Source organism: Humulus lupulus, chromosome X, assembly GCF_963169125.1.
Source record: "Humulus lupulus chromosome X, drHumLupu1.1, whole genome shotgun sequence".
Taxonomy (NCBI): Eukaryota; Viridiplantae; Streptophyta; class Magnoliopsida; order Rosales; family Cannabaceae; genus Humulus; species Humulus lupulus.
This window is the reverse complement of record NC_084802.1, coordinates 187,323,004-187,395,092: the sequence shown is the minus strand read 5'-3', so window position 1 is coordinate 187,395,092 and position 72,089 is coordinate 187,323,004. Positions and strand designations below refer to the sequence as shown.

Below are 72,089 nucleotides of genomic sequence, written 5' to 3'. Positions count from 1 at the left end.
GAAAGACCACCCAGGTTTGTTATTGAAACAACAACTATGGGCAGCAGCAAAGACAACCACTATTCCAAAGCTTCAAAAGAGGACGAGAGAGTTAAGGCAAACTAGTGAAAATGCTTACAACTGGTTGACACTAAAGACTCCATCCGAGTGGTCTAGGTCACATTTTAGTGAAATGGTGAAATGTGATATGTTGTTAAACAACCTGTGCGAATCTTTTAATGCTGCAATAGTTGATGCTAGAGACTAGGGCTGTGCAGAAATTTTTACAACCCGCCCAACCTAAATAATCCGCCCAAACCAACCAAAAAAAAACCGTCAAAAAACGCAACCCAAATAAACCGACCAAAATTTAAACTGCCCAATTGTTACATTGAGCGGGTTGAAAATAATTATCAACCCGCCCAATTAAAAATTTATTATTAATTTATTATTTTTAATATATTCAAATAAATATATAAATTAATTAAGTTCTGTTTTAATTTTTTTACTATAAATTTAAAATATTGTTTTAAGCTTAAAAAGATAAACTTCACACTATTAGTACTAGTATTTAAAAGAAAAAAATTACAAAAATGTAAAAAAAAATACCACTTTTGTTTGGGGGGGTTGACCCGACCAACCCGCCCAAAAAAAAATACCATTTCGGTTTGGACAGGTTAACCCGACCAACCTGCCCAAATTATTGGACGGATTAAAAAAAAAATTCTTAATTGGGCAAGTTACGGGTCATTTTTGCTAACCCGATTATGACATTAGACGGGTAAAAATGCCTTGTAACCCGACCAACCCGCTCAATGATCAGCCCTACTAGAGACAAGCCGATAATTACTTTGCTGGAAAAGATTTGTTATTGGCTAATGAGTCAGTTTTTCAATAAGAGGGAAAGTCTGAAGAAGTGGATACATCCCGTGGGGAAAAGAATATTGCAAGTTGTGGAGAGGAACAAGAATATTGCCAAGAATTGTCTAACTACTAGGGCTGCAACTTATCATTTTCAAGTTGACTGCCCAAACAATGAGTCATTTGATGTTGATTTGCGAAAAAGGACTTGCAGTTGCCGAAGATTTCAACTCACTGGCTGCCGTATGGACAAGTGGAGCAGAGATAATGGACTATGTCCATGAATGTTATAAGAAAGAGATATTTCTGAAAGGTTATGCAGGAATCATATACCCTATGCCAAGCCCAGAGCAGTGGCCAGAGACTCATTTGAACCCTATATACCCACCTTTTGAAACTAGTCTGCTAGGGAGACCAAAAAAGGCTAGAAGAAGAGAGTCTGATGAACCACCCCCAAGTTCAACAAAAACTCGAAGGTTTGGTCAGATCCACTTGTGCAAAAAGTGCAAACAGCCAGGCCACACAAGCAAAACATACCCCAACCCAACAAATGCTTAGGTAATGCATTATTATAACAAATGGTCATGCCTTTTGATAAAAGATTACACCAGATTAACTTCATAAATTTTTTATTTGTTAGGTTCCTGCTCAAAAGAAAAGAGGTAGGCCACCGGCTGCAAATCCCACTGAAGCAACAAAGAAAAGAAAAGAATGATTGACAAAGCAAAAACAAAGCTTTTCTCAGCCAGGGGTCCCAAAACTCGAACTAGACAACATGACCTTTCTCAGCAAGGTGGTCCTTCGACTAGGTCCAGACAACACGCCCTAGACAACCTGCTAGAAGAATGTTCACACTTTTGACAAAGCTTTTGAAGATAGGGAATGAACTAATTTATGTCTAGTTAAGGACTTTTGATGTTTTTGTGAATACTTGACTTCACTAGGTCTTATTTTTTTTTATAGCTATGGGCAACATGGCCTTTACACTTGATGTAAACCAAATAGGCATTAGATCCTAGTTTGTTTGCTAGTTATGGAGAACATGACCTTTAAACTTGATGTCAATACTATCTGGTTATGGTTCTTACTCTGGTATTGCTTCTTAATGAAGTACACTTGTTTATTTTTTTACTTTAGGAATTGCACAATACAAATATAAAACTTAAAACCACCAGATTAAACATAAACCATCAAATTCAATTTAAACAAATAACACTTACAAAAGGGTCCAACAAATTGGATCATAATTTACAATAAAACATTACAATGATATCCCATAACTTAAAACCATTTGTTGATACATATTAAAACTACTACAATGGCTACAACCCATAATTTTTTATTACTTTTTACCATCCTAACTTCATCTTCATGCTGTACTCCATCCTTGCAATCAGCATCAGATACAAAATGCATATCCTCTCCCACAAAAAGATCACTCAAAGCTTGATGTGTGCTCCAATCGGCATATGTGTTTCTAGAAACAAGTTCATCCTCCAACTGTTTAATTTTTCTCAACAACCCAGGTATGACCACCTTGCTTCGGGCGCACATATGAGGGTCTAACCAGCAGAAATACCCACAACCACCATTACTCTGTAAACACAAAAGAAATCATCAAACCAATAGAAGTTAAGAAGAGATGAACAAACCCAAAATTTAAAAAAAAACTACAAATTAACCACACCCGATACTTATGGCAGCACTTAAATCTTCTTCCAGGATTATCGTTGGTCCAAGAAGTCTTGATGACGACTGCTTTCGATGGCCGACAATTGCAGCTCCATTGTTCCATGGTCACATTCAAACTTTTATGCCCTAGACCTTCGTTTTCTTCAAATTGTACACGAAGGATGGGGTTTTTAATTTTTAAGTTTATTCAGATGGTTAAGTTTTTAGTTATATTAGTTTTTAGTTTTTATTTATTAGTTTTATTTTATTATATCAGATATATTGTAAACTTTAAAAAAAAAAAGGATTTAGGTGACCTGTCATGTTTAAAATTGCGTGGAACAATTACAAATTGCCAAGTGTACCTCTACATGGCACTTGATGGTCAGGTACCAACGGATGCTAAGGATTGTTGACGGAAGGTATTTTCACCGCAAAAAAAAAGAGTTAGGTATTTATGTGTTATAAAACTAACAACTTAGGTATTTTCGCCGCAAATATCTCTTATTTAAATAATTCACTAAAATACATATTAGATGGTTCTGTAGGAGAACTATTAGAACTTATTATGTTTGCAACTCTAGCCTTGTTGATTTAAGAATTGCTTACTTGAGTATGATTTTTATTGGACTCAGTTGTAGATGGAGTGTCCATCTGCTTTGATACTTTACACAATCATCACCATCCATCTCCATCTACATAGATGGAGGAAACAAAATAGCAATTTATTACAAACACAACCTTAACCCCATTTAAGAATCAAATAATTTTAAGAAAGAAGGCAATAAATATTACAAGCTAAATGAGTACAATGTGGCGATGCACTGCACAACTTCGTTGGTGTGTCCAAAGGTAGCATAGACGAGCATTGTGGGAAGGGCTACGTAGATTCACTGAAGAAGAAGAAAGGTTGCAAATGGAAATGGGTAAGGGGTGACTTGTGTTGTGGTTGTGAGAGAGAGAGAAAAGAAACTTAGAAAATATAGGGAGGGTGGGGGGATGAGGAGAAGAAGAATTAGGTGTGGACTGAACTATGGGTGGTCAAAGTATTAAGACTAATCAGAGATTGAAGAGAAGAAGACGCAGGAGAGTAAAGAGGAGAAAAAAAATGGTTGATGGCTCAAAGGGATTCAAAGAACGACTTGTGCTTGTAGAAAGAAAGCTAGGTTAGTTTTAGATTTTGTTTTTTGTTTTTTATTTAATAATTTCATATATACATTTAGTTTTTTTTTTTAAATATTTAAAATATTAATTATATATTTTTATAATTTTTTAAATATGGGATATTTGCGGCGAAAATACCTAAGTTTTTCACTTTATAACACTTAAATACCTAAGTCTTATTTTTTTGCGGCTAAAATACCTTCTGTCAATATTTTTGGCGGCCGTAGGTACCTCACCGTTAACTGCCAAGTAAACTCACACGTGGCAGCCTTTGATTGGTCCACATTATTTATTATTTATTTTTATTCAAAAAACTCATTTAAAAATTAAATAAAATATATTAAAAATATCATAAAAAATTAAAAATAATTTTAAAAATTAAAAAACTTAATACCTAAATTAAATTTGAACAAAAAAATAAATTAAATTAACTTAAAAATTAAACTATAAACACAAAACAAATTAAATTAACTTAAAAATTAATTGTGTTCTATCGTTCATCTCCATAATTCATCGTTCATCTCTGTGATTCTTCTTCCAAATACAGATATAAAAATTGTTATTGTTCATCAATGACATATTTTCATTTTCAAACTATTATTGTCAAATACATATTATCATTCAAATAATACCATCAAAAATCACAAAGTAACTATCTTAGATTTGGGATTCAAAGATCACTCATCCATTCTTGAAAACAAAAATACAAATCTGAAGCAAAAAAGCTCAAACAAAAACCTGTACAACAAGTTTTCGTTGTTCATCAAAAAGACATATCATCTCCACGAGAATGAGAGCAACGATGTGCATCTTCAAACACCTAGATCTACATCAATTTAATTTTTGTTTGTTTGAAAAATCTAAATTAATTTTGGCTTGTGTTCATCTCCCATTGTGCACCTTCAAACACCTAAACCCACAAACACCCAAACCCACAAACACCCATCTTCGACAACCTCCGGCCACGCCCAAGCTTCGACAACCTCTACCTACGGCTACCTCCTTGCCTTCACCTCGTCTGGGATCTTTTAAACCAGACATAAATTCGTGTATAAAGAAATGTGGTAGGCAAAAAATAAAACCCACATCTGAAAAGTAGAACCCAACCCCTCACTTCTCCTTGCCTCACCTCACCTGAGCTCTTCCAAACTCAGCCCCGACATCATCACCATCTTCCATAGTTTCCAGCCTCAAGCCTGCCGTGAAGAGAGAGAAAAAAAGCTTCAAGCATGGATGAAAAAAAAAGAAAGAAGAAGGAGAGGAAGAAGACCCGTGAAGAAAGAGAAGAAAATAAAATATCTAATTAATTTTGTTTGAAATTTAATTTACGTATTAAGTTTTTTAATTTTTAAATTCATTTTTTAATTTTTATTATATTTTTAATCATTTTTATTTAATTTTTAAATCTTCAAATGATTTTTTTAAATAAAAATAAATAATAAATAACGTAGACCAATCAAAGGCTGCCACGTGTGAGTTTACTTGGCAGTTAACGATGAGGTACCTACAGCTGCCAAAAATGTTGACGGAAGGCATTTTAGCCGCAAAAAAAAAAAACTTAGGTATTTAAGTGTTATAAAGTGAAAAACTTAGATATTTTCGCCGCAAATATCCCTTTTAAATATACATATATAAATAAATTACTTTGAGAGGTTTAAATATATATAAATAGGATTGGATTGGATTGGACCGGATCAGTTATCTTGGGAGGTGAAAATGCATCCAATCCGCTCAAGTACGGATTTCAAATTTTCTAATCTATTCCCCCGCAAGTGTGGATGTGCGCACTTTATGAATTGAATAATACGGATTGGGTATTTTGTGAACATCCTAGTCATAATAGCTACTTTAAAATAATGAAATGTTCAATATTTTTTTTTTACATATAGAATTAGTCGAAAAAGGGGCTACCACAGCTCCTGTATAATAACTCACATTTTTACATTAGCTACAATATACTCTAAATGTAGTGATGGTTTGAAGCTCCTTTAATCAATTTTTTATAATATTTTTAGTCCTTTTCCTTTCTTTCTTTCTCTAATTAATTTTTTTTAATTCTTTTATCTTTTCTTTTCTATTATTTTAATTAATAAAAATATTTAAAGATATAATATTTAAATGATGTATAGAAAATATAGAGAAATTGATGTATATTGTAATATAAAAGTTTAAGGTAAAATAAAAAAAAAATAGGATATTGGTGATATATTTTGAAGAATAAAATAGAGAAATTATTGGGAGTGCTCGAAAACAACACAAATTCAAGTTATTCATTTAAAAACTCAAAATTTCAGTCTATTAAACCCACAAAAGTACCATCTTTATTGATCGTAGAATAAAAATTATTAGGTAAATAATTTATAGTAATGTGTAATGACAAATATATAAAATACAATAATATTTAAAAAGAAATTAATAATAGAAATAAAATAAGAATAGAAAAAGTCATAGTGTAGACAGTAGTATATATGCATCAATTATTTTTAGTTTCGAATGTATTTCACAATGTTCTTTGGTGAATTTGATGAAGAAAAAAAACTTCAATCACTTGATAAAAAACAAACTTTCACACAAATTTATAAGATAAAAAAAATTATATGTACGTCTTTATTATTTTTAAATAAATCTGATTTAATTATTTAAATTATCATAAAATATCTTAAAAATATCATATTTTAATTAATTAATTTTTGTTTAAGTTTATATTTGTTCTAGTTTTTTAATTTGGTAGTAACAACAAAAGATTATATATATTATATGTTTAATATAATATTAAGTTTAAGTTTAATTAAATTTTATTTAAGTTATAAAATTTCTGATTTTATTATTTTTAAATAATTATCATTATAAAATATCTAAAAAATATCTTATTTTAATTTGTTTAATTATTTATTAATTTAATTTAATTATTTCGATTAAATATAAAAAATATTCTGTTAAATATAAGAATATTTCGTTAAAATTAACGAAAAAAAATTAAAAAACCACAAGACAAAAAATTTCTATTATCTACACTTTTTATATAGAACAGAAATATATATCTAATTTTTTTATACTGTTTTTTCACATTTTGAATTGTTTACATTGCAGTGGCGTCTTCTATCAAGAGTTGATGTATGTATAAATCTATCTCCCTCCCTCTCATTTCACGCCGTGAAGGTATTATTCTTTTTCTCTCTAATGTAAGCCTAATTTCTTCTATTTTCTCCTCATTTCAAGCTCCTTTATGAATATATTGTATTGTATTTTTTTATTTTTTAAGAATATATTGTTTTTGTATTGTATTGAATCATTTTTTTTATTGGGTGTAACATATTTAAATAATTTCAATTTTAAAGTTAGTAATTCAGTTCCTCATATTTAATAAGTCTCTTCTATAATTCATGAAACATCACCTTTTCACCTTTCCTATGTGTGGTAACCTTAGCATAATTAAGTGGTTAAATGATTAAGAAGTTTATAAGCAGTAAATGACTTACATTTGAAAAGTGTAAATATTAAAAGCTTAGTTTACTCATTACCACATAATTAAGTAATGTATATAGCAACTAAATAATCAGAATCAGTCAAATAAATTAAGTTATCAGCTGTAACACAAGATTGATTCTACTAATGCTATTTATATATAATTTAGAATTTCTATAAAAAAATCACGCAACTAGATATTATATAAACTACGACTCAATCAAACTAGCTTTATTTATTATGAAATTGAAGAGAAAAAGTGATGGGGTGGGGCATGATGATAGAGATAGAGCACTACAATACAAGTAGTGTTTGTTTATCAAGATATTTTACATTAGATGTATAATATTTCTTTTCACGCAAATTTGAAATCTAGTGTTTGAAAATTTTCTTACGTAAGATATTGTTTTGGGGTATTTTTTTCCCCTCTTTTTCTTTAAGAGTATTTCTTTAGTCAGTTAGGATGGAATTAAATTAAGAATAATAAAAAAATGCATTATCAATTTGTACACTCAAATTACATATAATGATATGTAAGAAATTTCAATAATAAATATTTTAAGTAAGGTCTACGTAATATTTAATTATATGTTTGATATTACTTACACATTATAATATGTAATTTAAGTGTGCACGTTAAAAGTGTATGTATCGTTACTCTTAAATTAAAAGTCATTTCAAGATAAATATCTTATAATGTTAAAATAAAAAAATGGTTAGGTGAGTAGTCACCATAGCAATCACTCCTTTTTGCATCCTAAATCGAAACACAATACAACATCTTTCTTTAATAAGATAAGATAATTAGCATACTTATCCGAATTCTTGGAATTTTATGACTTTTTTATTTGTAATAAAGCATTTTCTATACAAAAAGGAAAGAGATCATCAACGCACCAGTTAGCTGTAATCCATCTCCAAAGACAGAAGGCAGAATTGCCATTGGAGGGGAGAAAGGGAAGACAGAGACAAAAGCAATCAAAATCTAAAATTTTATAGTTTAATTTTAGGGAGTTTACTCATTTGGTATCTTTTGATTTTGCAAAGTATCGATCTGATACTCTCTGTTTTCAATAATGCTCATATGGTACACTGTATTTTGAAAACATAGATATTTGATATCCTAATTGATAAATTTTTGTCAATATGACCAAACTGTTAGCAATTATATATAATTTGTAGCTTGTATGATTGAGAGTAATTTGATTAAATTGATAAAATTTTATTAATTAAATTTGAATTTAGGATACCAAATATATACAACTTTAAAATGCAGGGTACTAAATATGTACGATTTCAAAATACAAGATACCAAATGAGCATTATTTATAAATACAGGGTACCAAGATGATACTTTGCAAAAATACAGAGTACCAAATAGTTATCTATTCTTAATTTTAATATAATACTCCATTAATTTTTAATTTTATTAGAGTAGTACTAGGCACACACTTATTTTATACACTTAAAATGCACACGATGATATGATATTCATTTTAAAACACACATAAAATTAGCGTTGTCCAATACCAAGTATAGGAAAACTTCACAAATTTAAAATTAAATTTCAACTTGTCTTTTTATTATGAAAATAATTCTAATTTTAATTTAAATATAGACGAATCACACATTGCTATATCTGCATTTGATAGCAACAACTAATGACAGATACCCTACCATGTAACTAAAATTGGACGAATTTCGTCATAAAAATTAGATATTAAATATTTAAGTGCAACAATTGCACAAAATTAATTATTTATTCGGTTAATATCTCTATTTATATTTATATATAAACTTGGTTAAAATAGAGATTTTTTTTTAAAAGAAAATAAAAAAAAAATAACGCATACTAAAATTGTTTCATTGTAACAAATTCGGTGCAACTATAAATATTAGTTTTTGTAGAATTTTCATTGAGTCGGTTAGCATTGGGACATAAACTAAACTAATTTGGGAAAAAGTAAATTTTTTTGATCTGCAAGAAGAATAGCCCGGCCCATAAGCTAAAATGAGTTGTGCTCTTTCATAGGCCCGGCCCACAAAAAGTAGTAGCCCACATTAATTAGAAAAGATGAATTCCCATTAAATATGAGAAAATTTTATAAACTTTGATATATATGACTTTTTTTGTGTACATTTTTTATGGTATATTTTGTTGCTTTTTTATGGGATTTGTTTTCCCATGTTTGTGCAATAATTTATTAGGTTTCCCATATTTAATTGTATAAGATTATTTTTACTAATTTTGAATGTTTGTTAGGGTATTTCAGTAATTGTAGGTAAATTTTTTATGTATTTTTCTGTTCAGTTGTTGGAAAACATTTTTTTTAAATTAGATGTGTTTTGTGTGGCTCTTCATTTCTGCCATGCAGGTACTCGAGTACCTATAGCCTCCATTCTTTCTAGCTTGCTTCCTTCCCACACTTTTATATTTCGACCATTACGTTGTACTCTTGTACTTCAGTCATTGTTTTTCTTAATCGTTTCTTCTTTTTCGTTTTCTTGTTAGGGTTTGGTAACATTGCTGTTCATGGTTTTATTGTAATTTTGTGGTGTTCGACTCAGTGAGCACTTGGTTACATGGGTTATGTTTTAGTTTTAGTTTTTTTTGTCTAATTTTGTTGATATTGCTTTGAATTATCTATTTTTCAATCGTGGGTGGTTGATTTTTGAATAAGTGTTAATGGTTAGTTTTTGTTTTTGATAGTTATTTTTTTAGAGTGGGGGTTTTGGCGGTTTTTGATCAGTTTTTTTGGGAAAGTTTATGGTAGTTATTTGGAATTTGTGCTATATATATATCTATTTTTCATTTTCTTTAGTGTTGTTTGTTTATTTATTTTGCAGTGCGTTTTGCATTTTAAGTTCAAAGATTTCTGATGGAACAATGCAAGTTCTCTAGTGATGTTATTGCTGGAGTTGGTGGTGCTTCTGGTTATGATAATATTGCTCAGAATGTACTTGATTCTGAGAAGAAATCGTCTGAAGTTGTAGAGGATGCTTCGAAGGTTGGCAATGTTGGTGATGATATTAGTGAAGTTCTTCCTTGGAGGAGTAACATTTCTCATGTGAAGTCTGTTGCAAGGAAGAAGGGTAAATCTCCTTCAACTGTTAAACAGAAGAGGAAATCATCTGCATCTGGTAGTAAGAAGGATAAAGTTAATGCATTAGGAAGTAAGGATGTTAAAGCTGATACTATTGAGACGAAGCATGTTGTGATATGTGTTTATTTTCTTTACTATAATAAAAAAATGTGCATATAGTGATGTTAATGTAACTGGGTTCACATTCGGGGGATTGTGTTTGTTTTATTATTATCGTTGTGATTTTTTTTCTTAAAGTGTTATGTTTCTCTATTTCTGGTTACATGTGTAACTGGTTACTGGTAGATAAGTTTACAATTAATTATTTTATGAAACCGGTTACATGTTGTGTAATTTGTTTGTTTGTTTCTTTTGCATGCTCATTTAAAGATCAATCCCTCTAAGAGGTTTGGAAGTAAGGTACAACATTTCAATGACCAGAATGCATTAAAGACTTGAAAGTTGAGTTCACCAAAAGTAAAAAAAGAATTGTTTAAGAAGACGCCATTTGGGCACTTTTTAGAAGTTTCTAATATTCATTTCCGAACCCAACTTGCGCAACTGGTTTTGTTGAGAGAGGTGTCTCTTGAGAGGGATGATGAGGAGATGTGGTTTAAGTTGAGTCGTAGGGTTTGTAGGTTTTCTATGGAGGAGTTTGCCCTTGTTACAGGTCTTAACAGTGATGGTCTTTTTCATAAAAAGAAAGTTCCTTTTAAGAAAAAAATATTTGGTCGTTTTGGTGGTAAAGCGTCAAAGGTAATGCTTTCAATAGTAAGGAGTTAGTAGATGATGATGATGTTGTGAAGTTGGGGATAGTTCATATTTTAGGAAACTACTTGTATGAATCTACTAGTGAGAAATTAGTTGATGAATTTTTTTTGAGATAGTTGATCATGTTTCTGTCTGAGTTAAGAAGTATTGGTTTTGGGAAGTTCGTTTGGGATAAGACTTTTCATTATATGAAAATTGCTTTGAAGGGTAGTAATAAATTTTTTGATTGTCTTTTTGTTGATGGGGAGGTTGGGTTTTATCCTTATAAACTTATTGGTTTTCCTGTTGTTTTTTTGGTGTGGATATATGAAATTATATCTAATTTGCATCCTTAGTTTTGTCAGAGGGTTGGTAAAAAGTATCATCGTTTGTTGAATTAGAAGAGTTCTGATAATACTTTCTATTCCAACTTGGCGACAAAGATTTTTAACAGCAAAAATGTATAATATACTTGTTTGTAACTGGTTTCTATGTATATTTGTTTGAATCATTTAGGATTTTTATTTATGTAACTGGTTACGGAACATGGTAACCAATTTCTTGGTTTGTTTTTTTTATATATATATTTTATTTCTACAGTTGACTATCATGGATGTTTATAAAAATTATGGGGAGAGGCATAAACCAAGAGTGGAGAACTTTAAGTTTAAGCCTATATATTTTCCTAATGAGTGTCCTGATAATTGAGATGATGGTTCGGGTACCCAGGTACTTATTAGTGTTGGTGATTTTTTTTAAATATTATTTTATTCTAAATTTATAGGTTTGTTTTTATTTTTATTTTTTGATATTTTGTAATGTATTTGATTATTTTTTTCAGGTTGATAGTGAAAAATTGAGGTTGATTTGTGAAACAATTTCTTCAATAAAAGAGAGCCAACAAGCTATTATTGATGATATTGAAAAAATGAGGTCTGAGTTCATGGGGAAACTTTGTGAGTTGTCTGCAGCGATTGGAAGTATTGTTGAAAAAAAATTAGAAAAAGTTGGACGTTTTGGTGATGAAACTGTTGGATTTAATGAAGTGAAAAAGCCATCTAATTTTGATAAAGTTTCTAGCCATGTTTCTCCTGATTCTAAGGTAACTGTTTTCTTCAATGTATTTTTGTTTGTTTGTAACTATTGTTTGTTGTAACAAGTTTCATTTTTTTTTTTGTCCAGGCTTGTGGGATGGATTTAGATGAAGATTTCGATGGTAGTAAGGTAACTGATTTCTCTTACATAATAGAATGTTGAACTGATTATTAGTAAGGTAAATGTAGGTTTATTAGTGTAACCTGTTATTGGTGTAACCAAATTCATTTTTGTTTTTGTTTAGGGTTCTAGGAAGGATTTAAGTGAAGATTTTGATGGTGTTTATATTGGGTTGGAGTTGTTTAATATTGTGGCTGAAACTAAGGTATTGAAATCTTTTTTTTTTTTTTTTGGTTTCTTTGTATTATTTTATTTAAAAGGGAATTTGTTGTAACTTGTTTTATTGTTCTTGGTTACATGATAATTCAAAGAAGCCTTATTTCAGTTTTGATGGTTTAAGTTTTGAACAATTTTTTTTCCGGATCTAGAGATTTTGAAGGTTATTGATAAAACTTTGAAGTATACAGAAGGACAAAAGAGATTAAGAAACAGTAAGGATGATTGGAAAGTTGTGTTGGTTGGTGATGTTGATGAAGTTCCTATTGCTATTGAAATGAGGGAGCCTAAATCTAGAACTCATGTTAAATCTCCTTTTGTTATTGAGTTTGGTTCATCTTAAGTAAAAGAAGATGTGAAGAGGAAGATCGAAGAAGTGTTGATTGTTAGAGGATTGCTTCTATTTAAAGATGAGATTGAACAAAAAATTTCAAAGGATGAATGCATGGATTATGTTGCATGGATTGATGATAAGATGATTTTTAGAAACAAGTATGGTTTTTTTTTATTTTGTTTAATATTATTGTTTTTGTTATGTAAATGTTTATTAATATAATTTTTTTTTGTTTGAAGGAAGAAGAAGTTTGCTGATGTTGATAACATAATCAATCCACTGATGGATTATACTTTTGTTAAAATTGCTGAGAAGACGTGGTTTTACAATATTCAAACTTGTGGGGAGGAGCTTATGATCACTGTAAGTAACCAGGTTCTTGGTATAATGTTTTGTAACCGGTTTATTTGTTTGTTTAGATGTTTATTTATTTTGTTTATGATGGTTACGACAAGTAGCCAAGTTCTTGTAGTGTTGTGTGTAACTGGTTTTGAAATTTTTTTTACAAGTAACCAGGTTCCTAACTTTTGTTTGTTTATTTATTTATTTGAAGCATACCAATGTTTGTTTTTATTGCTTGAAGAAGAAGATTAAGTTGAGTGATAGTTTGAACAAGAGGGTTACAACTACATACTCCTGATTTGATGCAACTATCAGGGGCCTATATGATAACTTTTCGGCAGCCAAATGTGATCCAAGCAACATTTGTTTCGATAACCTGGTTTTAGATTATATTATTGGTGAATATTTGTTTTGTAACACTCCTTGGGTGGATGTGGTTCATGTTCTTTTTCCTGTGCATGTGAAGGTTCAGTTACATTGGATTTTCATCCACTTTTGCATAAAGAATAAGATGTTAACTGTCTACAACTCTTTGGTGGGGAAGAAGAATGAAAGCGTTGCTTTGCCATATGTGAAAGCTTATTCTGTTGTTTTACCATATTTTTTGGACTTTCTTGATTTTTATGTTTCTAGGAAAGACCTGGACTTGAATGTTGCTCCATATTTTGTTGGAAAGAAGGAACCAATTGATTTTAGGTTTGCAAAAGATTTGCCTTCTCAAGAGGACAAGTAAGTAACTGGTTTTTGTGATTTATTGTTTATTTATTGTAATGCCCCAAATTTCCTAATAAGTTAGGAGGCCGGGAGGGCCATAATTGATTTGTTATGGTATTTAATGATTATATGCATGTTTACGTGAGTTATATTATTATATGATGGTGAATGCATGCATATGTGAGTATTTATTATTATAAGGGTATCTTGGTAATATGGCCGTTGTGGGCGTAATTGTGTATTTTGGGTGCATGGTTGTGATTAATTAATATAGCCACGATATGAGGTGGATTGGTTCGAGCTAATCGGCATGAGACGATCATGGGATGTAAGTGTTCGGTCTAGTCGTAACGGGTTTAAGTTTGGGGCTCGGGGTGAGTCTCGGGGTCATTTTGATGACTAGAACATTACCGGGAATAAAAGGGTAATGGGTTATGATTTATTGGTACTTGAGAATATTGAGAATAGCGGGAATTGGAGAGCGTTAATTATAATTAACGAGATAGGCGGGAAATGACGGTTTTACCCTCGGAAGCCTTTAGAGGGATTTATTTGGCTTAAGGGCATTATGGTCTTTTGACCATAGGGATTTATATCAGCCTTTGAGTGTTTAGAAGACTGTGGAAAATAGAATAAAACAGAGCCCATCCTCATCTCTTCCTTTCTCTCCCGTACAAGTTCTCCTTCATTCTTTTCTTTGAATTTTGAGAGCCCATGTTGAGGAAGCAAGCTAGGGAGTTAAAGCTTGGGGAGTATAGTTTGAGTTCAGCCATTGGGAAGGATTCAAATCAAGCTTGAGGTAAGTTCCAGCCATGAATTTTATGGTGTGCTCTGTTTTTGAGCTTTAGTTTTCAGCTTGAGAATCTCTTGTAGAAAGTTTGGATTAATAGAAGTTTGGTTGATGTTTATGTTGGGTTTTGATGAGGGTGAGTGGTAGATGATGTTTGGTGGTTGAATTGGGTGTTAGGTTGAGGTTTGGGACAGGTTTGAAGGGCTTGGTTTCAAGGGAAAACGCAGGGGAGGCGAGCTGGTGCGAACTGAGTTTTTGGCTGAACAGGGTATTGAGCCGCGGCATGGCTGTGGTGCGCCGCGGCTCAAGGCGTCTGGCAGGGAGGGGTGTCTCTGTCTGGGGGGCGCGCCGCGGCCCTTAGTGACATTTTGGGCAGAATGGTGTTTTTAGCTTGGGGATTCAAGCCTTAGGCCTCGGGGTTGAACCTAGTACCCGGTATAGTGGGGATTGATGTCCCGGAGGCTAGATATTGGTTTGGGAACTTATGTTGATCATTTTTATTTATGATATCTTATATTTGGTTATGACTAGGTGACCGCTAAAGGACTAAAAGTTTATCGTTCTCAAGGGTCGTTCTTTAAATCATTCTAGCTCGAATCTGAGGTAAGAAAACTGCACCCTGTGTATATGTATGACATGCATGGCTATTCTTGATGCATGTCGGTTGATTATTATGTATGACATGCATGGTTATTCTTGATGCATGTCGGTTGATTATTAAGTGTGACGTGCATGGTTACTTTTGATGCATGTTGGATTGGGAATATAATGCATATGATGCATGAGAAACATGTGATTAGGACATGCTTTGAGTGCTGAATTTGACATTGTTCAGAGCCTGTTCCTCTGGGTTTGTGCATGGTCCTAATTGTATTAATATTTGTTGAGTAAGCATGATGAATGCCTTGTTTATGGATATTGAACGTGAGATAAATGTTTGGTGGCATGGCTTACCTGTGTATGGCGCTGGCTTACTAGTCAGAATCTGCAATGGTGTTAGGTCCGTCTGTGAAGCTGTGATTTATTAGTTAAGTTCACCACGGGCTGAGCACTGGTCGTGTTTCACCGACCCAAGAATCAGAAGTGGCAGTGCGTTGTGAACGCCGAGCCAAATGAAGATTAGATCTAATCGAGGTTGGCATTGAATGACCCATATAGGGTATTAATGTTGGACCGACCAGAAGGTCAATGAGAACTATAAGTGCTTACCTGGTCTAAGACCAGATGTTTACAGCCAAGATATATGACCCCGGTGACTGTTTGTCACATGGCTGGGGGACGCTGTCCTTAGTTACGACTCTAGAGTCGAGAGGATGGTTATGTTGGTGACCAATCACCATGCACCTAACCTGATCAAACTTGTGAAGGAACCACTTATCAAGTAAGCCCTGGTGGCCCTATCATCACATGGCTAGAGGGAGCTGTACCCACTTCTGTGACTTTTGGCTACTGTCACCTATCTGTTTTGGACTGTTGGTCCTGAATGGCTATTATGATTATTGTTGATATTACATCATGCTTTATTGGGTTTTCTTGCTGGGCTTCGGCTCACGGGTGCTATGTGGTGCAGGTAAAGGCAAGAGGAAGCTGGACCATCCTTGAGTTGGAGAGCTTAGGTGTTGACGTGTACATATACAGCTGCTCGTCCGCCACGGCCGAGGTTTAAAGTGGAACTAGGGTTGAACCCTGTTTTGCCGCTTAGAACGACCTGTTGTAAATATTTTCTGTAATAGACTCTGAAACTATATTTTCGGGATCCCAATGTATATATTAAACGTTCTAGTGAAACGTTACATCTTAACCAAAATTTTTAATCCTTAGACCGCTAATCATACTTAGTTCACGATTTTGGCCAAACGACTCGATTAGCGAGTTTAGCACTATTTATAAGGCACACCGTAACGGTCCCTGGAGTTGGGGTGTTACAACTTGGTATCAGAGCGAGCCAAGGTTTATGGTTCGTGAAGACAAGCTGGGCATGTACACTCATCACTGAAGATAGCTTCACTCAAGGAATGGTAACTATTTCTGTAGTTGTGTGCATAATTGCTTAAATGGAATATAAATGCTTTACCTGCACAGTGTATTAGGGAGCATGAGATTCTGATAGAGCCTGACTCTTGATTATATGATTATATGCTCCGTGAATATATATATATATGACTGTGATCATATGATTGCCTGCTCCATGAATATGTAATTGTGTTATTTGCATGCTTGGATTGGAGGCATGGTTTGAGTATTGGAAGAGCAGGGATCATGAGTAATGTATGAATGCTATGGGCATGTTTGTAGCACTGCAAGTGGTTTATGATTGTGGTATGGTAAGATTTATCCCGTGGGGGGAAGCCCTTGATGTGGTTATGGTGATTAATGGGTCAAGTTATTGACTGCAGATTGAATCAGCAGGTTTATATTCAAGGCAGATTATGAGGCCTGGTGATAGTTATACAGGGGCTGGGAGTTACAGCCAGGGTATTAGTTCTTCGTCTGCATCTCTGAATGTTCAGCAGACGCTTACAGATTTGCAATTAAGATTGCAGAGGCAGGGGGAAGAGATCAGGTATCTGAAGCAACATCGGAGTTTGTTGGGGAGTACCTCTTCTTTTGCTATGCCAGGGGTGGCATCCGTTTCAACTCAGCCTAGGGTTGAGAATAGATGGGAATTTCTCTGTGGAAGATTCCTGAAGTTTTATCCTCCATTCTTTGAGGGAGGCCTAGATCCATTCAGAGCTGAGCAATGGATGGGCATGATCAGCTCCATTCTTGATAGTATGGGACTGGTGGGTCACGATAGGGTGATCTGTGCTACATGTGTACTGCGGGATGATGCCCGGACGTGGTGGGAGGTAGTATCCCAGACACGAGACACAGTTGTGATGGACTGAAAAGAATTTAGGCAGCTGTTTAATGAGAAGTATTACTGTGATGTAGCTAAGACCGCTAAGATGAATGAGTTTCTGAATCTTGTTCAGGGTAATGCGTCAGTGACTGAGTATGTTACTGAATTTGATGGGTTGATCAAGTTTGCTCTTAATGTGGTACCCACAGATATAGCCCGGAAGGAAAGATTTATTCAGGGGTTGAATCCTGGAATAGCTCAGGGCATTAGAGTTGCCCCAGTGCATGAAGTCTCTACCTATACTCAGGTGGTAGGAAAGGCTCTTGCTGTTGAGAGCGCAGGACATCAGAGTGGGCAGCAGAGTGATGGAGAGCATGGAGCTCAAATAGTGATACCTCCACTTATTGGAACAAGTAACAAGGAAGGTCGGAAGACATATCCGATATGCACTCGGTGCAAGAGGCATCACCTTGGAGTATGTCGAGCAAGGGCATGTTTCTCATGCAGGATGTTTGGACATCGTAAGAAGAATTGCCCAATGTGGAAGAAGAATGAGCAAAAGGGGATGGACAGCTCGATTCCAACTTGAGTGTTTATTCCGGGGCAATCAGAGTCTGAGACCGAGACTAGTTCCTCGGGGATGACAGGTCATTTTTCTAGTTCCGAGTTCTGAATTACGCTGTTTGGCTTTGGTGCCATGCTATTCTTTTGTTGGTATATATGTAGAGAAAGGTATAAAGATGGTATATATATAGATCACATGGTTATGTTGTGATGGGAAATGTAATATGGTATTGTCAATTTAAGAGATAAGTTGAGTTATGGCAAGGACTCAACAGGGATTCTAATAAAGTTGGTTACATCAGGCTTTGGTTTGATCCAGGGTTTGGATTGGTTAAGTGAGCAGTCCTGAATAGCAAGGGAAGTATAGTAATTCTTGGGCCAGTTTGGTATATGGTTCTGTGTGCTTATGAAACTTGTAGCGAGAGCTAGAGTTTTGTGCAGAGGGATGCATGGAACTCTTAGCTAGCGTGATGGATATCACCTGGATTGTACCAGTGAGATCAGGACAGACTAGATTAGTCTGTGGGTTCTGAATGTGTTACTAGGTGGTCTGCCAAGGCTCCTTTTTATGAAAAGAGACTAGAATGGTGATTGGATTAGCGCCAGAGATAGAATCAGATGTAAGTATTGTTTTGAGTGCCTCAGTGGAATTATAAGAATTAAAGGATTAGTTGCTGAGTAAGATGGAATCCTTTAAGGTGGATCTTGGATCTGATTAGGACCAGTTAGAGATCAGAGAGAGAAAATTATGTAAAAGATTGTGCTGGCAGCAGATTTCATTGTTGAATGTACGGGAATCTCCAACGAGGAAGTTGTAACCCCAACCCGCTAGCTGTGGAGACTTTACGTCGATGGGTCCTCCAATGAGAATGGATCAGGGGCAGGAATCATTTTGATCACTTTGACATGAAATCATTTTCACTTAGCCTTACGATTTGGCTTCGAAGCATCAAATAACGAGGCTGAGTGCGAAGCATTATTAGCAAGACTCCGGATAGCCACCGAGCTTAAGGCAAAGGCCATTCACTGCTATAGTGACTCCTAGTTAGTCATTAACTAGATCCTAAGTGAGTATCAGTCTCATGGCATTAAAATGGCAGCCTATTTGAAGAAGGCTAAGGCAGCGTTTGGGGAATTTGAGTTCTATGCTATAGAACAAGTTCCACGAGAGCAAAATTCAAATGCGAACGCATTGGCTAGGCTCGCCACGACCAAAGAGTCTGACACACTCAACGTGGTTCCGGTCGAGTTCCTACTGGTCCCAAGCATAACCAAGCTCGAGGAAGAAGATGTCAACATGATTGACTCGCAACCCACCTGGATGACCCCGATAATTGACTACCTCGAAATCAGAAGTCTCCCAGCAGACCAGAACGAGGCTAGAAAACTTATGTACAAAATACCAAGATACACCATCTCGGAAGGAAAGTAGTACAGAAGAGGATATTCCATGCCACTACTTAGGTGTGTAACTCCACCCGAAGCAAGGAAAATTTTAGAATAAATCCACGAAGGGTTTTGCGGAGACCACAGTGGGGTGCATAGTCTATCAAAAAAGGTGATTAGGCAAGTATACTTCTGGCCTACAGTTAAACCAGACTCATTTGAATATGTTAAGCGGTGTGACAAGTGTCAAGGGTTCGCTTCGATACCGTAAGCTCCACCCACCGAGCTAACCATGATGAGCTCTCCATGTCTGTTCGCAGTATGGGGAATCAACGTCATAGGCTCCTTGTCAACCGAGAAGGGAGGAGTAAACTAAAGTAGACCGAAGCTGGACCTCTGGCCACCATCACCTCAATAGAAGTTTTGGATTTTGTGGTGAAGAATATAATCTACAGGGGATGCCCAGTAAGATCGAATCTGATTATGGGACCCAATTCAATAGCGACTTGTTCACACATTTATGCGAAAAGAATGGAATAATCAAAAGCTTTTCCTCCGTGGCCCATCTGCAGGCAAATGGCCAGGTCGAAGCAGTAAACAAGACTCTAAAGAGTTCTATGAAGAAAAGGCTAGAAGAAGCTAAGGGAAGATGGCCAGAGGAACTACCACAAGTCCTGTGGGCATATAGAACGAGACCTATCTGCTGGGGTGCTTAGACGCGTGTTTCTAGCCACACGAGACCCATCTGCTGGGGTAATTGAGCCTAATTGGGAAGGAGCTTACCAAATCGAGTCCATCATCCAACCTGGAGTTTATAAACTAGTGAGGTTGAATGGAGGATTGGTCTTGCGAGCTTGGAATGGTGAACATCTATGACTTTATTATCAGTAATGTAGGAATGATGTTTATTCATTTTAACCCAGCTTGTATTTAAAATTTTCTTTTCATCAATAAAGCACTGAATTTTATTCAAATTTTGAATTTTTTATTTTTATACTTTTTTGCAAGCCCTCAAAATTCAATAAACTAAGATCACAATCATAGGATATTAAGGGGGCATAAATGGTATACAATCATACCATGAGCTCGAAAAAACATCATCAATAAAAATAAACAATAACAGTGTATGGGTTATTAACCAAACACGAACTAAACAAGTCTAGAACAAACCAGCAAAGCCTAATCAACACAATCAAAAGTTGGAATTCTAGATAAACCAACAAAAATAAGTTGAGTCAAGGATTGAAAATTTTTGCAAATGAGTTTCAACCTCGCAACCTCGAGATCATACTTGAGGATGAGGAAAAGTTAGTGGAAAAAACAAAATATAACTAGACTAACGAGGTTACACGCCATTAAGTATTTTTTAATAGAAATTCATGGTAAAAGTAAAATTCGACCTTAACAATGACGAAGTCGAATATGGGCATTACAAGTAAACTATGCATGAATGCGTTGAAATTCGAACTTAAACCCAACAAGTATTTGTATAAATAAACAATTACAACTGTTTATCCACAATGAATAAATATTTCGAGCAAGAGATATAAGCGTGTGGAAAAACAAAAAGCATCCAAGGTAGACAATATGCGTAAATATTTCAAGCAAAGAATATAAGCATAGATAATAAAAGCTACCACTGAAACATAAACCATCCATGAGTTGTAATTGTTTTTGCCTTAGGGTCATGTAGAAAATAAATTATATATAAAAAAAAATATAATTACAATGGGAAACAAAAATGGGTCGCAGCCCATGACTTGAACTTCAAGGATTAGTCGTCTCATCAACCACAGTCCCGACTTGTTCGGAAGCCTCCGCCGCCTCTTCAACATCGAGCTTGGCTTCTTCCTTCTCGAGTCGAGCCTGCCACTTGGCAATAAATTCGGTCTCCTGATCAGAAAGGAAGCTGGTATCGAGGTCAAAATTATTAGCCCAAATCCTATACATCGCCATCTCTACGACGCGAACTTTTATGGTCTTAAACTCTTCAAGAAGACGAGCCTTCTCTCTCTCGATGAAGTCGAAGGTCATCTTCTTTTCCTCTTCAAGTTTGGCATTGAGCTCCTTAATCCTTTTGATCTCTGAGTCCCTGGTCTTGACTTCCTTCAAGGTCACCTCTAGCATGGACTCAAGCTCTGGTATCCTCTTGATCTCCGCATCCCTTGCTTCAATTTCTAGTCGAGCCTTCTTAAGGTCTTCTTCGACCCTAAGTTGGGCATCTCAGGCCTCTTGGGCACCTTGCTCACTGTGACCTCGCGATTTAGCACAAATTATGTTGAACAAAGGATATGTGCCTGCAAAAAAAAAAAAAACCAATGTCAAAAGCACAAATTCAAAGTTGACGCAAAAGCTGGGAACTTGTCAGATTGTAACTAACCGAGGAAAACAATTCACCATTCTTGTCGAAAAGAGTGTTGGCATCCAGCAAGAGGTCAAAAATTTCCACTAGGGAGCCCCGAGGTTGTTAAAGCCTTGACCCACACAGGTCAAGGTATTAGAACCAAGGTTGACCCCAGGGGTTCCGGCAGCACTGTCGACCACAAATTCGGGCACATAGGTCAAGATTGAAAGGAAGTGACCTCGAATGAGAGCATGGGCTCATTTTGGCAGAGATGTAGGATGGGAATGCACAATTTCAGGGGGTGCTGAGAGCTCGGTCACCTGGCCCAGGTCAGATGGCCTCGATGTCGGAGGGACCACCTCGGCTTTCTTGGTGAGTTTGGAAGGGCGACCTCCCTTTTGAGATACTCGTTGGCGTTTCTTTTCCCTCGAGGCAACATGCTTATTGAGAATGTTATCCAAGTCTGAATCATTATAACTTGAGAAAAGAAAAGATAGTGTATCAGCAGTCGAACAAGGTTACCATAAGTAATGAGACTCCAAGTCAAAAGCAACCTAACTGGTAGATTCTGTCGAGCTTGAGCTCGAAGACCAAGAAATCCCCGTGTCTTCTGATGATTCTAAAGGGGTCCCCTCTCTATAGGTGGGGGATAGTCTCATTAGATCCCTATAGATGTTGGTCCCATATTGAACAACTGCCCCATCCCAGACCTTGTTTACACTATACATGGTCTGGTATTTTCCTAGCCAACTATCAAGCCTATGGACTCTAAGGTCTACCCTCGACCATGCCACGAAGTTATTCCTGGGGTCCTTAAAAATAACCATTACATCATGTTTGAATCTAAGGAGAGTGGGAGACCATATGGATGGATCCAACACTACTTTACCTCAATCCGCCGAGCTTGTTGAAGGCTCATTGTGGGCTTCATTTCTCGAGCCTGGTTGCTCAGGTAGGCTGGGAGCGGTGGCATGGGCTTGCGAGCCCGAGGGCCTCCTCCTGGGGGGAAGTATGGTGGTGGAGATTGGGACGTCTTCCCACCTCACATATTTGCGAATCCCCGAGTCGTCTGTGGACTCGCCTTCACCTAATAGACCACAAGCTTAGAACTTGTCCTTGTGGAGAAGATAGGTGAAGGATCTTCGACCGTAAGGGAGCTGAAGGATTGCCTCCTTGTGTTCCTTCATGGCCTTGGCCGGAGTGGGTCGATGATAGTTGGTTGCAGGCAAGAGTTGAATAAACATTTTGAGCTCAACAGATCAAAGGAAAAGAGAAGTGGCGAGATACTTACGGATGTGTTAGAAGGAATAGAACTGGGAAGGAGCGAACCCATCTGTCCAGAAAAGATGGTTTTGAAGTTTGGGGGATGATTTGGGATGTCTTCGAACAACAGCTTCTCCTTCGGATAGCTCGATAGATAGTAAAATCCATCTCCTCCGTGGGCTTGAGAGGGGTTGTTCTTGAGGCAGAAGAGATATAAAATCTCATGTGCCGAAAGCCAGTCCCACTTCATCTCGTGGTACAGCGACCTTAGGGCTGACAAAACTCTGAAAGAGTTGGTTTGGAGCTGAAAAGGGGCGATGCCAGCATAATCTAAGAAACTTTTAAAGTAATCCCTTAGGGGCAGCAAGGACCCAACCCTCATATGCTCGCAACTCCAGGCAGCGAGCTTAACCTTCCTATCAGGGGATTGCCATCTCCCAGAGCGTAGCAACTCCTTTCGTTGGAGATTGCAGACCGACACATCAGTTTGCCGGGTAGTTTTAGACCATGGAAGGCCAGTAGCTCGAAGATGTGGCTGGTGGAAGTAACTGAGCTCTGGTAGTGCTTAGCCTCGAAAAAATCCTCCTTTGAGGTGGGGATAGAAATGGCTTGGGAGGTGGTTGGTTGTTTCAGAATATTCTCCATGAGGGTGAATAAAAGCTCGCCCATAGGATAGGCTATAGTGACTCTGCAGTTGGGGTCTAAAAGGATTGGCCGGATCTCGAGGTTAGGATCCGGATATGCAACAAACCAAAGTCGTTTCCTTTTTCCTTCTTCAACCTCGTCAATCTAGCGTCGAAGGTGAGCTCGAATGTCCTCTTGTTCGAGCTCGTGCTCCCGGATGAGCCGTTGGTTTCGGGTGAATGGAGACTCAGGTCGAGGAGATGGTGGGTAGTAAGGAATGGAAGGCTCGGGCCCCCACCGATTCTTTGAAGACTGCGACATCTAATAAGAAAAAAAAAGGTGAGGGCATATAATTTTAAAGAGTGGAAAATTTATCTTGATAACTCGAGTTTGCAAGCTCGAGATCACGAGATTTCCTTAATCGAGCCTGAAGGCTCAAAAAGGCAAGGTTAATTTGAATGACCACCCGGAACTGTTGTAAAGTTTGGGGCATCGAGAGTACACTCACGTGAGAGTGAGGTGTTTATTATCAGTTTCAAAGAATCTCGAATTTTTCGAGAAAAAGTTGGTAGATACCCGAAAATGCGATATTTTGTAGATATGTGCTTGAAAACCCTAATCCAAAACCTTATTTCTTAAGCTAAACGAAACCTATATCATGTTACCCCATAACCTAAAGGGTTCCATTTTTATCCGTTTTATTGGAATTTTCTGCCTAAAATATGTTTCTGATTCATACCGGCCTATACAGATTAGAAGTTACCTTTTGCAAAGAAAATTTCAAGAGTGAGGCAATGACTAGAAAGGGTTTGTGTACAAAGGAAACATATATATATATATAATGATTGGAAAGCTTACACATATTTATTTGCGGGAACGAGGAGATCGTCGACTGGAGAAGCAGAAGTAGGAATGATCCCACAGAGCTGAAAGTAGTGGTATTGCTTTGCTTCTTCGATTTAGAGAACATGCAAAGAAAAGAGCTCTGGTTCGTGTTTCTTTTTCTGAAAGTTGAAATGCAAAAGTGAATACTGTCGGGAAGAAGAAAGGGTATAAATAGAAGAGGAGAATTGTAAACGACAAACAAACCTGGGCCTTTTATCTGAGCTACAAGGTGATCCAAGGGACCACATTTGATTTCTGAAGTGTGGCCACAAAAAGAGAATGGGAAAAGACATGCGCAGGAAAAAGAGTACTCGAGTACACTCAGTATGTAATCCCCTAACGACACATGTTCGCACTCGAGTGAGGTAGATGGACACGTTTTTCGAAAGTAGAGTTCAAAAGTTTATTTCTCATGGGATTCGAACCAGTATTTTTTAAGGGGCAAAATGTTACACCAAAATTTCAAGAATGAACAAATAAGCCTTGAAATGTAGGCTCATAAAGCGTAAGCTCGAAAATAATAAGCATTGGCTGAAATTGTTAGTGACATTATTCTTGATATGTTGTTATTGGCGATCGAGCACAAGTTGAAAGGTTCGAGCTTAAGTTTCAAGCTCGAAAGAAAGAATCTTCTCCGAAGCACGTGGGTATTATTCGAGCCTTAGTTGTCGGCTTGAAGGTATTGGTCTCCGAATGTTGAGTTTGATGAAACCACTAGGTGAGGAGGAGGCTGACTGGAATAGCGAGCTCGAAGTCTTGTTCGTTCTCGAAAGCATGTCCACCTTGCATTCGAAATTAACAACGCGTTTTTCACATGGCAGCTGTTAGGAAATCCCTATTCCTTAGGGATTTGTAGTTATCAGATATTAAATCCCAATTATCATAAGATATTATGTAATTAATGTATTTATTTACATTTATTTCAAATTTGAATAATTGATTATAACTTCCCTGAATCAGTGAGAGATATTATCATAACCAGGTCTATAAATAGTCTGAGATTTTTCATTTGTATACACGCACAAAATTGTACTGAAAATACTCTACCAAAATTGCTCTGAAAAAGCTTTGAGAGAGAGAGAGTCAAGATCAATAATATTGACTCATGGACTAGGCAGATTTTAACTGCTGGACCACTTAAAAATTATTGTGTTCTTCTATTCTTTCTAAAATATTGTTTAGTACTCTTTAAAATTAAGTTGACAAAAAACAGCATCAACACCCGAGATCTACCATTAAAGTTGCTCAAATAAGTTTAAAGCTCACTAAATACAAAAGTTTCGTAAATAATAATAATACATAATTAAAATTAAACAAAACTTAAAATTAAAAAAAAATTATTTTTTTATTAATTAAATTTATTATTTTAAATAATTAATTATATTTTACATATAGTCCATAAAGATTTTTAACGTGTATCTTAATTGGCACTTAACTTACTTACATGACATTTGACACATAAAATTAGTAACTTGCAATAAACCAATAACAATAACGAAGGTGGTTTTGCCACCAAAATTTTTGATTGTGGGGTATGTGCAACTTGTGTATAAAAATAGGAGTTTAGCCACTAAACTTTTTTACTGGGAGTTTATCGCAACATTTGTAAAAAAAAGTTTTTCCGGCGAATATCCCAAATTATTATTTATGCCGAAAGAGAATCGTTAAGTTAAACAAAAGAAAAGACTCAACATTAAAAATAAAATCTATACTAATTAATAATTAATTAGATCCTATATTTTACTCTTAAAATTCCCTATGCTGAAAATGGCGATATTAATGTGAAGATCCTCATGCTACCTCAGCAACAATGGCGGCAAGTTCTGCATCAGAAACAGAAGCTTCTCTTACCATTTTCAGTATTTTCGATTTGAATTCCTTTTTTTCTGTCTTCTCCAGACCTTCTCCCAGTTGGGTTTGCATTACAAGTCTCGCTACACAGTTCTCACATGGCCACTTTACCTTATTATATCTGTCACCAATCTCAGACTCGCTGAGTCGACCCGTCTCAACCAAATCGCTTTTGTGAGTTACTTCCACCGTTCTCTGCAAATTCACCAGCCTCTTCACCAAATCATCTCCAACCATAGCTTCAACCACTTCCTTCCTCCCCAAAAACGCGATCTCGAGGATGCTATTCAACGCCGCGACTCTAACCTGATAGTCTTCCGAGCTTAGAAGATCGATGATTCTAGGGATTTCTCCATTGGCTTCGATTTCATCTACTAGAGGAGTTTTGATGAATCTGATCAGACTACATAAAACCCGTATGGAACACCACGAAGCAATCGAGATTAGGGCTCGAATCGTTGGGCCCATTAGGGCCAGGCCCACAAAAACGTCTTTATTGAACTCAACCAAAGCATAAACAACCAAAGCCGCTTCGTCCCGAACCCGGTTCGAACCCATTAACGGCTCACACTCAGTGAGTAGTACGGATTCGAGAACAGAGAAGACTCTTCCTCTCAGAACCAACTCCTGGAAATCCCTATCGAAGCCACGAGAGACTCGGTTCCGAAACTCGATCATGGTCTTCACCTGTTGATTCTCGTCCGTTGAATTTCCCAACTTTATCACAAGATCAATAACAATCTCTCGATCTAAGTACGATATGATTTCGGCTTCGATAGCGCGGGCGACTCGGAAAACGTTGTAGTTGGCGATTGGACGAAAGAAGAGAGATCGGATATTAAAGCCCTGTAACTTTTGGAGGTCTTGGAGCAGAGTCCTGAGGTCGCAGAGTGATCGAGAGAGGTTTGGGACATCGGAAAAAATGGCGTCCGCTTTGGCTCCGAGTTCTAAAAGATCTTCGATGGCGGATTTTGAGTTGTTTTTGAATAATATATCGCGAAGGGGGTTGATACAGAGATCTTTTGAAGCTTTGTTTAGAGCATGTAAGAGGAAATGGTGGGTGCGAGCTTCGTCCATGGTATGGTGTCTGTTCTGTGACAATTCGAGTGAGAAAGAAAGCAAAGAAACAGAGTTAACGTAACGACCAGTCTAAAGCTTAACTCAAACAAGCAACCATTCAACTAAAATCCAATAGACTCACTCCGTACACCTCTCATTTGTATTAATATATCTATTAGGTGGGAAATTCCATTTTATCGGATTCTGATGAACACGAAGCTCTCAATTTTATTATTTTCGAAACTGGAAAATGGCAATCATTCGTTTATAGTGCCACATTACTGCTACAATCAACCATCAGATTTTTTTTTTTTTTTTTAAAATGGGTCAGAATTTTCTATTGACTTGTCAAATGGGTTAAGGCCTAGCCTGTTTCTCATGTGCCATGGAAAAAGGAACATTTAATAATATTCTGGATATAATTTAAACATTTTTTAATATTTTTCTATTGTTTTTAAAAAAAATAGTCAAATGGCTTTTTGGCACTAGGGATGTGATTGTATTGAAACTAAAAGCTTGGTGATTAATTTGCCAACAAAAAAAGATAAGGGATCAAGTTGCCAAACAACATAAAATTGAGGACCTTCCACACAAACAAGCTTAACAAAAATAGTTAAATATAATTTTTTTTTTATCAAAATCTATCATATTAGATTATGATTGCAAATAAACATCATTACAAATAGGAGGAGGGGTTTCTTCCATCCAAGAAACCTCATCGTCCATCCTAAGGACATACTTAGTCAGTCCTTGAGCAGCAACATTAAAGTTACGACTAACATGAGAAAAAGATGTTCCTGGAAAGCTAGACAATAAAACTTTTATATATAAAAAAAAAGACCCCTAGTTCATTTTGGTACACTGTATTATTACCGAAAGCTGAGACCAAAGACAGAGAATCAAGAAGAATGCTTTTACTGGTAGACCAATATCTTTAGCCCATCTTAATCCTACCAAAAGTGCAAGTGCATTCGCCTGAAAAGCCAATAAAGAACATGTATCACAAAAACCAACTCCTATAAGAAACATTTTTTAAAAAACATGTTATTAAATTAACGTTTTATTGTATTTGAATTATCTAATCCTTTGGTTAGACCCTACATATCTTAGTGATGAGAGCAAATTAATTATGAACCTTGTAGTTGCTTGGACAAAGTTGCCTTCATTTGCTGATTCACTGAGATGACTGCTCCCAAACCAACCATATTTGTAGGGGTCGATATTGATGCATCTACATAAAGTGTGAAATCATGAATTTTTATTTCTTCCATCCTTTCGTTGAAAGAGCTTCCTCTTGGACGTGTTTGATCTGTTTGGATTTGCACATCCCGCATAGAATCCCAATAAAAAGATAGCTAACCCATCGCTTGTTGTGATATTCTATTTTGTTAACCGTGAGTTTTCTTGTTTCTTTCAAACCATATTATCCAAGCAACAATTAACATCTTTTCAAAAGTTTCTTTTTCTAAGATTTCAGAGGTATATAGTAATACGCATTTGAAAGATATATATTCCTTTTGGCATAGGAGAAAAGGGTAGTCCATTTGCTTCCATATATCTTGGGAATAAGGACACCAGAAAATTGTAATTTAATTAGTTTGTGTTTGGTAAAAATTTGGTTGTTGTCTGGTAACAATTAAATTTTTGAAAATTAAATATAAAATAGTATTTGGTAATTTTATTTTATTTTATTTTTAATTTTAAACAAAATTTATTAAATTTTGAAAATAAAAAATTTTCACTTTCAATTTTTTTTTAAATAGTTTTCAACTTTTAGTTTTTTTTTCTTTTCTTCTTTAAATTAGCACATCATTTTATATTGTTAAACAAAAAATAAAAATAAAAGTTATCAAAAGCGTTTATTATTTTTTGTTTTTAAAAATAAAAAACAAAAATAGTTACCAACACATATTTTTATCTTTTAAAAATAAAATTATATTTCCAATTTTATGTTTAAAAAATTAAAAAGCAAAAATTTTACCAAACACAACCTTTGTTTTTTGGCAAAGGGAAAAGCATGAGATTGGTGTTGGCAGCTAGTGGGGATTTCGTCTCAAATATGCATATTGTGATAAACCCAACCTGTAGGGTTGGAAATGAGTTCAAGACTTCTGCATTAATTTTATGTTGTTTTAAGAGTACTACTCTAAGTTTTATTTTCAGCATTTCATGACTTGAGTCCAAGTACATGATTTTAAGCATTTTCAAGTACCGTACTGATTTTATATTTTTAACATTTTGACATCCCAATAACATGCATTAAAGACTATAGGGTGTTTCTCCAGTGCGGCTCCCGAAAACAGCCGCACCGGTGCATGCATTTTTTAAACCATAGATTATTAGATAGATGGTGTAGATTAAAAGGTTTTATAATGGTAGTGTAATTGTTACCTTGTTTATTGGCGTAGGTGATAGCAGCCTTTCTTTTATTTAATATATTTATTCTATTGGGAATAGGTTCTGACAAAAAAATGACAACCAATAGTATGCTTTATTTAATACATTGGACCGACCAACTAACTTTGAAGTTAATTAAGGTGTGGGAAAGAAAATTAGTGTATTTGCCACAAATTTAACAAATAATCTTGGAACCGACCAAATCGAGGTAGATATGGAGAATGGAATTCGACAACGTGTTCGTGGAAGGGCACTCGATGAAGACGACATTGCCAACGCGTTCAGGCTAATTATTCTACTTGGAGGACTTCGTGCCAAACCTCCAACATTCGAAAACGTCATATCCTCCGTATCAGGGGGACTCGCTGCAGTCGATGGTTCACGATCCGTATCCCCCACTACAGTGGTGAATGAAGTAGTTCCTCCCATGGCTGCCAATGCTGCCGCTGAAGAAACGGTTGATGTCAGGATTAATGAAGGAAGGCAATCTCAGTCCGCATATGGGGTCCACGTCATGTTGTTGTAATCTATGATTATTTTGATGAGCTGTTAATATAGTATACATATTATCGTTGTATGTTAGATGATATTAATTATCTAGTGCCTTTGGAAGTTATAGTTGTAACATTATGTAGCCTAGGTCCCATCGGTTTTTTTTTTTTTTAAATAAATGTATTGTTCATTATTAAACATATATATAATACATTATATTACTGCTTTTCAATATTAATGGCGGAACCAATTACATAACTTACCCTTATTAATTTATTTGAAAGTTTTTCGAGAGAAGGCAAATCGGTGGTAATTGTAGAAAGTGGGTTAAATAATGATTTCAACCATGAGGTTAATAATTTTGACACATACTGCATTTACCATGGACCCAATTGAGGTAGGTGAGGTAAAGGAACGTCCCACCCATACCCAACATTAATTTACCATTACATAATATTTTTATTTGTTGAGGGGATTGAAAACCATATAAACACGAGGCAGAGTTTTATTGGTGGATATCAAGAAGCCAGTTGACATTGCATGCAGGTGTGAAAGGTTGTGTGTGCTTTGTGACCACCCAAATATTGAACCTTCTCCCATCTCTTGCATAGGGACACTGGAAGGGCCATCAGATGCAAAAGGAGGTGGAAGACAAGACCATATTTGGAGATGGAGTGCATCCCCGAGAGGATACTCAAATGGAGTCAGTATTTCAGGTGGAGTGAGGGTTCGAAGAAAATTAATAGCCATGCCAAAGCTGGGGGGGTGACTCATCATCTGAAGAGGGAATGAAGGAGAGTGTCGACAATAGGGTGGCAATGAGGATGACTCATGTACTTGCTCTTTTAGAAGGGGTGTTGGACCATGTGGATGAGATTTGTGAGATTATGGTTGAGATTCATGATGAGTTAGTCACAGGTAAGTCGCATGAAAGTATGAAGCACCGATGATTGAAGTAGACGCTATTATGTCCTTCATATCTCCGACTATATATCATCTATTATATTTGGGTTAATTTTTCTGGTGATCGTAGCCTAAGTTATGTTATTACTTGGATGTTTTTTCATTATGTAGTAAATTGGGTTGTACAATGTCTATGTTTATTTTGTCTGAAATGGTTCTGAGGAATTATATTATGAAATTTTTAAAGTTTGCCTACTATATTGTTAGACCATGGTATGTTCCTCCCTTAGCTGTGAGGCTTGCACGTGAGGTTTTAAACTTAAGAAAAAAATCCTATGCAAACAAGTCTACAATAACCACTCAACTCTAACTATATCCAACCAATAGAAGTAAAATAAAGTAGCACCACGGGTGCGGTTGTTTTCAGCAACTGTATAGGAGAAAATTCCAAAGACTATATATGATTTTCTAACGTCATTTTATCTCAATTAGTCCACTTTTAGTAACCTAAGGACCTATCTTCAAAAGAGTTGACTTTTAGAGGTCGTTGACCTCTCAAGTACGTAATAGTATCCCTAATGAGTCGATAAGTAGGAAAATTGGGTCATTACACATAGCCTACAAATACACACCTTATCGCCCTAGGACATAACTTGGTCGTTTTAGGGACCATGTTCTTATAATAAGCAAGACACCCCCACACTTTGAGATACCCTAGGTTAGGCTTCTTCCCTTTCCATATCTCATATGGTGATATTTGATTTTTCTTTAAAGGACTGCGGTTCAAATATGACACGTGGATAGCAAGGCTTCATCTCACATTGCGAAACCCAATTTAGTATGTAATAGCATATCATTAATCATTTCAAGAAAAGTTTTATTCTTTCTTTCTGCTATACAATTTTGTTGAGATGTATAAGATAATGTACATTCATGAATTATTCCACGCTCTTCACAAAATAAGTTGAATTCATTATAAAAGTATTCACCACCCCTATCATTTCTAATTACTTTTATTTTCCTTTTCAATTGATTATCAACTTCGGTTTTATATATTTTACACATATTAAATGCTTTATCTTTATTCTTAAGCAAGTAAACATATGTGAATCTAGAACAATCATCAATGAAAGTAATAAAGTTCCTATTTCCACTTCTAGTCATCATTCCATTAAGTTCACATAAATCACTATGCATAAATCTAACAACTTAGTTTATCTTTTAACACTAGAAATAGTTTCTTAGTCAATTTAGATTTCACACATAGCTCACATTTATGTGAAAATGAGCATAACACACACTAAATTAACTACAAATCTTAACAATCATACCCATCACTAAAAACTTGTTGGGATTAGTGCCCTTTAAAGCATATGTTTTGAACAATGTTTTATGAAATAAATAATTGAAATGAATTTTGAATATATTGTTTGTTTATTATTATTATTAGAATAATATCATATGAATATCAAAAAATTCCCAAATTCGTTATTGTGATTACAATCTAGTATTGGTACGAGAGGAACGAATTTAACCAGTTCGCAGTAAAACAAAGTTATGTGGAATATTTGGATTAAATACTGTAAGTATAGTTCACTAGTATTGTTATCCCCATTTCCTGACGTGGGCCCAGGACGGTGGTCTAGGCCCATGGTCTGGGCGTTCAAATGTGGGCCCGGGCCAAGCCTGCTCGGTACAGGAATATCCAAGGGGCACGACCCTAGTGCGATTCTGAGTCCGGACGGTGTCCGGGATGGTGATCCAGGACAGTTGTCCGGGAGACGTACAGACAGCCCAGAATCCCGTTGAATTATACGTAAAACGGTCCGGGCCTGTGGTAAACGAAGAGGGACAAAGGTAAACGAACCCGGATCAGGTCGTCCCCGGTTGGTAAGGAAAAGCATCCGTGACCCTGAAGCCGCCCCACGACGCGTGGGGGTTGTCCCCACTTTTCACCTGCGGAAAAGGCCACCTCAGGATTGCACGTCGTTGTTTCAGACCTGCACTGACACGTACTCTAACTGGTTTGGTCCCCTGAATCAGCCTCGTAACTCGAAGTGTCCAGACCAAAAGCACCGTTTTGTCGGGCAAAACCCAGTTCTTGGGCCGCCCTATTGGGCCTTAATTAGTCTTGAATCTATGTATGTTTTATCTTTTATATTGGGCTTCCACCAGAGAAGCCAAGAGTGTCCATATCTCCGATGGGCCCAGGTCATACCCGGCCCAGACCCAGTGTTCCTATGAGCTTATAAATACAGGCGATAGAACACTGGAAAAAGGATCTTTCTTCGACTTATATACAGTTACTCTGTCCAAACATAGAGAGAAACACCATTGTAAAAGACTTTCCAAGCTCTAATACAACTGACTCATGGACTAAGGCTCATTAACGCCCTAACCACGTAAAAATCCCGAGTTAATCTTCAACTTTCCATATCATTATTCTTATCTATTATCCATTAGTGTGGTTTCTGAAAATCTCGGTAAACAAGTATTATGAATACATGTAATCTAGATTCAGATAACTGATGTAGTATGACATCTTAGTGGAGGTACTTTGTATAAAGTGGTTATTAATTAAACATATCAATAAGATGATCATATACAAATTGATCTTAATCCTGAAGTTATTATGAACTTATGTTTATGTCATATGAGTTCTTTGATTCACTCGTTATGGTTTGTCAGAATGAACAAGCTGAAAACTTTTGTTTTGGGAACTCATTGATGTAAACGGCTGAGGTTATAATATACATATATGGAATCTATACATTTTCGAGAGAAATTGAATAATGGTTCTCTTAAGGGTTGACTTTTGGAACTGAAAGGTTATTGGGCTCAAATTAACCTTTACTAGTAAAGTTAGTGGTACTTAAAGAAACAAGATATAATTAAAGATGTTAAATGGTAATTAATTCTTACTTTAATTACGAACCATTAATAGATAATTGAATTGTATGTAGTGATTAAATCGATGAACACTTTTATGATTTAAAAGTACTCAATAAATAAATGTCTATAATTACAAGAGTGCAATCTCATATTTTTAGTGGAATAATATTGTGATTAATAAATTAAGATTATTATATTAAAGAGTTTTAATTAATAATCTAAATTTATTGGAGCTTGAAATTATAGGTCCATAAGTGCCTGAGATGGCTCTATCAACACTATTCAATGTGAGATTTGAAATTGGGAAAAATCAGGAAAATGACATATTTGGAAGAAATTTGTTCTTCAAGGTCAAATATGTAATTGAGACAAATTGATTAATTAATATATTAATTTTTGAAATTGCTAAATTAATTATATTTTTTAATTAAAAATGGCATTTTCGAAAATAGCATTTAAATAATTAAGATGATTAATTAGTTTTATTTATTTAAATAATGTGAAAAAAATATTTCAAAATGGATTTGAATTTGAAATGATATTTATTCTTTAATTAATCTAATAAATAAGTTATTCAGTTTAGATATTTTCGAATAAATAATAATTAAAAGAAAATGGTTAGAACACATCCCTAAAATCAGGTATGTGTTATATGCCAATTACATTGCATGTAACAGAGTCTAAGAATGAGTCTTGTATATTTATTTATTTTATTTTATTATTTAATAATTAATTTATAATTTGAATTTCAAAATTTTAATCATTTCTTTTATAAATTTATCAGATGAAAATAGTTTTTAACATAAGACTTTTGGCAGAAAGAAAATAGATTATATTATTTTCTTGAACTGTTTTGGATTGAATGTTCGTTGGAGATATAAAAAGATAACGATGATTCTTGTTAATTCTTCAATTGGTAACTCCTCATATTTTATTTCTCTATGATTAATGTATTGCATGTTAATGTATTCGATTATTTAAAGTATGTTTAAATAAAAAAAATTAAAATTTCTGGCCCAATACTCCGTGTTTTATGCTGCGCATATTACACCAGTTACCAACAAAACAATCTTAAACCTAGGAGAAACCAACTCTTGTGTAATTGAAGAGACTGGCAACTTGCGAAGCCTCCACCGCCCCTCTTTCGCAGCTCAAACTCTGATTTATGAGCCCTCCTCCTCCCTTTTTAGTTGTAACATCAGTCATCCTTCTCGAGACCTTCTGCTCAGCCCCTTCAATCCCTACTTTTTTTTTTCATAGTTTTAAAATATGATCTGATGTTTTTTCTTCATCAATCTGGAATTTAAAAGACTTGGTAAAATTCCAAGGGAAAGAAAAAGACGATACTTATTTTGATTTTTGTTTTTAGGATTATTTTAATTAAATTTGTTTTAAAAAATTAATTTAATTATTTTAACTTTTTAGATTATTTTGTTTTGTTTTTAAATGTATTATCAAATATATTTTTTAAGATTTTATTCGTAAAGTAAAAAAAATTATAAGTAATTTGTATTATTATATTATATGGACCAATTAATGATTGTCACGTGGTCCAGACCGACGTATACAACACTTTGTTGATGTGAAAAAACTTTGTCGTAAAAAATAATAGATGTTTTAGTACAATTTTTGTCTAAAATTAGGGAGTTTTGTTGCTAATTTCTTATGATTGGTTTTAGGATATTTTAACGTCTTTCTTTCTAGCATTGTTATAAGGCACCCTACGGTGCCCAAATATGTGAGATCTGATATTGACTTACACCAATAATAGCAATATAGGGTGTTGAGCGCTTTAGAGAACTATTTAGCATTTATCCTTTATTGTTGCTATTTAGCACTTTATGAATGGATAGTGATACCTAATATTACTTATTAAATTAAAATATGTAGAATACAATATTAGATTGCAACAATAACATTATGTCACGTACTTATGGTGTTGGGCACCAGTGCCCTTTACCAATACACTCACTCATTTTTTTTCAATTCTCATTATCAACTAGGCTTTAGTCATTGACTCATTATTAGATTTCTTCTTCCATAAGTTCTTAAAATTGAATATTGATACTTGTAAAAGATTTAAGATTTGTTGCTGCCTTTTTTATATATAATAATAAATGTCATTTTTTAAAAAAGAATTCCTAAAATCAAGATTTTTTTTTATTTAAGTTCCATAAAATATTCTAACTTCTTCGTTGGGTGTTATTAGTGATGATATGTGCATGTTTCGTGATGGTGCTTTCATAATGTTGCTTCAAGAAACTCTCTTTTCATTACTGAGTATCTTCATTTAGTCGAACCAACATCAATATTATGGGGTGTTTGGTATGAGGGTAAACTAAATGTGAGAATGAGAATCTAAATTATTTTCTATGTTTGGTTCAAATTTTAATGGGGTAAAGTTAACAATTTGTGTGAGCCCTTTTAAAGGTAAAGTGATCTATGTTTGGTTCAAACTTTAATGGGATAAAGTTAACAATTTATGTGAGCCCCACATATATTTTAAAGGTAAAGGGAACCATTTTGTATACAAGATTTTAATATTACCTTCATCCTAACTCTTTCTACACTTTTCAAAGCAACTTAACTACTCAAAACTAGGGGTGAACATCGGTCAGTTTGGACAATTTTTTCACAACAAAAAATCCAGAATTCGGTTTTCAGTCCGGATTGGTGCAATCCAAAAACCGACCGAACCAAACCAGTTTAAAAAAAAATAGACCGTTTTGGACCACGGTTTGGTCGGTTAAACCGACCGTTTTAGTTAAAAAATTAAAAATTTTGGATTGTTAGAATCCATTTTTGTGCGTTTTTAAAACATAAATATATAGAACATAATTACATTTACAAATTTTAAAGTTTGAAACATAATTAAAAGTCCATAAGAGCATAACATAATCTCAAATCACAACACATCATCAAAAGTCAAATACTCTAATATCTATTAGTTCAATCCAAGACACAACCCAATTAAAATTTAAAACCAAAAGACTACAACCACAAATCTCAACACATGATTAAAGTTTAAACTTAAAGTCCAAAGTCCATAGTCCATAGTCCATAGTCCATAGTCCATTACAACACAAATTAAATCTAAGTCTAATCGACTACAACAACACAAATCAAGTTCAAATTTAAAAAGAATAGATAGAAAACAAAATCCAACCAAAATCCAGCATTCATTCATTTCATGGCCTGCATCAAGCAACCATGACCACCTGCTCCTAAGACAAAAGAAATAATAAAATTATAATGTATATATAACACATGCTACATGGTACTTTTGAGAGAAATAAAGCTACTAAACTACAATCTTAGAATTCAACTAGTTACCTTGAGATTTCAATTGTTCTTATCGGTCCCACTCCCAGACTCACTGCCAAGATTCTCAGGTACATAGGTAATACACGAGCCATCACCTGACAAATATTCAATTAATACAAATAAACTATAATATATATATATATAATATTTCAATTAGAATAAGCGATTAAGTAAATAAATACCTGGAAAAACTTGTTCACATGCCTCTAAACCATCCATGTATTGTCGAAGCACAACAGGCTCTTCAGACTCACAATTATACCAATTTTTAGAACAAATCAAAGCCTCCACCATCCTCGGGGATAAGGAACTCCTAAATGAATCTAGGATTCTTCCCCCAGTAGAAAAAGTTGATTCAGATGCTACTGTAGACATCTGAACAGCCAATACATCTTTTTCCATGCGCGCAACTATTGGATACTTGAATCCATTCTGTTTCCACCAACGTAGAATATCAAAGGTAGGATCAAGTTTCTCACGACGATCACTCAAGTAGTATTCAAGATCATCTTCTTCAATGTCATCACTAAGTTGTAGTTGCCCTTGAAGAAATGATTCTGTAGTGGAATTGATAACAGGCTAAGATGGCTGAGACTGAGATTGAGATGGTTGAGCTTGAGATGACTGAGATGGTTGTTGTTGTTTATAAAAAGCATATAGCTGTGCCAAAGTATTTGTCACTAACTTTATCATTTTTTCAGCCTCACTTGAAGTGTACATAAATTTGAAACCACGATTCACAACCTCTAATTTATACCTTGGATCAAGGATATTGGCAATAAATGTCAACATATTCAGCTTCTCAATCCTTCTCCAGTACTTGTCATACTTTCGTTTCATACTAACTACCATAGCCCCTAACAAAGTATCAGGATTAGAAGCCATAGTAGTTAAATCAGCTTGAACCTTCAAAATATCTGGAAGGAATAGATTGGATGTGACATATAATGACCCACTAAATCGATTAGTAAGATCATATTATCTCCTCAAAAAGTCGACAAATACAACTGCTTTTTCCCAGTCTAGGTTGGTTGGTGGGCCATCCATTCTTTCTTCATCAAAGTACTTTGTGTAGTTCGCATCTGCTTCCAAATTCTCAAAAGCCTTCTCGAATTTTATAGCAGATTCTAACATCAAGTAGGTGGAGTTCCACCTAGTAACCACATCCAAGCATAACAAGGCTTTTGATTCAATGTTTGCATCCTTGCAACTTTCTTTAAATCTTTTCAGTCTAGCTGGAGATAACCGGACATATCTCACTGCATTTCGAATGATTGAAATTGCATCATTCAACTCTTTCAACCCATCAGTTACTATCAAATTCAAAATATGAGCTGAACACTTCATATGAAACATTTCGCCATTCAATGGAATGGTATTGTCTTTGTCCAACAAGTGCCCCTTCAATTTTCTAAGAGCAACGTCATTTGAGGAGGCATTGTCAACCGTCACTGCAAAAACTGAGGAGATACCCCACTCATTAAGACAATTTATCAACTCTTTCCCCACCAAGTCCCCTTTATGGCTAGGAACTTGGATAAAGTTGATAATTCTCTTCTGCATTTTCCAATTATCATCAACCCAATGTGCAGTCAAACACAAATAACTAATATTCTGGATTGATGTCCAACAATCGGTGGTCAACGACACTCTATGCTTCACCAAAATCGACTTCAACTCTTTCTTCTGATCTAGAAACGCAGTGTAAATATCTCTCGCAACAGTAAATCTTGATGGGAACTGAAATGTGGGAAAGAAATGTTTAATGAGCTTTTGAAATCCTTTTCCGTCCACGTGCCTAAAGGATAACTCATCCATAATGATATATTCGGCGATCACTTTCCTAACAATATTTTGATTAAACCTTAGCGGCAGCCCACTTGAAGCAACTTCTTCTTCATTGCAGGTTGTTGTCTTTTTAGTAAATCTATCCATAGTTGATTGTTGCTTCTTACTTTGCTCAACCCAGTCACTAAAAGGACATTTCTTACATTTTCTCTCCACACGTGCCCATAGTGTGCTAGTCCCATTCAACTTTGTATCAGCCGCATAATCGGTGCCACAATAATTGCAAGCAGCTCTTGGTTTCTTAGGATCACAATCAGGCAACATAGTGTAATGATCCCACATGCTCGATGTTTTCTTTCCAACCCTTTGCTTCTTTTCTGGTCGTTCAACCTCTTTCTCCTTTTCTTTTTCATTATCCTCTTTCTCGGTCTCTTTGTCTTTTTCCTTATCTTGATTTTGTCGATCATTCCTCTTCTTTCGTACGTTCTCTTTTTTTCTTTCCTTCGCTTGTTCTTCTCCATCAGAACTTGCCAAATTAGTTTCAGCATACTCCAACCACTCCCCCATCATCCCTTCTAAATTTTCCTCATTATCCATATTAACGATCTATTTACATATTTATAAACATAATTTCAGCAACAAATATAAAACATAATATGAATGTGCCCATAAATGAAAGTTGTGTTTCTTCTTGCTAGTTTAACTTGTAAAACATAATAACAAGACATGATGATTATGATCATTATCTAGTCAATATAAATATAAATACTTCTAACAACACTTATCATATTATTAATTTAATTACTCTAAAGAAAAATTATCATATTGGAAACACCTTTTGCATAGTATGAATAATGGTGGGTTTAGTATTCCATAATTTAGGGAAAAGTTGAGTAAAAAAATAACTAGAGCCAAACCGAAATTAACAATACTCATCATCAAGTCCCCTGATTCAAAGATATCTAAGACCGCAACTCTCACTCAAGTGGGCAACTGGGCCGTACATATACATATGTATTCATACTATGTGCTGTGTGTCTTTTTTTTTTAAAATGACTTAAATTATCAAACTAAATCAAGTCCTCCATGCGAATGCAACAAGATAAGAATCAGTCTAAAAATGCTCAACTAAGATATTAACAAGAGAAGTAACAAGCGCACTTGTGTATCTTTTAACTACACCTAATTATTATATATACACAACCTACTTGTATACTGAAGAAATTAGACATATTACACTGTACACATCGTAATCATTTATTATGATTATTTAAATCTGGTCCTTTAACACAATTGGGATGTCAATATATTTAAGAGCATATAAAACTAATAATTAATAGTGTTTTCCAATATATATCCATAATGATATATATATATGTCTCAATCTGTTTTAACGAAGCTGCATACCTCGAGTCACTGTGTCCGTGAGTGAAGCAGTCGCCGGAGTGGGAAGGCACTGTGTCCGTGAAGCAGTCGCTGGAGTGGGCTGGGCAGTGCTGCCGCCGAGTCGCATTTGCTTGGTGTCGGTCCATTCCGTTCGTTTCGTTTGGGCAGAGGGATAAGCGAAACAGAGAGGAAGAGGAGGAGATGAGGAGATGATGAGAGAGACAGACAGGAAGAGGCTGGGCTGTTCCGTTCCATTCGTTTGGGTAGTCGCCGGAGGGAGGAGACAGAGAGGAAGGAAGGAGGCGACACCGTAGGGGCTGAGCTGCTGAGAGGAGTATATGCGATGCGATAGAGATAGAGAGACCGAGAGAAGAGATGCCCTAAAAACATATCAGATTTTATTTATTTTTTAATTAATAATTATATAATATTATATTATTATATATAATAGTGCTCGGTCGGTTTCGGTTCCGTTCGGTCGGTCCGGACAATATTTCCAAACCAACCGAACAGTGGCGGTTTGCACCGTTGGTGGTTTGCACCGTTGGCGGTTTTTTCGGTGTTTGTTTTAATCAGTTTCGGTTTTTTCGGTGTTCGGATGGTCGGTTTATCCGGTATTTTCGATTTTTCGGATTTTATGCTCAGACCTACTCAAAACAAACACCGTTTAGTACGATAAAAGTAAATGCAAGCAATAGCTTTTTATGTCATTATTTAAACCGCCACTTTATCAAAGATTTTATTATCTTGGGTATCTTCCAAATGTGAATGAGGTTGATTATGCTTACTTGCATCCTAATCCTAAAAAGAGATAATTCTATAGCCTCATAGATAATTGCCAACTTTTGTAGTGACAAAGAAAAATTTAATATTATTCATATATTTTTGTAACTGAGCCATCAAAATACTTTTATTCCCTTTTTTTTCTTCCATAGGTGATAGATTAAACATCCTTTTCCATTTTGCTAAAGAGTCACATATAACATGCCAATGTGACAACCAATTATAACAAACCAAAGGCGGCAATGAACAACCATGTTTTAAACAATGACACGTGTAATTTTCTTCATTTTTCATTTCTACTGAGAAAATTAGTTTATAATGGTCAACGAAAGACCATATTTATGAATACCTGTATAGTATAATATAATATACTACTCTCTCTTCAATTAGGGCTTGATCTTTTTTTTCCCTTGGGGATATTGACAGAGGTGGATTGTAGAAGAGCAATGCTTCAATCCCAGTACGAAATCATTGTGTTATTTTGTATCTTTATAACCTTTGTTAGAACTGGGATTGCCGGAAGAACAAGTACTTATATTCGTTCCGAATGGCCATCTTCCGATATGCCGCTTCACGACGACGTTTTTGCTGTCCCAAAAGGCCATAATGCTCCCCAACAAGTACGAATCTAGAACCCTAGAGCAATTCTTCTCTTTAATTTGGAATAGAATTTTCTATTTGAAGTTTACCCACTTGAGTTTTTTTTTTTTGGTGGTAGGTTCATATTACTCAAGGGGATTATGATGGAAAGGCTGTAATAATCTCATGGGTTACCCCAAATGAAGTAGGTTCAAGCCAAGTACTATATGGCACATTGGACGAGAAATATGGTTTTAGTGCTCAGGGAACGGTCACCAACTATAGCTTTTATAACTATTCTTGTGGATTCATTCACCATTGCCTTATTGATGGCCTTGAGGTATATTTTGAGACTGAAGATAACAAGTTATGTATTTACTGGGTATCCACTATTTCCTGGAGTTTAGATCCCTAGTATGATTTTCTTTATGTCTACTTGAGGATTTTAATCTATTGAACTTGCGTTTCTTTTTTTAGTATGACACCAAGTACTATTACAAGATCGGCGCTGATAAGGCTGCTCGTGAATTTTGGTTTATAACTCCTCCAAAGATTGATCCTGATGCTCCCTACACTTTTGGGATTATCGGTAAGGATCTTAATGTAGTTTCTATAAACAGAGGAACTGATAGGAAGTTTAGTAGGTTAGGGAAAATGTGTTCTCAAAAGTTTCTGATTCTTAATTGTTTTTGGTAAATTTTTTAGGTGATTTGGGTCAAACATATAATTCTTTTTCCACTCTCGAGCATTACATGCAGAGTGGGGGACAAACTGTCTTATTTCTTGGTGATCTCTCTTATGCTGATAGATATGATCATAACAACATTGGTATTAGATGGGATTCATGGGGACGCTTTATTGAGAGGAGTGCTGCATATCAGCCATGGATTTGGTCAGCAGGGAATCATGAAATAGAGTACATGCCAAACATAGTAAGTAAAGCTTTAACTTTGCATTTTCGGTCTATGACTTCTCCATCTTACCATCCAATTGGTTCAATCTTGTTCTAATGCGTATTTGAGCTTAAGAGTTTCAATTCTGCGTATTATGCAGTTCCGTGGTTTTTGTAGTACATTATTTGCATGCCTCTGGTAATGGCTGATAGTTTTGACACAAGTTTTCTTTGATAGATTGTGTATTGTGGATGCTTTTAATTATTATGTAACCAAATTTTTATAACTGTATTTTCTACTAAAAAACTATTTTAATGTAATTATTCCATTTTTGTTTTGTTACTCACCAGTATCTTGAACGCAGGGGGAAGATTTTCCATTCAAATCATATTTACATAGATTTTATACACCTTATATGGCCTCCGATAGTAGCAGTCCACTTTGGTACGCTGTGCGACGAGCATCTGCTCACATCATTGTCCTATCCAGTTATTCTTCTTTTGGTAATTTGTCATTTCCTACATCTGGTTTAAGCATTTATTTAATTCCAGTGTTTACATGTCATTATCTCATAATTCCCTCCTTTTGTTCCCCGTAGCATCCTTCTTGTGTATTTTACTCCTAATTAATGCAAATAAATTATTTTCAGTCAAATTATTCTAGATTTGTACTCCTAAATTTGCTGTAAAAATATATTTTTATCAGTGAAGTACTCACCTCAATGGATGTGGCTGCGAGAAGAGCTGAAGAGGGTGGATAGAAGGAAAACGCCTTGGCTTATTGTTCTCATGCATGTGCCCCTCTACAGTAGTAACCAGGTCCATTATATGGAAGGTGAAGGCATGCGGGCTGTCTTTGAAAGCTGGTTTGTCCAGTCAAAAGTGGATTTCATATTCGCTGGCCATGTTCATGCAAATGAAAGATCAGTATGGAGATTAGTCTTCTTGTGTCTTTTTTTAAAATGGATATGTGTGGAATTTATATATATATATATTAATATATGATAGGATTATTTGATTTATTCTTCCTATTTTTAACCATTTTTCAATATTAAGATTATTCATCTGTTCACGAAGGTAGTCATTAGTCAGAGTTTAATTGCTTGGACATGTGCTTTGCACTTCATTTATATATACATGAAGAGTTCCTCATAATCCTGTCATTAATGCCCTGGTTCTCAAATTTTATTTGCTTATATACGAGATACTTTTGATAGTGTCTTGCAGAGTCAACAATGTTATTCAATCTAGTCACACGATCACATACATACACCCTGCCAAATTGATTGACCCTATACTTATTCCTGTTCTTCTGTATTTTGCTTCAATAACTTTATCTTATAGAGCATTATTGTTAATTTGTAGTATCGCATCTCAAACATTTATTACAATGTATCAACCGGTGATCGTTACCCTGTACTGGACAAGTCAGCTCCAGTGTATTTAACTGTTGGGGATGGAGGAAATCAGGAGGGCCTTGCTGGAAGGTAGTGCAAATTTTACTGCATGAAATGTTTTCAATTAGTTTTATTTCTATATGAATGGAAATGATTTCTTTGCCAACGCAATCTTTTAATTCTGTTATTTGTAATCCATCACAGGTTTTGGGACCCACAACCAGAATATTCTGCGTTTCGCGAAGCCAGCTATGGTCATTCTACATTAGAGATTAAAAACAGAACCCACGCATTCTATCACTGGAACCGAAATAATGATGGGAAAAAAGTACCAACTGATGATGTGATATTCCACAATCAGTACTGGTGAGTGCTCATGTTTCCTCTTGCATACTTGCACAATGTAAAACTAATTGAATCCCTGGTTTCATTACTCAAATCGTTTAAAATACCTTCTGGTTCGAAATGGCATTTTGTACTAGTCTTATTGTTACTTTTCATCGAGTATTTAGGAGTACTGAAATATGTTTCTGCCATGATTAATAAGTACTGTTTCATGTGTCATAAAACATTAAAACTTTGGCTGTTAATCAGGGCAAGCAACATGGGGAGGAGGCGACTGAAGAAGAATCGTTCTAAGGCCGGAGAGGAATGAATTGCTTAAAATATTTGGATCATATTGCTTACACATATATCAGATCATGCTTTCTAGCTATTCTTTTAAAATCTTGAGGATTTTTTAGTTGAACTGCAATTTTGGTATGAATCGCTCAGGCATGTGGTGTGGACGTAAAAGAAGACAACATATGAAAGGTGGCTTGTTAGTTTGGGCAGCATATGAAAGGTGGTAATGTTACTATTGTACCATATACTTAGTTGTAAAAAGTAATTGAAAAGCAAAAGTATGGTAGTTGCCATTGTACTTGAATTTTGAAATCTGGCTGGGTTTCGATATATGAAAATTTTGGAATAGTTTGACATTACTAAACTTTCATTTTATTTTTTCGTACTCCAACAAATTTTTAGTTTTTACTATATTAGTAGTGATAGAAAAAATTGAAACAGTTCTCTTTTTAGACTTGTCAGTAATAAATTGTAATACAAGATGGAATACAATGTTGCTATAATGAGTTTTAAATTAACAAGTGCTCCTCCTTCTCACTAATAATTTAGGGTGCATATATTTATTATTGTCAATATATATAGAAAAATCATTTAAAGCCTAAAAATAAATAATTTTTATTTATTCAAGAATTAAAGGAATATTTTAATCTTAAACATTAGATTATAATTCATGGTTTAGAAACAATGTCATTACACGATTTTTTTTACGATCAAATGACCTATATATAAAACATAAAGTGAATGTGTTTTATTGTAGGATAAAATTTAGACTATTGATAATTTTTTATAATAAATCTAATGATTATAATTTTAAATAATTTTATAATAAAATTTGAAGTTGAGTATATATATATAAATTTACAGTTTCGTCCTTGTACACCTGTCTCTCTCTATTTATATATATATATATACATACATATTTTATACATTTACATTATATTATGGCTTTGCTTTCCTCGACTACATGTCTCGGAATATGGGCTGAGGACTCCACTTAAAATGCAAATTGAGTCTTCCAGATTTTGCATTCTCTAAGGGAAAACTGTCCTGAAATTCTCCTTCCAATAGGGCCCTGGTAAGTGTCATGGTCACTCTTCCTATTTTGTCCTGAAATTATTTTCGAAAAATATACTGATCATAAATTTATCACATTTGATTCAATATAGTGAAAGTAACTTGGAATCAAAAGACAATCCTACTCAATAGTATGCTTGTTGGCTCAATGGAAAAGATAATTATATTAAATGGTTAACTTAAAATGTTTGGTTCTGCATGCATGATTATAATTAACGAAATTTCTTGTCATGAAAACACAAAGGTTAATAATCTAGAAGAAGATCATTACCTTTCCAAAAGTGTCATGGTCCCAAACTTCCAAAATCAACATTTCATGCAACGCATCCTCGACCACAAAGTCGAATGTTTGATTCCATATTGGATTCAAATTCTCGCTAAGAACCTAAGGAAGAAGAAAAGAGTGAGATACATACCATTGATTACAGAGCTTATTTACAGCAAAATCTCACCCTAGTTTTGACTTTTTTTCCGGACTTTTTCATTATGAGAACAACATAAGGATCGGCTTTTCCCAACAAATCCATTGTCGGAATATCTTCAGCAGATATCACCGTCACAGACAGTACTCCTCTTACAATGACATCCTTCTTCTGAGTGGCTATTGTGCTAATATCAGAGCCTTCTGTTCCTTGAATTCCACTCTTAAAGACCTTCTCTAGACTAGTCAGTTCATAGTCGGGATTGAAAGGATTTTTAATGCTACTCTCTGTGCCAAAAGGACAGTACAAGAGTTCCAATTGCACCTGAAAACATTGTTAATAAGAGTGTTCAACAAGTCCTTTTTATTGCACTGAAAGAATGAATTAACTGATCATAAATATGTGTCCAAGCAAAAGACAACATTCTTAATCTTACCTCACCCCTGTACTTGGTATCTCTCTGGACCTCCAAATCCTTCACCAGTTTTAACCAAACATTCTTCACTTTACCCGGCTCGAGGTCCTTCAAAGGAGTATGAGCACAGCCAATGAGCTCAGAGGACTGAATCCCTTCATCATCGAAAATCCTTATTGTCAAGTGCTGAGTGGATGCATCCTCAACTATGAACTCGAAATGCTCATTCCAGATCGGATTCAATTGGTTATTCTGTCAATACAATGAAGAATACAATTTAGTACAAGGAAAAGCCAGAAACAAAAGGTCAAAAACGATGTTTCATACAATTGTTTTGCTGGTTTTTGTTTTTTCGCGAAGTGGACGTATGAATAACTTAGCAAAAGGATCAGACTTCCCAACTATGTCTTTATTTGACAGATCCTTGGCTTGCACAAGCTTCACCTCTAACGTTCCAGTAGGTTTCAACTCTAGATCACTGCCACACAGCAAAATGGTACATGAGAGGAGAAGAATATCATGGCTTAGAGCTCTTAAATCTTAGTGGTTGATTACAGATGAATGCCTTTTGTCTTGTTAAGATAGGATGGCACCAGGATTTGCTGTGACAGTTTATGCAATTTTTGTTGATACAAGAATAAATTAGCATACCTGTAATCCCCAGGTACAATGGGTACAATTTTACGCACTGGCCATGCTACGGAATCTTCAATAGCATCTCGTATGGTTTCCTAAACGAAAGCATGAAAGTAAGTTGGTTTTACTTTTTAAGGCCTTTGAAACATAAACAATAGGAGAAAAAAAACTGTGTTCAAACCTCAATAGCATCAGAAATTCCCGGGAGTGCTGATAAATCACCACCAATAACTTTAAGTGTAAAGTCCAGCTTTTTCTGTAGAAAAGGAGCGTTAGATACATTCGGTATTAAATCTATTTCTTGTAGAATATTTGCTCCACCATTTTTTGTCTCATTAAAAGTGCACTCAAAAATAAGAAAATAATGTCACCTTTTCTCTCAAGGAAAAAGAAACAGCTCCGAAACAAGGGAACTCATCAACAAGCGGTTTGAAGATTAATCTGAAAACACCAGTGAATCCAATGTTTTTCACCTAGACAAATAAGGTAAAAAAAACCCCAAGTTAAGAGTAAAATTTTGTCCATACCAGCACTTAATCAAATAATAAAATGTTTACAAAAGACATCTTTTTATGGTACTAAAGACAAAAGGAGCTTATGCTTGTGAGTCATTGTTAAACCACTTTAGTAGTACCTGTATAGGTAGTTTAACACCAACTCTGGTCTTAACATCGAGTACGATATTTGGGTTACCATCCCACTGAATCTCCAATTCCATAATGACTCCTCCAGATTCACTCTCACCTTCAGTTACAGAAACTCCTAAAGAATATTGACTCCTTTTGTTAATTAGTGTCATTACCATTTTGGCCAAGCCAACAAAAATAAACATATTGTTCTCCTCTTGCATGCGAATACTACTATAAATGAAATTATATATAGTAGCATCTCTTCTGCATGCTTTAGTTTGGGTCTCTTACTTTCTTTGTTAGCAATGCTCAAATTAAATCTTTGACTTGGTTCAATTCAATAACACTATTCTGACACCAAAATTATTTTAGTTTCTGCAACTCATATTCTTTCTGGGAAATCTCCAAGAGCAATATAAAATGTTGTTGTTAAATATCTATCCATGTTTTTCAACTAAAAAGTTGATCTTTTTCTAAATCAAAGTAATTTATATTGGCTGCTGTAAGCTTCAGTTATAAACTGAATTATGAAAACATCTGAGACAAGGGAAGAGAATCTCATAGCCCATTACTCTAATCTTAAGGTTAACAAATTATTAGGTGATGGAATAATCTTAAGTGACAGATAAAGTTAACGAATCGGGTAATTATCTATAATTAATTAAACACTTGTCCAAGACTAATATTGTGTTGCTTATTAGTACTAGCTTTCAGAAAAATGACAACTTTTTCTAAGAAAAAAAAAATCTTACCATAAATAAATTGTTAAAAAAAGAAAAGAAAACACTAACCTGTAAACTGGGGAGCCACTGTACCAAGGGTTAACTTGGAGAACTTGAGTGAAGATAAAATAACAGGTCGATATTGTTCAAGCACTGGTTCCACATTGCTCCTTATCAGCTCCGATGCTGCCTACCCGAACCAATAATAAATAAATGAATTAAGTTTCTAAATCCAACATTGAAAAGGGAAAAAAAATCAACTAATATTAATTATGATCACCTCATTAATGTAGGGCCAAAGCTTTTTAAGGTGTTGATTCAGCCAATTTAACTGTAATAAAAAATGGAACAATATTACTATACAAATAAATACCATGTAACGTAAGAGAGAGAGAGAGAAAGTTGTAGTGAAAAAAGGTTGGAGTAGAAACTCAACTTTTGACGCTGCGTAAAAACGACCCAAGGCGGGTAAAACTCAGGTGCAAGAACTGCCTTAGAGTCTTTCATTGTCATTCTTGCAAAAGCAGCCACCGTTTTTGCCTGTACAAATATAAATATTTATGAGTTTATATATATATTATGGTCAAATTCAAAGAAAGAAAACAGAGAAAAATAATGGAGTACCAAATCGGAACGACGCCTTGATCTTGCTTTCTGGGCTTTAGCGTAGCCGATGATTAAGACGACGCCGACGGCTATGCCAATGATCAAACCGGTGAAAAACGACATCGTTTGCAAGCAATGGAATTTTTTGAAATTCTATTAATATTATTATTGATTGTTGTGTTATGTTATGTTATGTTGTGATGGACAATTGAAGTTTCCGTGAGTGGTTGGTTAATCTGAAAACAGATGTTCCAAACCGATGGAATAATAGAAAATTGATGTGGAAAGCTTTAGTTATGTGACAAGTTTACCAATACCAGAAAGAAAAGCTTTTTAGCATTATCATTATTAATTAATTAATTGACCCAAATTATGGTCGATTTTGCACACAAGAAAGTTATATATTCCTTTCTTTCACTTTCTTCCCTTTCAAATTCTCTTTATTTTTTTAAAAAAAAATCCATTTTTATTATTTTGTCTCCCTAGTTTCTTCTATATTTGCCTATACTCTATTATGTCATTATTCCTTCTGTTGTTGGTACTGTTTTGTACGAAAGCCAACAACGAATCACTCCATTGGAGAAGCATTGTTCGACCAAAAGGGAGGTTTTGATTAAAACAATGAGAATAGTTTGAAGATACAATTTCAGTGGAGTGCATGAAGCGCGACCGAGCAACGAGATGTGCTCTCAGGGTCATTGCGAGCAAAAATGCTCTGATCTTACAGACTCATGAAGTCAAATAAGGAGGCCAAGTGGCAGGCCATAAGTGTACACTTTATAAAATAGGTGTAGAGAAAATTAATTTACACTATATTTTGGTAGAGAGAAATGAAAAAAATTAGGAAGAAAAGAAATATTTAAAATGAAAAAGAAAGATGTTGACAACCATTTTGGCCAACGTCGAGTAGACGCAAATAACGACATAAACTAAAATAGCATTGAATAAAAGATAAACGATACAAGAGTTTTAGTGGTTCAACCCAAAGAATTGTTAATAGCATAATCCACTTGATGTGTTTATATATGTCAGTCTACACTTAACATTAGATGAACTTTGGTCAACTGAGTTTCTCAAGTACAAGCAGGAAATATTTTGACAGAATGTCTCTAGAAATTAAATCACACCTCCAAAGTCTAAAAATCCAAAAAAATCCCAAAGAGAGAGTCCCCCAAATGAAGTCATAAGCCTAGTATTTATAGGCTCATGGATCGTACAAAATGAGCCCTGAGTTTTCACTCAGTCTCCACCCGTTTCAACTACCTTTAATTAATAAAATAATTCAAAATATTAATCAAATTCCAAATACAACAAAATGGGCTATTGTTTCGGGATATCTGCGAAAGATCCCATGGCAGTTACAGACATTTTTTGCTTAAGTGGTTGCTGAGATTCTGCTAAAGAAGTTCCTGGCCAATAAGTTCTTGAACTTTTGCTAGAGAACTTACTGGTCAGTAAGTTCCTGAACTGCTACTAGGGAACTTACTGGTCAGCAAGTTCCTGAGATTTTGAAGTCTCTAGTCGGCATGTTTTCTAAGATGCTCTTTTGAAGTCTCTGGTCTGCATGTTCCCGACCAGAGGTAACCACTCCTGCAACCACTAGCCAGTAACTTTCTGACCAGTAATGAATTATATGTTCTACCAGGTAGGTCATTTCATACTCCTTTACACTCCCTCTGGTCGGCACATTTTTTTATCATCAATGCGCCACCTCGTATAAATATATTGCCACTTGTCACCTCAAATTGTCACGTCATTATATTGATTTTTTGGGGAAAACAAAAGATAATTTTATAGTTATTTTTATACCTCTAAAATTGTTATTTTAAAATTTAAAAAATAAAGATTTATTTGTAATTTATAATTATCATCTATTTAAAAAATATTTCCACTCACTTTTTAGTAGGTCGGACCAAATTTGATTGTTTTTATTTTTTATTATTGCTAATTTTTTTTTGTAAAGTGATAATAAGAGTCGATCCAACTAGGACTATTAATTCAATTTATTATCCAAAAATATGGATGTCAATTTAACCCATGTGGTAGGATTCTCATGGGGATCCGCCCCTAATGTGGCGGGGGAAATGAACCCTGTCCCGAGCCGCCCCCTTTACATTGTAATTTTATTCTAATTTATTTATTTTTGATATAAATATTATTAAAAAAATATATAATATAATAATTTATATTGTTGACACGGTTTTCGCCAACAGTAGATTAAGAAATCCAATAACAGAGATATTAGTGTTATTTTCTAAACTGTAATGAATTATTTGAACAATTTCTCACACTCACAATGTTACGTGGTTCAGTGGTTAAAGTCCACTTAGTCCACGAGACAATATTATTAATCTCTTACAATTTATGCAGAGTTTCTGTATTACAAAAAGTCGTCTCTTTTCTTGTCCATTATCCCTGATATTTATAGTGGATATTCATGGACAGGTTTGGGTAACCTATGCATAAATATGGTAAACAATCAATCAAGATAATTCTCATTAATATAGGGATATGATTGTCTATGGAAATTACTCCTGTTATCTCGGGCAATAAATGTGTAATAAAGCCTGGGCATTAATGAGCGTATAAGGAACTTCCAAGGCTTTCAGGATCATTCATTGTGCGTCATGATCAGGTTTCCACAAGCTGGAGATCAAAGAGTGAATAGACTTTAATTTAGATTAGGTTCAGAGCATTCTGAAGGTGATCTAGCCATAACATGTCTCGAATTGGATTATTGTCCTAAAAGACGATATGGAGATTATCTACATGTTGCACTGCCAAGTCTTAACTTAAGCTGCTCACATCAATGTTAGCTAGATGTTCCACTTGCCTGCTTTTTCCATGTGTTTATTTGACAGTTGTATCCCTAGCTGAATGATTGAGTCCACGCTTATTTTGGGGTACAACATATATAAATACATATATATTATTATTTTTAATTATTTTATTTTAAAAAGTATTAATTATTTTAATTTATTTTATCAATTTTAGAAGAAAAAAATTAAACATTTTTATTAAACAGGTACCCGATGGGGCCCCGACCCCAAGAGAGGGAGGGGATGGGGGAGCCATCCCCGCCCCCTGCCCCACTTACATCCCTATCCAAAAACATAAAGTTAAAGGTAGTTGAAATGGGTTTTAAGAATTGAAGAATTAAAAAGAAAGAGAAACAATTATAAAAATAACTGAGGATGAATATAATGATTAAAATAGTTAAGATGGCATTTTGTATAACACTAAACATTCATTCAATCATTTTGATCTATATTCCTTATTAAATTATCAACCGTAGATAACAATAAAGTCGTCATTACCCAAATCTCCCCCATGTAATTAATTAAAGTAAAGCGCTCTTAATTAATTCTATCAATTAAATAACCTAAAGGAAAAGAACCAAAGATTCAATTTAATGAAAGCATTAGGTTAAATGGAGATAGGTTGATCTAAGCAACAAATTCATAAAGCATGCAATTCATTTAAGCTAAGTTATATTCTTCATCATAATTAAAAACGACTTTGACATCATTCCTAATTACAATTTACCAAAAATACTTAGAATCCTAAACGATTAGGTGAATAGAAATCCTAAGATGGCGATAGATTAAAGCAAAATCCTATTTAAGGGCCCTCCAAACAAGAAAAAAACAATAATCATGAAATAAGTAGTGAAGTAGAGCTGTAAATACAGGTCTGAATTTTTAGCACAGCACGAAACTAGCACGAGTCCAAGAGGGACGAGCACGACACAACACGAAAAAATATGGGCTTGGGTGAGACATAACACGAATTGAAAATTGGCACAGCGTGACATGGGCTTGAGCATGGCACGACACGACAAGCCCGAAGACACGACACGAAAGCACAAACAAACTAGCCCGAAAGCACGATACGATAAAAAGCTCGATATTTTGACATTAATAATGATAATAAATTTTTATTTGTCAATTATATATAAATTAAAATGATACTAAAAGTCTATTATTTTTCTCAATGTTTATAATTTTATAACTATATTAATTTGTTTTATGATTTGTGAGTTAAAAGTTTTAGCATTTATTAGTAGGTATTCAAATTCTAATAATTATCTTTGTTGACTGTCTTTTTCGCTATCAACATTAAAACGAGAGATTAAAGATACAAGCAATACGAACACAAGGATTTTTACATGGTTCAAGTTATAAAAGAACCATAGTCTACTAGTCTCTGGTATTAAGAGGATTGGAAGCTTGTGATGGCAAGTTCCAATGGTGTATTCTCAGGTAGTGTTTAGATTGCTCTGAGTACAAGGTGTTCTCTCTCTAAAAAACTGACCCCTTTACAATGAGACCCCCAGCCCTATTTATAGAGGTTGGGGTCATTAATACTAATTATTAGTAATAAAAACTAATTATTCTCATTATTGGGGTATTAATACCAATTTAATGCATTGGGCTGCATTGAATAGAGATCACAACCCAAGCGAGATATGGGAACATGCCCCAGGTACTGTCAGGGCGTGCTGTAAGTACTTCCATCTCAGACGTCATAGTGGGAGTGTGAATTTTCGAGTTGTACACTCGACAACACTGTTGACGGATCACCCAAAAAGGTTGTCAAGATCCTTTGGCGCTGCAAACCCGCACTGGCTGACACCTGGCGCCATATCTTAGGTTCGAGAACTGAAACCTTGGACTTGGGAGACAACTGTGGGAGGAGAGCCCCCTCGCCTTAATTTCCTGAGGTGGAGAACCTCAAGCTCCAAGGACAAGCCTCGGAGAGTAATCTACCTTTAAGGTATTCACGACCTACCCACTGGCGAAGACGGGCGACCTCACCTAAAAGGATCTTCGCCTCGAATAGAGCCCTCGGGTGGTAACATACTCTAAAGACGTCTATGACCGTCTAATCCAATCATTGTGAGTTTCCACGTGTCGCAAGAGAAAATACAGACAACATTTGCCCCACAAGTCTCTACTCGCCCTCGGGTAGTGGAGACATAAATTAAGAGGAGTGATTCAAAAAAATTGGAGGAAAAAAATGTTTGAGCTTTCCTCTGACGTCACTCTGAAAAGTGAACCCACGTGTCGACGCCTCATTGCTAGGCTCGTCAATCCGTGCATTTAATTAGGGGTCAACTCCAGGATCCCAAACGTCTACTCGACACCCAAGGCGTCTTTTCCCAAAGAAACAATGATTGCGATCCGTGCCTTTTGAATCCTGACTGCTGGATCATCCTCGTGACGGTCATGGGGAAGTTGCTTTCCCCTTAGGTTTTATTGGGTATAAAACCTAGAAAAAACCTCCTCAGTCTCACACTACAACCATACGAAAACCAAAACCCTCATAGAAACCTCTCTTCTTCCCACCCTTATCTTCAACCATTTTTCCCGTAGCTCTGGACGATTGGTGTGAATCTTCTTACTTCTGGGCAGATGGCAAACGATATTTCAGGGTTAGGACTCGCCTCAACACCTACCTTCATTTCATCTCAGGTAAGTGCCTTTCCGTTTTTATTTATGCTTGAAGATTCTTGATATATGTTTAGGAATGCCAATGAGATGACATTTATGAGTTTTTTTTTAGCTTTCAGAAGTCATCTTAGGCACATTTTGATATTAGGGACGTTTAAAATGGCCCTCAAAAGTTTTTATGTCAATTTTTCATTTTTGGGCCTGTGACCGAAATCTGGGAAAATCCCATATTCTGGTAGGTTCATCCCCTCCGGCATATCCTTAGGTGTCGGGGATACCACGCATTTCCAAAATCTTTCTCTTCTCCCCGAGCAGTATCCCTAGAGTCATCTGTGTTTTGGTCATCTTTCCTTCGGTCAGAATACTAACTGCTTGGTTTTTGTCTCAGATGTTCGAGGAACTTCGGTAGCTACATGAACATGGTATCTATCTCTTCGACCAGGAGATTTCTGATATGGTCCAAGCACAAGGTGCCTCCAAAGGCAATGCAAGGATGGGAGCCCAAGAGCCATCTGGGGAGTTAGTTGTTCGTCCTGATAACCAAGTGGCAGAGAGGCCCGAAATGCCTGAAGACAGGGGGTTAACTGTGGAGGAGGTTAACAGAGCCCCGCTTCCACACCCTACACAAACGTATGAGGGTGATGCGTTCAAAGCAGAGGATTATCACACTCTGCTTCGACACCCTGATGCCATTGAGGCTATCATGAGGCACTATTCAGTCGGGGACAAGTGTCTTATCCGCCTCTGTCGGGAGTCCGAAAGGGTGCACCAGAGCGTCAACGACCTGGACACCTGGAGCCAGGCCCACCTGATGGCAGGGGCTACCCTTCCCCTCAAACAATATTTTGTGAACTTCCTGAAGTTCGTGTGGAGAGCCCATTTCCAGCTTTCTCCCAATGGCTACAGAGTCCTCGTGGGGATGTACATTCTGTATTGGAAGCAGAAATGGCCCGAGCTTTCGCCAGCGGAGATCCTCTACTTCTACAACTTCTGCACCACTCCACGGAAGAAGAACACCAAACGAGACGAGTACTATGCCTTGACGAAGTACGCGACCTCGTCGCTTGACTACAAGGCTCCTCACCATAATGAGAATCATTCTCGGGATTACAAGGATGCCTTCTTCTTCACGAATGGCTTCCCGACTCGTAGCAATCCGACCCTGATTCTCGACTTCGCCAGAGTTGGTGAGTATCTTCCCGACCAAGTATCACCAGTCCAAAAAGTCTCGGGAGTTGGCGTCCCGTCACATCAACTACATAGACAGGCTGGCCCAGAGGGCTTTACAGAAACGGCTGGCGGAGGAAAGGCTGGAGAGCATGCGTGCCGCGGAAGAAGCCCGAGAAGCCCAGGAGGATCGGGAGCTCGAGGAAGAGCTTTAGGCGGGGATAGGATAAGTCCTGAGCATGTTTGGGTCCCCAGGCGCGTGCTGTAAGTACCTCCATGTTAGACGGCGTAGTGGAGTGCAAATTGTCGAGTCGTACACTCGACAACACTGTTGACGAATCGACCAAAAATGTTGGCATACGATCTTCTGGTGCTGCAAACCCGCACTGGCTGACACCTGGCGCCATATCTTAGGTCCGAGAACTGAAACCTTGGACTTGGGAGACGACTAGGAGAGGAGAGCCCCCTAGCCTTAATTGCCTGAGCTGGGGAACCTCAAGCTCCGAGGGCAAGCCTCGTAGAGTAATATACCTTAAAGGTATTCACGGCCTACCCACTGGCGAAGACGGGCGACCTCACCTAAAAGGATCTTCGCCTCGAATAGAGCCCTCGGGAGGTAACATACTCTGAAGACGTCAATGACCATCCGAGCCAGTCATTGTGAGTTGCCACGTGTCGAAGGAGAAAATACGGACACCAATCTTTGATATAATTTTGTGTAAAGTATTGTTGAAAAGTTTATAAAAATATCTCAAACTATAACTTAAACAAAAAAATGTATTATGATTGGTGGTGAGTCCATTGATTGTTAAAGAGGAGGGGGGTTCAATTCTCCATCCTCACATTTTTTGGCAATAATAAAATGGGCCTAAAAGTGGGTTCGAATTTGAGCATGAATAAGGAAAGTGAGCCGGCCCGATTTGGACGCAACACGGCATGACATGGGTCGCGCCTATGGGCCGTGCTGGGCTTACTTTTTCAAATATGGGTCGGCTCGGCCCGACACGAATTTGAATATGGGCCCGGCTCGAATTATTCGGAAGCACGAAAATGTGAGCCTGGCCGACCCATATTGACAGTTCTATATAGAAGAACATAAGTAATTTGATATATCAGAATAAAAGAAACAAGAAAGATTACTAAAATAAAAAATCATGTTCAGGGCTTTGAAATAGCCCTTAACTAAATAAAAACTTATCTAGACATGGTTAACAATAAATACAAGAATTTCATAGAATAATTTAAGGAAGAGATGAATTAAAAAGAATAAAATTAAAACATAAACTCTCTCAAAACAAGCTAAGTATTTTTTTTTATGAGAAAGAGTATCCCAAAATAATTATTTAACAATAGTGTAATTAGAAGTTCACACTATCATTTATAATGGTTGCGTTTAGTAAAATTTTTGTTTTTAAATATTTTAAACTCAAAAATAAAAATATATTTTTGTTTTATGTTTTTTTTTATTTTTATAAAATAAAAATTTATTTGGTAACCATTTTTGTTTTTGTATTTTAAAATAAAGATAAAAATGCGTTTGATAACTTTTAATTTTTTTTTGTTTAAAATATAAAAAATAAAAAAACATGTTTGGCAAACATTTTTTTATTTTTTGAAATGGGTACAAAACCATCAAAAAATTAACCCCAAAAGAAGAATTACACAAGCTTTTACACTTTAATCTTGATTTTTATTCTTAAATGGAAACATAAAGCCGTTCCAACTTTGTTGAAGCCCATTCTTGCAGTATCAAACCGCTGAGGTTGTTCCTGCCTGAATTACTACAAGGTAGAAGAAATACTGATATAAGCATATTGAAAACTAATAACTAGAATGGAAAATCAAAAGCTTAATTTATTTTTACATACACTTCCTTAAGAGGAGGTAGCTTCCATAGGGAGGACCACTGTAGACCAATAGTTCCAAGCAAATTTAACAAATGTTAACAAGCAAAATAACATCCACACAAACCACAAACACCATCAATGTAGAGACATCACAGAGAATAAATAAGCTTGGGCAAAGCCATTTTGCAAAGAAATGAACTTGTGCAGTCTAGAAGATCCTTAATCCTATTAATAATGGTTATAGTCAACCTCTTGGTTAAGCCATATAATGGATGTAGTGATCTTCTGCTGAAGTTAGAAAATGGACATTGATACAACAAAATTAAGCAAATCCCAATGTAAAAAAATTCATGAGTCATGGTACACCATTGAAGCAACACTAATAAATAAAAAAAGTATGTGAATAATACCATACCAGTCAAACACCAACACTACCTATAGTTAATATCACTCAACATTAAAAAAAAATGGGCAATTTAGAACAACAGATTTGGGACACACTCAAACCACAAATAATTTCACATTCAATAAACTAAAAAAAACTTAGATGGTAGCTCTAGAGAGTGAATATTTTCGTCCAACCCCGGAAATTTGGTTCTCTGTATAGAGAGACGTGATTTGGAGACGACTCAACAAAATTAAAGCTTCATATACCTTGCAATTTAACAAAACTAAACACATAAACAAGTTGTAGCAATCCCTTTAACCATTTTAAGCTGAAATATCATGTTTAAGGTCTCTAAATTGATACAATTGACAAATACTAGTACAGATCTTCTTCATCTTCGAAGTTTAAACCATTATTACTATTATTTTCAAACAAAAACAACTCAAAAAGTTTGGATAATACAGAATGTAATTGGATTCCTTGTTGAGAGACAAAATGCATTCATACAAACCATCTACACCATCAATTTGGACAAGAACTGACCTCTATAGCAGAAAAACAAATTTGAAGAACACAAACATATATTATTAAACACAAACAATTTCAGAAGCTTACTGTTTACCGAGATTTTCGGAAACTACACTAATGAATATTAGCTAAGAATAATGATATGGAATGTAGAAGATTAACATAAGATTTTTACGTGGTTGGGGCGTTAATAAGTCTTAGTCCACGAGTCAGTTGTATTAGAGCTTGGAAAGTCTTTTACAATGGAGTTTCTCTCTATTTTTTGACAGAGTAACTGTATACCAGTCGAAGAGAGATCCTTTTTTCAGTGTTCTATCGCATGTATATATAGGCTCATAGGAATACTGGATCTGGGCCGGGTATGACCCGGGCCCATCAAAGATGTGGATACTCTTGGCTTCTCTGGTGGAAGCCCAATATAATAGATAAAACATATATAGGTTCAAGACTAATTAAGGCCCAATAGGGTGGCCCAAGAACTATATTTCGCCCGACAAAACGGTGCTTTTGGTCTGGGCACTTCGAGTTACGAGGCAGATTCAAGGGACAAAACCAGTCAGAGTACTTGGCAGTGCAGGTTTGAAACAACGACGTGCAATCCCGAGGTGGCCTTGTTCGCAGGTGAAAAGTGGGGGACAATCCCCACGCGTCGTGGGGCGGATTCAGGGTCACGGATGCTTTTACTTGCCGTACCGGGAGGACCTCATCCGGGTTCGTTTACCTTTGTCCCTCTTCGTTTACCACAGGCCCGGACCGTTTACCAGGCTCCGGGACCATTTTACGTATACTTCAACGGGGATCCGAGCTGTCTGTACGTCTCCCGGACAACTGATCCTGGATCACCATCCCGGACACCGTCCGGGCCCAGAATCACACTAGGCCGTGGCCCTTGGATACTCCTGTACCAAGCGGGCTTGGGCCGGGCCCACATCCGAACGCCGAGCCCATGAGCCTGGACCATCGTCCCGGGCCCACGACAGGAAACGGGGATAACACTTACATACCCAAACATTTTAAAATTTGATTCATACCTCTATACAACTGTTGTATTTATTAGTTTTTTTTGTAGTAAATAGTAGTACAAAATGAAGAAGTAATTTTTTTTATACATGTTATCTTGTTAAGTAACCATTAAGAAATTACTGAATGCAAATAGCAAGATGAAAACACTCTAAACAAATTAACATTACAATACTTTGTTAAGCCATTAAAAGTACAAGTCTAAGCAAGTAATACACAGGCTTCGCGATGTAAATTAAGCCAACACAGAAAACAAAATAACATCATTTACAACAAATTTTCCTTTGTTCTACAATATTGGAACATAGTTTTTCTGTTACTGTTAGAGCTTGCGATTACACACAGTGATGTGTCACTGCTTTTTAAAACAGTGGGTCCCAGTTTCAATAAATATGATTGGCCAAACTAAACTGTCACATAACTGTGTGAAATGTTTGGGTGCATATTTTGGGTGCACATATCATTACTCCAACATGTATTGGTGGCTAAGGCTTGATAGTAAGAAATATAGATGACATAGAACCCCTGAATATTTAAAAAAACTTAAAAAGGAATGCATTTTTAGTGTAAAATTTTCTTTTTGATGTGAAGTGCTCTTAGGGGTATACAGAAAAGAAAAATATCTACAAATTTTTACAAAAAACAGAATTTGCAATATCCACAAACCCTACCACATTCTTTTCTCCCGAGCCCCATTTAAATCAAGAAAGCATTACAGTTCAAAATCAACAAGTGGAGAGAGCAACACCACTTTGTCTTCCCCAGGAATGAATATGATATCATACAACACAGAAATGCATCAAATATGATGTCTAATAGATAGATTTAGGCTTTCATTAATATTATTGTTGATTTCAAGTGGATAACTAACCTCCACATGAAACTGAAAAATATAAATGACCCACCAAAGCATTTCTCAGATCTCCTACCCCTAAATATGCATGTTGAGCAACATGACACCACTTTGTTTGGTAAAATTTTTGTTTTCGAATTTTTTAAACACAAAAATAGAAATATTATTTTTGTTTTTGTTTCTTTATTTTTAAAAAATAAAAATATGTTTGGTAACTATTTTTGTTTTTTGTTTTTAAAAACAAAAAATATAAAATGTGTTTGATAACTTTTATTTTTATTTTTTGTTTAACAATATAAAATGAGGTATTGATCTGAAGAAGAGAAGAAAAAAAACGAAAAGTCAAAACCTGTTTAAAAAAATTTGAAAGTGAAAAAATTCTATTTTTAAAATTTAATAAATTTTAATTAAATTTTTTAAAAATAATAAATAAAAATAGAGTTACTAAACACTATTTTATGTTTAATTGTTAAAATTTTAATTAATTAAATAAAAAATTATTTTTTAAAATGTTATCAAACAACACCTATGGTTGTGTTTGGTAAAATTTTTGTTTTTGAATTTTTTAAACACAAAAATGGAAATATAATTTTTATTTTTGTTTTTTATTTTTAAAAAATAAAAATATGTTTGATAACTATTTTTTATTTTTGTTTTTAAAAATAAAAAATAATAAATGCGTTTGATAACTTTTATTTTTATGTTTTGTTTAGTAATATAAAATGAGGTAGTGATTTGAAGAAGAGAAGAAAAAAAAACTAAAAGTTGAAAACAATTTAAAAAAAATTTGAAAGTGAAAATTCTCTATTTTCAAAATTTAATAAATTTTGTTTAAAATTTAAAAAAATAAAAAATAAAAATAAAGTTACCAAACATTATTTTATGTTTAATTGTCAAATTTTTAATTAATTAAATAAAAAACTATTTTTTTAATGGTTACCAAACAGCGTCTATATTTTTAAAATTTAATTAATTCTATTGTAAAATATTAAAAATAAAAAATAAAAAAGTTTTTACGGAACACATTCTTTACTTTTATTATCCAAAATTTATTCAAATAAATAAAAATCACACAACGCAATAATTTTGAAATAATTAAGAATTATTTAAAATTTAAAATAATAGATATTAATTTTCTTTTGATTTTTGTGAAAAATCTCCATGTAGAGAAATATCAATTCGTGCAACAAAAATCTACTGAATGAGAGCTTTATATGCGCGTGTAGCGGGCACTTGCTCTCTGATTGGTTCGTGTGTCATACACGCTACAGATAGAGTAGCACGCGGGCCCACACTTTCAGTCTGTTTGTGGCAGCTGACACGGGCGTGAGAGGGAACTTGCACCCTTATTGGGCGGCGCAACTCACTTGCACAGGTCGGCACGACTTCAATTGGTGTGTGCTCAACTTCAGCTCCAGCATGCGCGACTCGACTCTGGCTTGGACTATGGCTCACATATGGGCTTGGGCTGAATTTTTAAAACTTTGGGCCTCCTCCTTTTATTCTTACCATTTCTTTATAAGTATTTTTGCAATAAGCACATTTTCCTATAAAACAACATAAATCAAATTAAATTAAATATATCAAATAAATAAATGGAAATATTAATTAAAACTCAATCTATTTTGATAATAATAAATGTGTATTTTAACTCTTAATAATTCTTTTCAGCCTAAAAATCATAAAATACCAAAAAACAAAATAAAAATAATTAATAACATTCAAAATAACAATATCTAAGCTTAAAAATACTTGTCACTTTTATTTATAATTTAGAGAGGAAAATACATGGTGGGACCATTTCATTTTACATTGCCTATTATATTTAGGGAATATTACACTATTAATTACATTAATATTAAGTAATACTATATTAATACTGTTTATTCTAATTACACTATTATATACATACCATAACTTTTTATTAATTTATTTATTTGAATTAGAAAGATTCCTTTGTTATATTTATTTTGTTTTATATAATTTTAATTTAAATATTAGATTAATTTCAGAAAATGGGGTATATTTTTAGTAACTGAAAGGAATGTGTAATTAATGAGTGTATTTCACATTCACACTAAAAAATCTTTAACATTCCTTATTGGGTTGTGTCTTCCAAAAGTAAATACGTGCCTTTTTTTTTTTTAATAAACTAAACTATTTTATTTTATTTATACTTACCGCATACATTTTGTTATTATGTTCCAATTGATTTGTTATATGAAACTAAACAAAATATACTAAACTGTTATGGAAACAAAATATATTAATATTAACACAATAATGAAAGATATTAAACTAACATATTTAATTTGTTTATATGAAACTAAATAAGAAAGTTTATATTCATACATTTTGATGATGCCAATGAGCATAATATTTTTTATGTTTATTTATTTTTTATATATGTATATAAACAATGTAAAAATATAAACATTATCAATACATGTTTGTTTGTTGTTATCAAAATAATTAAAAATAAGGTAAGGTTTATATATCATGGAACTGTTTAACCATTTTGTTTATTTCAGAATAGATCGGAATGTTGAGTAATTATTTCAACATTATAGATTTTCAAGCATGCTTTTTCAAATTCTGAAATGGATGGTCATGGCTTGTTGTAATGATATATTATTTCATTTAGTTCATGAATATGAATATTGACTAATTAATATATTTTTTATTTATTAGATTCTTAAATAATATCAATCATATGTGGAAAATTATTATATAATGAAAAAAAGCTAAGCAGTAAAGTTTCTTAATTGGTGGGCTTGGTTATATATATATATATATATATATATTAGAGGAAATTACATTTTATATGATGGATTTTAATAAAGTTTGCAAAAATATGGTTTCTGAAAAACCTAAGTTTTAGCTTATCTTTCCAGTTTTACAATCTTCATCTTGATTTATGCTTGTATATTAACAACATAATTATAAGAGTTGACACATAAAAATTACAAGCTTCGTCTGCACTGAAAACATATTTCAGCCGACTAGTGCTTGGGTTCCCTGAACCAGGGTAAAAACTCTCACTATATTCAAAAGTAATTTTACATAAATCAGTTCAAGAATCAATATGTAAAAACTGTACAAACTATCTCAAAATACAGTGAAGCTATTTACCCTAACCAACCAAATCCCTTGGTTATAAATGCAAGATCCCCTTGCTTCAATGTTGAACTCCCTTCAACAATTTCTCAAACTCGAAAACTTTCGGATCTATAGCATCAAGACCCAGCTGAACTCCTTCAGCAATCACGGCTTGATTCCAGAGCTTGCACAGAAACTTTCAACCATCTTCAATGGAGTTTCTTGACAACACCTGCAAAAATCAATGGAAGAAAAAGAAAGAAAACAGAGAAAAAACACCCAATCGAATCTGTCGAACAAAGAGAGTTCGTTATAACTAATTAACCAGCCCAATATATATTCTTGGTTGCAATTAGGTATAATCCCGAACCAACTAACAACTGTAACTCACTAACAGCCTTGCTTTACACATATGCTGACGTGAACTCTAACTAAAAACGAATATACTCCAGACATAACAAAAATCCATTCCAGACACGACTGGACTTAATTTGTCATACACAAAATATTGGTCCTTACATTCTCCCCCTTGACAAATTATGGTCAATGACACAAACAATGTAAATCAAAAGATTAACTATTCAACCGATAATAGTCTGGTCAAACAGTAAACAGAGTCTTAAACAGCCAAAATACAAACAAATTATAAAAGAGTATGTGAAAGCAGTAAACAAAGTTTTAAGCGATCAAAATAGCAAAGAGTAACACATGATCAAAACGACAATAGAAGTAATAGAAGTTCATCTCCCCCTTCATTGATCATAATCTTCCAGCATAATCAATTGATAGCGGCAACTGATTGCTCCCCCTGGAGAGGTGCAGTCGAATCAGGAGCCTTAGGAGAGGCATCAGGAAGCGTAGGAGCAACGGATGGGTCTAACACTGTGTCAGCAGGAGGCACTAGAGATGAGACTAGAGGCACAGGAGATGCAACTGGAGTAGTGGACTCCCCCTGAACAGGAACCGAAGACTCAGGAGGCACTGAAGATGCACCGAAGGAATCCCGATGAAACGGTGGAGAAGAAACATCTATCGATGGCGATAACTGAGAGCCATATTCAGACTGAACAACCAGAGCCTTGACCACATGAACAAGCTTGTACATCGATGCTTCAAAGGCCTTTTGCCGCTTTTGATCTTTCTTGTAACGTTTAGTAAATGCCTTGAACTCAGTATATAACTGGACTTGCCAACTGGAATCTGACAGACCTTTACACATAGGAGCTTTGAGCTTAGACGGCTGCGAAGAAGGAGCAATGGAGGAGACCTTCTTGTTCAGAGTGGCCAGAAATCCTTTACACAAAATAGGATTGGGAACCTGGAAGTCATGAGTGGTCAGCGGTGGTTTGGCAGGCTGAATAATCTTCTGAATCAGGCTCGGAAAGGGCAACTTGTTACGAGTACCAGTGGAGGAGGCGACATCAACAATGCGATCATAAATGAGAGTAGCCAAATCAATAGACACGCCTGTACCCACAGCATATAAAAACTTCCCAATCTCAAGGGTAATAGAGGAAATGTGAGAATTGGGAAACCAATTATACAGGGCCACACGATGAAGAACCCGATAGAAGGGAGTCAGTTTAGTCACAGGAATCTCATGATTCCCCCACTCATAATCAGGCTGGCCAGTAAAAACATGACACATTGTAGATTGATCTGGACGGTATGACTTATTATATTCAGGTTTAAGAACTTTTGGAACCTTTAGTGCACGAGATATAGTGGACGGTGCAAATTTGATACGACTACCCCGAACAAATGCAGTAAGACAATCCTCATTTTTCCCATCGATAACAGACCTATCTAAATTAGCATAAAATTCCCTAATGAGAATGGGATGAGGGGACACCAATTTAGACACGGTATTAACCCAATGCCTAGACTGTAAAAGTTCAACTAACTCAGGAAAATCCTCTAACACAATAATATATTCAGGCCACAAGTCTCGCACAGCAAACCATCTCTGATAGTGCGAGGCCTTGGTTGCATCAACAAAATATTGAATAGATGATGGATCAACAAACAACACAGAATCCTTAGAACTAGAGGTAAGCTTGGACTTTTTAGGAGAGGGTGCAACCGGGGTGTCCTTGGGCTTACGTTTTGGAGCCGATGGTTTCGTGAGAGGTGAGGACTCATGCATTTTAGCTTTTCCTTTGGACTGCACAGGAACATGGGGCTTGGGGGTGGGTGTGGATTGAGGGTTGGGTTGGGGTGTTGGTGTGGATTGGGGTTGAGGTGCGGGTTTGGGTTGGGGGTGGGTGTGGGTTGAGGGTTGGGTTGGGGTGTTGGTGTGGATTGGGGTTGAGGTGCGGGTTTGGGTTGGGGTTGGGGTGCGGGTTTGGGTGGGGGTGTGAGTTTGAGTTTGGGTTTGGAGGCAGACCGAGTCTTGGGGGATTTGGTTAAGGACGGCTTAACAGGCGATTTAAGAGGAGGAATAGATGGTGTGTTTGGGGTCGGCAATGGAGAGGATGGAACAAGGGAGGACGCAGACACAACAGAGGAGGGAGTAATGTGTTTAGAGGACTTACTAACAGAAGAAGGCAGACGAGCATGGAGTACTTTGGCAGAGGGACTGACGGTAGGAATAGACGCAGCCACCACCTCGGGAAGGGACGGCGACGGAGAAGATGGAGATGACTCTGCGACGGTAGGCAGAACCGGAACAATAGCCATAGCCACACTAGGATCAAGAGCAGGGGACTCAACTCGACTTAGGGATCTGGCGACTGCAGATGGCACAGATGCATCCACAGAGGATGAGATAGCCACCTCCGGAGAAGGAGATACCGGCACATCGGCGACAGGAGAAGATCGGAGACGGGAACGACGGCGATTGGCTCTTTGCTTCATAATGCCGAATTGTTTAGGGTTTCTGCAATTGGACCACTGTAAACACAACTCACACGAGCTCAAGTGATGTTATATTTATAGAAAGACTTTAGAAATTCCCTTACAAGAAATTGACCATGCACAAAGAATGACAAAGCCCATTAAAAAAAATAACCCACACTAATATATGAAGGACCAAACCTGACATTTTTTTTAAGAATAAAAAACAGGAATAGAATCCAAACAGCCAACATTAAGAAAAAAAACTTGAATGGAAGTAGAGATTTAGGAACAACTACTCTGAGAAGCTCAACATTGATTAAAATATCTAATCAAAATATACACATCATGCTTACAAAAAAAAAAGAGAAAATTTTGTGATATATACGCTCGGAAGAAACACTATCCAAGTAAACCCACAAAATTTTTCTTAACAAGAGATTTGAGCCATTATTTTCATTTGTGTGTTCAAAAAGACCTCATGTGGACCAATAATCAGTAAATGGTCCACTAGGCATGTAAATGGGGCGGGTCTGCCCCGCCCCACTTCCGCCCCGCCCCGTTAATATTTTGCCCCGCCCCATTTGCCTTTTTTTTTTTTTTTAAGAAATATTAAATTTTAATTTTAGAATTCTCTTTAAACTTAAATTTTTTTTTATTACAATCCTTATTTTTACACTTCTTGTCAACTACACCTTCAAATATTTTATTTTATAATTTACAAAAATAATTACAAGAATAAGGATAATTAAATAAAACATATTTTTTAATATTTACAATTCTTTCATAGAGTAGTTATAGAATAATTTTTTTTATAAATCTTACACTTAAAATCTATTTAAAATTAAGGATATTCTAAACCACATATAAAATGTCAATTTTACATATTATGCATGTATATAAGTAACATGAGAGAATTGTATTAAATCATATCATTATATCATCATTTAAATCAAGAATTCGCCAAGTATAATAAGAGTTTCTCAAGAGAACAAAGTAAAATAAAACTATCATATGCAACATAGCACTCCACTTTTGAGAGTTTCTCAAGAGAACAAAGTAAAATAAAACTATCATATGCAACATAGCACTCCACTTTTGATGCGTCATCAAGATCTTCTTTATTGACCTGCTACCTTAATCATCAAGATCAACTATGTATGGCTCCTACAAAAAAAAAACATATGTATTAATAATTTATTTGATGACTTATAAAAACTTAATTAAGTACCATAGTTGGATCTACATCATTATCTTCATCATTCATGGTGACTAGTGAAGTCGCTTCTGTAAAGAAAATAAAAAAAATTAATATTGAAATAATACAATAAAATATGAATTTATATATATATATATAAAGATAAGTATATTTACCTTTTTTGTCATTTACTGATAACTCTACAAAATAGAGTTATTTTACCACTTTTTATGTGCTAATTGTTGCTTAATTCTTGAGTTTTTAATTGATTTATTAAGTTTTTAAATAATTTTGAATTTAGTAGTCCTATCATGATTTTATATAATTTTGTGTGTTTTTATAAGTATTTTGTTGTAAAATATTGTAGTTAATTATTTGAATTATTATTGTTAAGTTAGTGGTAAAAAAATGTTGTATTATTGAACTTAAATGTAAAATATAAATTAAGTTATAATTAATATTTTCAAAGAATTAAATTGATTTATTTTATAATTGAAAATATTTTATTATGATTTATTTTATATTTATTTTGTAGGGAAATTTTTATGCTTGAAAATAAAGAAGAGAAAAGAAAAGAAAAGTGATAATTTTGTGAGAAAGACAAAGAGATTGTGGCAGTTTTCAAAGGCCCAAAAGCCATTCCCTTACATCAGCCACAAAAAGACCCAAAAAAATCACATTTTCATTCCCAATATTTTGCACTCAAATATCAATTCACTCCTCCTTATTTTTCTTACCTAAATAAACATTCCTAATTTATTTTTTACCCTAGCTTTTCACCATTTACCAACCAATTTTGGGTGCATATCAATGCTTCTAATGTAGAAGGATGAAGTCTTGCTCGGTGTGAACCCACATGTCTACCGCCAGTACTGAATGTAGATTCCGAAGCAACGGTGCTAATAGGCACAACAAATATATCTTTGGCAATCATATTCAACACAGGATATTTGAGTCCTGTTACTTTCCAATAATTGCATATATCAAAGAACTCATCAGTCCTAGGTATCAATTTCTCTTCCAAATAGAGTTCTAACTTTGACTTCACATTCTCTACACCATATGCAACTCTAACATATGTGTCAAAGTTAGATAGATCATCTATTGTGTTTGAGAAGATGCTGATACACTATCCATTTGCTGACTTCTTTCTCTAAGATTAGGAAACTTAGAACTGTACTCTTCTAGTAGCTCATAACAAAGCTTGCGGACCTTCTCAATTTCAATCTCATATTGATCATTTCCATAAATGGTAGGAAAATAATATTCAATCAACATAAACTTATATCTTGGATCCAAAACAACAGCCACAGTCATAAGCCCATGAATCTCTTCCCAATACTTTTGAAACTTAGACATCATTTGAGTTGCCATGTCCCTAATAAAGGGCTCATCTACTGTCATCCATGCTTTAATTCTCATTTTAATTTGACACATCTTTGGGAAAAAAAGATTAGCTGTAGGATACTTGGTTCCAGAAAACAACTCTGTCACCTCATGAAACACTTCCAACTTGTCACACAATTTTTGAGCTCTAATCCAATCATCTCCTGATGGCGCATATCTAACATATCTTGAATCACGTAGTTTTAATTGTTCAAATACTCTATTGTACAATAAAGCTATGCTGAGCATCAAGTATGTTGAATTACACCTTGTTTGACAATCAAGTGATAACTTTTTAGTACATGTCACTTCAAGAGAACGAGCAGTGTCCTCAAATTTCTCATACCTCTTTGGTGTGCCCGACCAATAAGCAACACTGTCTCGAATCTTGTCAATGCTATCACCAATAACAGACAAGCCATCCTTGACAATAAGATTCAAAATATGCGCACAACAATGCATGTGAAGTAACTTTCCTTTTAAAATGAAACAGTTAGAATTAAATTTTTCCTTCAAAAGTGGAATCATTGCATCGTTAGTTGTACAATTATCCACAGTTACTGTACTAATCTTGTCTTCAATATTCCATTCAGACAGACACAAACTCAATGTATCAGTAAGTGTAACAGCATCATGTGGGCATGGTACATACTTAAAACTTATAATCCTACTATGCAACTTCCAAGAGTCATCTATGAAATGAGCTGTCACAGTCATATATCCCCTCTTTTGATGATTAGCAGTCCACATATCAGTGGTTATAGCTATTCTACTTCTATTCTTTTCCAAAATTTGGCTACATTTTTCCTTCTCAACCTTGTACATTTTCAAAATATCAGACCTAATTGTATTCCTTAACAACATTTTAAACATAGGGCAAAGAGTATTTGAATAGTCTATAAAACCACTATGCTCAACCATCGATAAAGGGTATTCATGTAGAATGATCATTTGAGCTAACTTTTTTCTCCCTAGTTCAGGATCAAAATTGTAAGTTGTGACTGAAGGACTTGCATTAGGATTAGGATTCATGGTAAGTTGTTCCTTTATTACTGGGCATCTTTTCACATGAGCAAGCAAATGTTTAGTCCCATTACTACTCTCTCCCCCTAATTTCCTCCCACAATGGTTACAAACTGCCTTCAGTTTACCATCAATTTTTTGCAATGTAAAATGATCCCATGCAGGAGATGTTCTCTTTCTTTTAGCTCCTTCAGGTATGGGTACTAGGATCCACACATCATTTTGTTTGAATTGGAACATCTCATCTTGCATAGCAGCAAGCCAGAACTCATCTAAAAGAGCATCCTTGGCACTTTTTGGCTCAATCTGAGATAAGTAACAGGCGAAGGCAATCAGATTTTGTAATTTTCTTCTGGTGACTATGGTAGCATTTGGATTTCCAATAACAATATCAGGGGGATGAGCCTTCTGAATCCAGGAAGGGGGTCCATTTTTATAAAGTTTTGCATGTTGAGATTCCTTTTGCAGAGCACTGGTAGCTTCCTCATCACACTGTGAGCCGCTAGGACTGGCTTCTTGTCCCTCTGTCGCGGTTGGTTCAGAATGAAGTGACCCAGATGAAGTGTCAGGAACCATTTGATTTTGGCTATTTGTGACTGGAACAGGTGTAGTATCATCTGCCATTAGTTCTTTAGAATTTTCCAAGTCATCAAATCGAACATTGATGGACTCAACCACTGAACGATTTCTTTTGTTGAACACACGATAGGCATGACTGTTAAGCGAATACCCAAGAAACACTCCTTCATCACTCCTTGGATCAAATTTTCCTAAATGTTCTCAATCATTTAGGACATAGCACACACATCCAAAAATGTGCATATGACTGACATTAGGAGTCCTTCCTTTCCAAAGCTCATAGGCGGTCTGTGTCGTGCCAGTTCTCAAATGAACCTGATTGCAGATATAACAGGCTGTATTAATTGCTTCAGCCCAAAAACGCTTAGAAATGTCCTTAGCACGCATCATTACCCGAGCCATTTCCTGCAGGGTCCTGTTCTTCCTTTCAACAACCCCATTCTGTTGAGGGGTTTCTGGAGCTGAAAACTCATGTTTTATTCCTAACTGATCGCAGAAATCGGAGAACACAGTGTTTTCAAACTCCTTTCCATGGTCACTTCGAAGTCGATAGACTTTCCCAATTTTAGATTCCTTTTCATTTTGAAGTCTAAGAACTAAGGCTGAAAAGAGTCCAAAAGTGTCTGACTTTTCTTTGAGGAAATCTACCCAAGTGTACCTAGAGTAATTGTCAACAAGAACCATGACAAATCGTTTACCACTTAGACCTTCATTCTGCATGGGGCCCATTAAATCCACATTAATCAACTCCAGCACACGGGAGGTGAGAAGCATGTTTACAAGAGGATGTGATGCTTTTGTCTGTTTTCCCAGTTGGCAAGGCCCACACAACCTATCTCTAGTGACTTTCATCTCTGGTATCCCTCGAATAACTTGTAGTTTCACAATTCTCTTCAAGTCTCTAAAGTTCAAGTGCCCCAGTCTATAGTGCCACAGGTCTGGCTTATCAAGAAAGATCTGTTGCATAAGACTTGATTGCTTAGTGCATAGCAGTTGTCGCTGGTTCTATTACCTGTCAAGACTGAGCACCCATTAGTTGCAACAAGACAATGAGTTTTAGAGAAATTTACAGTGTAGTCATTGTCACAGAGTTGGCTGATGCTAATAAGATTTGCCTTGAGACCTTTAACGTACAACACCTCAGTCAATGGAGCTACTCCATTTAGCACCAGATCACCTTTTCCAAATATCTGACCCTTGTTCCCATCACCGAAGGTCACAACTCCCTCCTTTCCTTCTTTATAGTTTACCAGCACATTTCTATTGCCAGTCATATGTCGGGAACATCCACTGTCGAAGTACCATTGGTCTTCTTGAAAAGCTGAAAGAGAGGTGTGGGCAACTAATGCA

General features: G+C 35.3%; 2 protein-coding genes and 2 long non-coding RNA genes across 4 annotated transcripts; 1 reads left to right on the top strand and 3 right to left on the bottom strand.

Annotated features, from left to right (window-relative positions):
* Window positions 1-36,954: 36,954 nt before the first annotated feature.
* LOC133805162 (uncharacterized) lies at window positions 36,955-37,626 on the bottom strand. The gene is made up of 3 exons (XR_009878875.1): window positions 37,593-37,626; window positions 37,420-37,505; window positions 36,955-37,310 (listed from the first exon to the last, which is right to left on the bottom strand). It is a non-coding gene; the product is annotated as an uncharacterized LOC133805162 (long non-coding RNA).
* A 4,093-nt stretch (window positions 37,627-41,719) lies between these two features.
* On the top strand, window positions 41,720-45,215 carry LOC133803636 (bifunctional purple acid phosphatase 26-like). Its single transcript, XM_062241738.1, has 9 exons — window positions 41,720-41,987; window positions 42,086-42,286; window positions 42,424-42,535; window positions 42,652-42,878; window positions 43,204-43,342; window positions 43,545-43,765; window positions 44,204-44,325; window positions 44,440-44,601; window positions 44,830-45,215. Exons 1-9 carry the CDS (start codon window positions 41,814-41,816, stop codon window positions 44,888-44,890), a joined length of 1,419 nt encoding a protein of 472 aa, XP_062097722.1. The 5' UTR covers window positions 41,720-41,813; the 3' UTR covers window positions 44,891-45,215.
* A 520-nt stretch (window positions 45,216-45,735) lies between these two features.
* On the bottom strand, window positions 45,736-49,746 carry LOC133803336 (synaptotagmin-5-like). Its single transcript, XM_062241341.1, has 13 exons — window positions 49,382-49,746; window positions 49,195-49,297; window positions 49,038-49,090; window positions 48,827-48,947; window positions 48,041-48,168; window positions 47,778-47,879; window positions 47,588-47,662; window positions 47,422-47,501; window positions 47,098-47,248; window positions 46,792-47,022; window positions 46,386-46,679; window positions 46,205-46,318; window positions 45,736-45,966 (listed from the first exon to the last, which is right to left on the bottom strand). Exons 1-13 carry the CDS (start codon window positions 49,484-49,486, stop codon window positions 45,820-45,822), a joined length of 1,704 nt encoding a protein of 567 aa, XP_062097325.1. The 5' UTR covers window positions 49,487-49,746; the 3' UTR covers window positions 45,736-45,819.
* Window positions 49,747-67,470: 17,724 nt separating this feature from the next.
* Window positions 67,471-67,842, bottom strand: LOC133807139 (uncharacterized). The gene is made up of 2 exons (XR_009879165.1): window positions 67,785-67,842; window positions 67,471-67,720 (listed from the first exon to the last, which is right to left on the bottom strand). It is a non-coding gene; the product is annotated as an uncharacterized LOC133807139 (long non-coding RNA).
* Window positions 67,843-72,089: the final 4,247 nt, after the last annotated feature.

What these genes read in the sequence shown, in the direction of transcription:
- LOC133803636 (XM_062241738.1), top strand. Translation starts at nt 41,814, where the DNA reads ATGCTTCAATCCCAGTACGAAATCATTGTGTTATTTTGTATCTTTATA. An exon ending in ATCCAGTTATTCTTCTTTTG is followed by an intron (nt 43,343 to 43,544) that starts GTAATTTGTCAT and finishes TATTTTTATCAG; the next exon opens with TGAAGTACTCACCTCAATGG. An exon ending in ATATTCCACAATCAGTACTG is followed by an intron (nt 44,602 to 44,829) that starts GTGAGTGCTCAT and finishes GCTGTTAATCAG; the next exon opens with GGCAAGCAACATGGGGAGGA.
- LOC133803336 (XM_062241341.1), bottom strand. Translation starts at nt 49,486, where the DNA reads ATGTCGTTTTTCACCGGTTTGATCATTGGCATAGCCGTCGGCGTCGTC. An exon ending in CTTTTTCCTTGAGAGAAAAG is followed by an intron (nt 47,663 to 47,777) that starts GTGACATTATTT and finishes CCTTTTCTACAG; the next exon opens with AAAAAGCTGGACTTTACACT. An exon ending in GAATTTCTGATGCTATTGAG is followed by an intron (nt 47,502 to 47,587) that starts GTTTGAACACAG and finishes GCTTTCGTTTAG; the next exon opens with GAAACCATACGAGATGCTAT.